At 49.2% G+C, this 72,089-nt stretch overlaps 1 protein-coding gene across 1 annotated transcript; it reads left to right on the top strand.

The window, feature by feature from the left end:
* Nucleotides 1-44,809: 44,809 nt before the first annotated feature.
* Nucleotides 44,810-71,814, top strand: LOC144162221 (beta-scruin-like). The gene is made up of 7 exons (XM_077692685.1): nt 44,810-44,881; nt 53,131-53,347; nt 55,156-55,272; nt 56,492-56,675; nt 62,186-62,386; nt 63,426-63,721; nt 71,539-71,814. Exons 1-7 carry the CDS (start codon nt 44,810-44,812, stop codon nt 71,745-71,747), a joined length of 1,296 nt encoding a protein of 431 aa, XP_077548811.1. The 3' UTR covers nt 71,748-71,814.
* Nucleotides 71,815-72,089: the final 275 nt, after the last annotated feature.

The raw sequence follows: 72,089 nt of genomic DNA, 5'->3' as shown, positions 1-72,089 counted from the left end.
AGGTAGCTCGAGTGATAGCTTGTTACCGCTGCACGAAATTGTCCCCGAGTCGCGACCATGGTGGCTTACATGAGAAAGGAGTTAATGATGCGATGGCGGGTTGCATTAAAAATTGTCATCTGCACCGCTTACGAGAGCGGCACTCGAATATCCGCCGCCGTGCTAAGCCGAACACATCTGTAGGCGGACCGGCCGGCTGCTCCCAGCGCGCGTCTTGCCACCCACCGTCTCGAGCGTCGCGCGTCGTTCTTTAGCCGCGGTAGCATTTGCACTCGCAGCGCCTGCGTCACATCCACGGTCGCTTTTTAATTAAGCGCCTCACGAGATAAGTACGGGGGGGCATTCGCAGAAACTGCCGTCTATGCGGATTCGACAGTGCTACGGCGGCTCTGCTCTGTGGTATCCCTCCGACGGTCACGTGGTCAGCTTTGTTCACACAAAATCCACAAAATCCATCGTTTCGCGGCACTCGCTGAAACCGAAACTGCGACTGGCCGCATTTAAAATGCCTCTAATTAAACAACCGTCGCACGCTGAAGCAAATGAGGTTTGTACAGGTTATAAGTAGGTCACTAGCTACTTATCGCAAAAAAAAAAAAAACAAGATGCAAAATTTTTGTGTCAGTGCCCCTTTAAGAATAAACTTTGCGTAAGCAGGACGGTCCACAAAAACAAAATTGTTGGACGTGAGGCTCAGAGAAGGAAAGGGTAAAATATGAATTTGAAAGGGCGAAGCAAGGTGGCTGGGAATATATTTCAGCTCTGATAAGGTAAACTAAGTGCCGCGTGGGGATGTCACGTGACCCAAAGGCGAGACCATAGGTAAGGGACACTAGGAATTGTGCAGCAACCAATGTTCAACGAAAGATCCAGGGGCAGATATTGAAATCAATAGGGCTCTAATATAAGAGCATTCGGCTGTCAACATTGGATACAGTGCACGAAAGATCGGAGCCGGTGGAAGTCATTTTAAGAGCCCTTCATATTGCCGTTTGCATCGAGCAGTCGCTCATTACTAATGTGGTGATAGTGATCTTGACCACGTGCTTGTCGTTGTGCGTTTGATGCTTGTGTACGGTATTCGTAGGGCCCCGAGAGCTGAGGGAAACTCTTCGAGTGCACGCAGCAGCTTTGAACTGCGTGTGTTGGTTTGGTGCTTTGGGTCTTGTATTGATAGGAATTTTATTCCTTTTCGTTCGTTTGTTAAGGTTCTAAAGTAGCTTTTCAATATTTGTTAATTATGCGATTTTATAGTCGCCCTGCAGAGCGATACTAGTTTACCTCCCCAAAAAGTGAATCTCGTAGCTTGGTTTAACCCTCTACGAGAAAAGCGTCGGTTGATTTTAATTCCTATTACTTAGATCAACTTCGTTGACAGTTTTCTGCCTTTAAGTAACCTTAGGTTTTATGCTGGCGTATCAGTCGCACACGCATATAGAGCTTACAACTCCAGGGAAGTGACATCAGCGAAGCGCCACCGTGGCCGGAAGGCAACATACGGATCGCATGTGCGCTATACTGGGCCACAAGATAAGAACGACGGACCCGACCGTCAACGCGCTCGCGCGTTTTGAAACGACATTGCGCTTATTGCGGAACATCGCCTTATTTTTTAAAAGTAGTTGCTTTGTTGTCACTGGAGGACTTTATAAGCAAATTTAATCGGAGAAATCGCCGAAACTACTCGTGTCGTGTTCGAAATACTCGCAGTAAGGCACTTTCTGTGCAACGCCGAGGAACAGCCTGGGTTGACGAGGCCAGGGGTAATTTCATTGCCATTCTTAAGTTGTCGTCGAGTATAGTGTGGAGTTTTTTTTACGGCGAAACCGCTTTGGCTAGGGTCCAGCAGATTGTTTCCATCGATAGACCGAGCCTAAACGAACAATTTTCAGCGCACGGAAAATATTGTTTTGGAAGGCGACCCGATACAGATAGGGTATGCATCAGAGCAGTTAATTTATGCACCAAGAATGCAGCGGGTCAAGATGGCGATAATGACCATGTGTCCATCGCTGCTAACGAACACAGGAGGAAGATGAGAAACGGAGGGGGGCAGGCTATCAGGAGCTTCGATCTTTCATTGTTTCTGTGGTTTCAGCAAAGGCAGTATCTAGAGTGCCGTTCGACGGCACTTCAGGTGGGCGCTACAGGCATGGCTAATGTGCCGTCTGACCCCATTGGAATTTTGAATACCTGGCTGACACAGGCCAGTGCGTCTGCCCTTGTGGTGTACAGGTTCCGTGTTCGCCTCCTGTTACTAAGGGCTGAGGTTCGAGTCCGGATGGCGCCTGCTTTGTATCATTTTACGTATTAAATGCTTAATATAAATATAATGGCTTAGACTCATTTCCGGTGTTTTAAATGATTTTTTTCTGTTCCTTAGGTTATGTTAGGTTAGTTAACGTTACGTGACTTTCCTGGAGGACAGGTAGTCCCAGACGCGGCATTTTTTCATCGAAGTGGCGGCGGACGACGCATTAGTGAAGAGCTGATACTAGCGTCGGACGGCACTCTAGACATGGCCTTTAGCAAATGCACCAGGATTTGAGTCTATTTCCCCGTAATAGAATTTCTAAAAAACTAAAAAATTCTGCAGAAATTTAGAGAATTATGTACTAATGCGTAGCATTCTTATGCCGGTTGTCTTGAGTATGACATTTTCCATCCAAATTTTTGGTTTTTTGTAAATCCTATCCGACCAGTTACCTCCAATTACGCCATTATAATTGGCGTATTCGGTCATTAAGGGTAACAGAGTGGATACCTAGAGAAGGCTAGAGTTGCAGGGGGCGACAGAAAGTTAGATGGGCAGATGAGATCAAGAAGTTTGCGGGGATAAATTGGTCGCAGTTAGCACATGACCGGGATTATTCGAGATCCATGGGAGAGGCCTTTGCCCTGCAGTGGGCGTAGATAGGCTGGTGACGATGATGATGATGACGCTATTATAACGATTACAGGTGAAACATTCGCGAAATCTTCAACATCGAAGAAAGGCCATGCATTATACGTTTTTTCATTTTCCGTAATTGTTTGATATTTTTCTTACTTTTTAGTTTTTCAAAATTTCGTCCGACCAATTATCTCCATGTACGTTATTACAACAATTAAATTTGCAACTTTTCAAAAATTTGCCTTATTGTAGAAATGCAGGCCGTTACACGGTTCGCCGTTTTGGGTAAATATTTTATATTTTTCTCATTTTATAATTCTTCAAAAATTTGTTCGATCAATTATGTCCATTTAGTTTCACGCTAGTATAACGATTACGGGTGATACTTCCGCGAAATATGCATTATTGTGGAAATGCCAGGCAGTATACACATTTTGGCATTTTCCGGAATATTTTAATAATTTGCTTATTTTTAGTCTTTCAGAATTCTGTACGCCCAATTATCTCCATTTACGTTATTACAGCGATTATATTTTGAAATTTCGCAAAATTTGCAGTATTGTAGAAAAGCAGGGCGTTACACCATTCTCCATTTTCCATAATTTATTTTATATTTTACTTCCTTTGTAGTTTTTCAAAATTTCATTCGAGCAATAATGTCCATTTACGCTAGGTGGAACTTTCGCGAAATCTGCATTATTGTGGAAATGGTATACGTTTTGATGTTTTCCGTATTTTAAAAATATTTTTCTTTGTTCTTAATTTCCAAATTTTGTCGCACTAATTATCTCCATTTACGTTATTAAAATGATTGAATTTGGAACTTTCGTGAAATCTGCATTATTGAGCTAGGTTAGGTTAGGTTAGGTTCCACAGGGCGTTACACGGTTCCACATTTTCCGTAATTATTTTATATTTCTCCTATTTTTTTAGCTTTTCGAAATTTTGTTCTACCAAGTGTGTCCATCTACGCTATAATAATAATTACAGGTGACACTTTCGCGAAATCTGCATTGTTGTGGAAATGCCATGCGGTATACGTTTTGACATTTTCCGTAATATTTTAATATTTTGTTATTTTTTAGTTTTTCAATATCTCGTTCGACCAATTATCTTCCTTTACGTTATTCAGCGATTATATTTGGAACTTTCGCGAAATCTGCATTGCACTGCATTGTTAATGCAATGCATTACAGGATCATACGGCCTTAGTATTTCGGTATAAGGCGTATTAAAGCCCCGGAAGGATGTCTTCCCAGCAACGTTACTTTTCTCCTTTCAGGCGAAGCTGGCTATAGGGGATCGGTGTAAGCTTGGTCTTTGTAAGCTGACTTTCCCACATTTTGTGTTGCACAGTGAAACATGACCATCTACGGTGGGGGTGGTGGTGGCTGTGGTTTGCGGGAGGGGAAAAGGAAAGGAAATGCTCTGGGGATATTTTGAGCTCGGCGGGGAGTTCACGTGCATACAACCCAGTGCAGGGGAAGGGAAGTAGAGGGGGAGTGGCAGGATAAAGTGGAGAGAGACGGAGGGAGAGATAGAGAGAAAAGGTACAAAGAGAGCTGTCGGTCCTAGAAAGCTGCCAGTCCGGGAAGATCACTTAGTCACTGCACTCCAGGCTACAGCCGCTGCGTGAGGCCGGTCGTCTCCAGGTAATGGAGAAGATAAGCGAAGACTTCCCGTTGGGTTGCCGCAAGCCCCCTCAGGAACAGGACGTCTTCCATGCCGGCGCCGGGAAGGCCTCGACGCTGGAGCGCTCGGTGGAGCTCGGCTCTCGGCCCCGCGTCGTGGGGGCAGAAGCAGAGTAAGTGCTCCAGCGTCTTCGGTTCCGGACAGTCCACACATGTAGGGGTGTCGATACAGGCGCTCCACCACATTGCAGCAATCGAGCGCCTGCGGACAAGCAGCAACGGGCGTCCCTGCTGATGCGTGCCGGCAACGGTTGCGCGGCGCCAGGCCACTCACGACCCGAGGGTCGGGGTACATCGTCTTCACCATGAGGGCCAGGGCGGTACGGGCCTAGTCGAAGGCGGTGACGTCTTGGGAAATTGGGGTTAAAGCCTGGTTGAAGCCCCCCTTTATTTTCATCTCCATTGTGGTCGCCTCTTTCTCGAGCGTGCATAGTTCTCGCCACACGCAGCCTATCTCTCCTCCCTAGCACTTCGCAATGCTGCGCACTCTTTGTTGACCACCTGTGCTGCCTATTAGTGCCTTCGCCGTGATTGGCGTAGCCGCGTTACAATAAAATGTTATTGTACATACCATAAAATTGTGTTTCTTCGGTGTGGGACGCAGAAATCAGGCAACTGTACGTACAAATCAACATACCACAGCTAAACTCAACATAGCAAATTCAAGCAGAGCACCAACTTCGATGGACGTTTCTGGTTACAGTGTAGAACGGCTCTTTTTTTATATTTCATCGGCTTAAATGAGCCTAATACAAACTCCCAACTAACAATATAGAGCCACATTCTTCCGGGAATAAATATTGCTGTGGCTCAGTTTCCACTTTGCGATCGTCATGTGTGAAACCATCGGTGGTTCGGTGAGTCGCGAATGCTGGGGAGTCCATACCAAAATTATTGGCCTGATAATACAACCAGATAACAAGGCATCACCAACGGTGAAAAAGCTCAAGACCACAATGGGCCAGATCTGAAGCATGATACGTAAAGACTTCAACAGAACAAGAGGGATGAAAGAGGACGACACACAACTTCTGGTGCAGGCCTTCGTCATACCAAGAAAAACATACGCGACACCGTACCTGCATTTCAGAAAGGCAGACACCACATACCTAGACACTTTAATCAGAAAAGCGACCAAACAAGCACTGGGGATATCGCGAAACCCGTCAACAGCGTGGATGCTGCGCATGACAGTCCACAACACGCTGGACGAGCTAATATAACCCCACCTTTCGAAACAACGACTTTGCCTCAGCAAAACGAAAGGAGGAAGAGCTATACTGAAGAAGATAAAATGGCAAGGAGCGCAGCACATCACGGGGCTACAATTACCACACCAATAGGCATAAAAAATCAAGACCAAATAGACCCCAACAGAAACAAAGGAAGAAGGCAGGCGAGAGCAAAAGCAATAAACAATCTCATAGAAGAGAAGAGGCATGAGGGAATGCTATATACGGATGCTGCTCTACAAACAATCTCTGACAAAGCAACGATAGTAGTGGCCACAAGGAACGAAATAGTACACTTTGCATCCTTGTACACCATGGGACCATAGGAATCGGAAGAGGCTGCCATAGCACTGGCGCTAATGCAACCTGGTACAGCCACAATCCTTACGAAGTCGAAGAAGGCCTACAACAGGTACAGAACAGAATGGATCTCAAAAACGGCCGCAAAAACCGTGGCAAATGGGAAACCTCCGAAAAGAAGAATTGAGCTCATTTGCGTCCCTGCTCCTTCCTCTACCGAAGGCAGCGAATTTGCCCATCGACAAGCCCGAGACTTAAACCTCCGGGCCAGAAAGGATATGAGTAAAGGGATGCATACAATAGCAAACTATGCAAAAATAATCAAACACTACAGGGAGAACAGAAGAAGCCTTCCGCACTGTCATCGTAAACTATCCAGAGAAGAACAATCAATATCGACAGTTTTATTTATTTATTTTTATTATTTACAAGTACTTTGAGGTCCGAAGCATTATAGAGGGGAGTGGTAAGTACAAACAATAAAAAACAGTGAGCAGTGAAACATACATGTACATTTCAAGTAGGCTCAAAAACAATAACATTCAAGATCGAAGATGCTTTATACAGTGTTAATCCAAAAATACATCAGGGGTAATTGGCAACAAAACGTTATACAAGGCTAGGGGTTGAAATTTCACTACTGATGATAGCAGACCTGAATTTATTAACGTTATATATAGCAGCTGGGGTGGCGGGAAGGCGGTTACATTCAGTTGAAGTCCGTGGAAGAAATGAAGCAGTGTAAAAACGAGAGTGACATGAGGGGACAGCAAGTTTGTGCGCATGGTCAAGTCGTTCAGACACGTAGTGGGGGCATGAATGAATTCTTGTTTTAAGAGCGGGTGCTGGTAAATTTTGTGGAAGAGACACACGCAAGGAAGTTTTCTATGAAGCGCTAACGTTTGTAAATTATGTGTTGATTTCATAGAACTCATGCTGGCAGCTCTAGTGTAGTTGCAAAGAATGAAACGGTTAGAATTGTTCTGAACCATTTTGAGTTTATGAATAAAAAAGCGGGGTCAGGATCCCAGATTGAGGCGGCATATTCAAGATTTGACCTTATAAGCGTTTTGTACAGAAGAAGTTTTATGGATGAAGGGACTTGGGAGAAGTTACGTCTTATAAAGCCCAAGGTAAGGTTAGCATTAGCGGTAATGTGATCGATGTGCACATCTCACTTCAAATTATTAGTGATATAGACTCCTAGATATTAATATGAATTGACTGGTTCTAATGGTATCCCTTTAACTCAGATCATAGGAGTTAGCGTAGAAGTACGAGTTATTCTCATTGCCTTGCATTAGAAATGTTGAGACCCATTCGCCAGTTATCACCACAGGTAGCAATATATTATCTATCTCTGCCTGCAAGGTAGTTACATCGGCGCCATTTTTAATTTCACGAAATACTACACGATAATCAGTATACAGATGATTGAGGGATTAGACACAATTAGGCAGGTCGTTAATATATATCAAAAATAATAACTGACCTAAAACTGAACCCTGGGGGGCTCCAGATGTTACTATTGCAGGGGAAGAGTTGAAATTTTTAGCTGAAACAAATTGGTGCCGGATAATAACAAAACATTCTATCCATTTGAGTAAACTACTGTTGAGGTTTAGGTTACGAAGCTTTAACATCATTAGTCCATTAAATGTACCTTGTCAAATGCCTTCGACAAATCCAAAAATATGCAATCTGGCGACGAATGCACGTCAAGAATAACATGAATTTTCTGGGTGAATGATAAGAGTTGCGTTTCGCAGAAATGGTGTTTACGAAAGCCATGTTGAGTGGGATGAAAGAAAGAATTAAATTTGATTAATCGGACGAGGTTAGAGCAAATGATGTGTTCAAACATTTTACAGGGGATGCTGGTCAGCGATATCGGACAATAGTTGCTAGGTGATACAATGCTACCGGATCTAAAGACTGGAACTACCTTAGCCATCTTCCACTCAAAAGGCAACAATCCTGATTCCAAGCATTGTTGAAAAAGCTTAGCAAGGAATATCGAAGAACAATGGCATGTGCTTTTTAAAAACTTCACATAGACTTCGTCAATGCCGGCAATATACATTAAAAAAAATAATTATGTGCGCAATGCCTGATGGGTCTATCAAGGGGGGCAGCGTAGGAGAGTATTTGTAAACGGGGATCTCTGGAAGTTGATGGCACCAGTAGAACTGGAGTGAGAAAAATTGTTTATGAAGGTAAATTTAAGAGTGTGGGGCAATCTATGTCTGGAACCTTGTGGCCGTCACCAACTATTAGCGAGATCGCTTTAATGTCACGAGGGTTTACACAACTCCAAAACTTTTTAGGGTTTTCTAACAACATAGAGGACAACGTGTTTTGTAGGAAGTTAGCGTTGACGGTTTTAACAGCGGAAATGTCTGACTTAGATGGATCATCATACGCCAGCCATCGCTCATTGGTTGGGGATTTTTTTGCGGAACGGTAAAGACGTTTTTTTTCGGTTTTCTAAGCTTTTTATATTCCGGTTGTACCCGGGGGCATTGGGATTTGAAGATATTATTCTTGGGGGTATATATTTATTCGTTAGTTCGTGCACCTTTTCTTTAAAGATATCTACCATGCTGTCTTGAACAGTACATGCTTCAAAGCCAGCCATAAAGATATCAAGAAATTAGCAAAGGTTGGCGTTAATTGCATCAAAGTCAGCTGCGTGGTAGTCCCTATTAAACTTACTGGTATTTTTTGCGGTTTAACATTGGCATTAACAGTAAAGTTTAAGAAACAGTTGTCATTAATGCCAGGAATGTATGTTATGTTTGAAGAAAGGTCAGGCGCTCTGGTTAACACTAAATCCGGAATGTTGCAAGCAGTCGCCGATGTCCTACTAGGCTCAGTGACAATTTGAGACAAATTAAATACCGAGCACATATGAAAGAAGTCCTTGGCCTGTGAAGGACACGATGGGGGACTGGCTACATTGCTGGCCCATTGAATCTGGGGAAAATTAAAGTATCCCAGAATAAAAACTGGAGAAGTCGGAAAGTGGGTGATGACCGTATTAATTACGACATGTAGCTCGTCAGTAAATGCGGCAGGGGCACTGGGGGGCCTATAACATACTCCGAATATAATTTTCCTACTTCCGGTTTCAATGAGTACCCAACTTGTCTCGAGAGACGAGTAAATGCGTATCGGTGATGACATAATGTTATTTTTACGGGGATAAGTGTTCCCCCTGCATGCCTTTGCGTGCGGTCACATGTATATAATCTGTAACAGCTAGGTCGATCCAAGACCTCGGTATCAAGAATGTTAAGATTCAGCCAGGTTTCCGTTAGAACTAATATATCGGGATCGCATGTGTCAATAATAGAATTGAGAGCGATACTCTTGTTTGTTACGCTACGTACAGTCAAGCGCAGAAGTTTACGGACCACGACAGCAGCAATGTTGAGTTACTTCTCTGCCGCACGGCAGCCTGGAGTATTATGTGGGGTAGGTTTTATTAGTTTAGTACTTATACGACATCTCGCATGCATTCGACAGTTTGTCGGGCAGCTATAGGAAGAGAAATAATCCAAAATTGACATTTCCCTGGTCCGTAAACTTTTGATCATGGCTGTACGTTAGTATAAAGAACAGACAAGTTTGACGAGCACACACAACGAGCGCTTCGGTGTTTGCTATGAAGATGGCCACCCTGATTTGGAGACGTATTTTGTGCCGAGTCGTTAGTCAGAAAATTGAGGTTTGTCGTCGACTTCTGTGATCGTGGCAGTAAGCGTGTCGTAAACATATCGCTTTTTCTTCATATGCAACTGTTTGTATTTGAGCTGGAAAGAGGGGGAACCAGGCTGTGATCTAGAAAATTCTAATAGCCTTTTACGGGCCAATCTTGTTATAGCTGAAAAGTCTTCAGATATGGTTATTTCTTGGTCTTCCAGTTGAGTGCGCAGTGAAAAAAAAAACTTTTGCTGTTGTCTTTTAGGGATTAAATTTAACAATCACGGGACGGCATGGAGATTGAGAGTATATGAGTCAAGCCGGTGCGGACGTTCAATGCTGTCGCGTGAAAACGTTCATCTGTGCAGCTGGACAAGATTGCCAGAACCTTGTTTTCTGTTTCCGCCCATGTTTCTTTACAGTCGGGGATACTACGAAAAATCACATTATTCCTGCGGGAACGGTCTTCAAGGTTGTTTGTGGTGTAAGCCAGAGAATTGTACTGTTTAGCTAGATTTGAAATCTCAGTTAGTGCCTCAGACACGTCTGCGGAAAGACCGCCGATTTCCAGCGATTTATTTTTCAACGTTAGTGAGTCTTTCACTTATGCCGTCTTATTTTAGCTTAATATTGTTCTGGCAGTCTTTTATGTCGCGAACATTTTGAGCTAGTTCGTCATGGCTTGCCGACTGGTCAATCGAACGAGCCTGGATGTCTTTCGGAAGCCGTATGATTTCGCGGAATTCCGTGGAACTTCCGGCATTTTTTGTTACTTCAGCGGTGTCGTCGGTTGCGACTACTTCTGTTTCAGAAACTGCATCGGAAACTGCAGCAGCGGGAGTTTTAGGGGGCCGGGATTTCACTCTACATCTCCCGAACGTAACAGAAGAAAACCAATATCGATACACTCGCACACCAAGCCAAAGAACACTTGTGGGCACGGGAGCAACACTAGACAAACATTGCTGCTCTTTTTAGCGTACAAGGAATGCCTTTCACTAACCTGCAAGACGTGAAATTGCAGAACGTGAGCCATGCTGAACGCATGGTAGCTCTCGTGCCCGCTAAAGTGCGGGCGACAGGGCCATGGCTTTATATCCGGAGCTTGCGATGATGGCTGTGTCAATGAAGTAGCCGCGGTGAACAGCCAGTGGATCCAAGAGGGCGTGAAGGTGACGTTGTGCGTTGGCGGCCCAGGGCAGCATGCGCTGATATCAGCCAGCGACGGAGAGGGGAGGACGCTAGTTGAACAGGTGTGGACTGGTTCCGCACAAAAAAGCAGGCAAGTGGAAATGACCTGCAAGACGTGAAATTGCAGAATGTGAGCCATGCTGAACGCATGGTAGCTCTCGTGCCCGCTAAAGTGCGGGCGACAGGGCCATGGCTTTATATCCGGAGCTTGCGATGATGGCTGTGTCAATGAAGTAGCCGCGGTGAACAGCCAGTGGATCCAAGAGGGCGTGAAGGTGACGTTGTGCGTTGGCGGCCCAGGGCAGCATGCGCTGATATCAGCCAGCGACGGAGAGGGGAGGACGCTAGTTGAACAGGTGTGGACTGGTTCCGCACAAAAAAGCAGGCAAGTGGAAATGACCTGCAAGACGTAAAATTGCAGAATGTGAGCCATGCTGAACGCATGGTAGCTCTCGTGCCCGCTAAAGTGCGGGCGACAGGGCCATGGCTTTATATCCGGAGCTTGCGATGATGGCTGTGTCAATGAAGTAGCCGCGGTGAACAGCCAGTGGATCCAAGAGGGCGTGAAGGTGACGTTGTGCGTTGGCGGCCCAGGGCAGCATGCGCTGATATCAGCCAGCGACGGAGAGGGGAGGACGCTAGTTGAACAGGTGTGGACTGGTTCCGCACAAAAAAGCAGGCAAGTGGAAATGACCTGCAAGACGTGAAATTGCAGAATGTGAGCCATGCTGAACGCATGGTAGCTCTCGTGCCCGCTAAAGTGCGGGCGACAGGGCCATGGCTTTATATCCGGAGCTTGCGATGATGGCTGTGTCAATGAAGTAGCCGCGGTGAACAGCCAGTGGATCCAAGAGGGCGTGAAGGTGACGTTGTGCGTTGGCGGCCCAGGGCAGCATGCGCTGATATCAGCCAGCGACGGAGAGGGGAGGACGCTAGTTGAACAGGTGTGGACTGGTTCCGCACAAAAAAGCAGGCAAGTGGAAATGACCTGCAAGACGTGAAATTGCAGAATGTGAGCCATGCTGAACGCATGGTAGCTCTCGTGCCCGCTAAAGTGCGGGCGACAGGGCCATGGCTTTATATCCGGAGCTTGCGATGATGGCTGTGTCAATGAAGTAGCCGCGGTGAACAGCCAGTGGATCCAAGAGGGCGTGAAGGTGACGTTGTGCGTTGGCGGCCCAGGGCAGCATGCGCTGATATCAGCCAGCGACGGAGAGGGGAGGACGCTAGTTGAACAGGTGTGGACTGGTTCCGCACAAAAAAGCAGGCAAGTGGAAATGACCTGCAAGACGTGAAAATGCAGAATGTGAGCCATGCTGAACGCATGGTAGCTCTCGTGCCCGCTAAAGTGCGGGCGACAGGGCCATGGCTTTATATCCGGAGCTTACGATGATGGCTGTGTCAATGAAGTAGCCGCGGTGAACAGCCAGTGGATCCAAGAGGGCGTGAAGGTGACGTTGTGCGTTGGCGGCCCAGGGCAGCATGCGCTGATATCAGCCAGCGACGGAGAGGGGAGGACGCTAGTTGAACAGGTGTGGACTGGTTCCGCACAAAAAAGCAGGCAAGTGGAAATGACCTGCAAGACGTGAAATTGCAGAACGTGAGCCATGCTGAACGCATGGTAGCTCTCGTGCCCGCTAAAGTGCGGGCGACAGGGCCATGGCTTTATATCCGGAGCTTGCGATGATGGCTGTGTCAATGAAGTAGCCGCGGTGAACAGCCAGTGGATCCAAGAGGGCGTGAAGGTGACGTTGTGCGTTGGCGGCCCAGGGCAGCATGCGCTGATATCAGCCAGCGACGGAGAGGGGAGGACGCTAGTTGAACAGGTGTGGACTGGTTCCGCACAAAAAAGCAGGCAAGTGGAAATGACCTGCAAGACGTGAAATTGCAGAATGTGAGCCATGCTGAACGCATGGTAGCTCTCGTGCCCGCTAAAGTGCGGGCGACAGGGCCATGGCTTTATATCCGGAGCTTGCGATGATGGCTGTGTCAATGAAGTAGCCGCGGTGAACAGCCAGTGGATCCAAGAGGGCGTGAAGGTGATGTGCGTTGGCGGCCCAGGGCAGCATGCGCTGATATCAGCCAGCGACGGAGAGGGGAGGACGCTAGTTGAACAGGTGTGGACTGGTTCCGCACAAAAAAGCAGGCAAGTGGAAATGACCTGCAAGACGTGAAATTGCAGAATGTGAGCCATGCTGAACGCATGGTAGCTCTCGTGCCCGCTAAAGTGCGGGCGACAGGGCCATGGCTTTATATCCGGAGCTTGCGATGATGGCTGTGTCAATGAAGTAGCCGCGGTGAACAGCCAGTGGATCCAAGAGGGCGTGAAGGTGACGTTGTGCGTTGGCGGCCCAGGGCAGCATGCGCTGATATCAGCCAGCGACGGAGAGGGGAGGACGCTAGTTGAACAGGTGTGGACTGGTTCCGCACGAAAAAGCAGGCAAGTGGAAATGACCTGCAAGACGTGAAATTGCAGAACGTGAGCCATGCTGAACGCATGGTAGCTCTCGTGCCCGCTAAAGTGCGGGCGACAGGGCCATGGCTTTATATCCGGAGCTTGCGATGATGGCTGTGTCAATGAAGTAGCCGCGGTGAACAGCCAGTGGATCCAAGAGGGCGTGAAGGTGACGGTGTGCGTTGGCGGCCCAGGGCAGCATGCGCTGATATCAGCCAGCGACGGAGAGGGGAGGACGCTAGTTGAACAGGTGTGGACTGGTTCCGCACAAAAAAGCAGGCAAGTGGAAATGACCTGCAAGACGTGAAATTGCAGAATGTGAGCCATGCTGAACGCATGGTAGCTCTCGTGCCCGCTAAAGTGCGGGCGACAGGGCCATGGCTTTATATCCGGAGCTTGCGATGATGGCTGTGTCAATGAAGTAGCCGCGGTGAACAGCCAGTGGATCCAAGAGGGCGTGAAGGTGATGTGCGTTGGCGGCCCAGGGCAGCATGCGCTGATATCAGCCAGCGACGGAGAGGGGAGGACGCTAGTTGAACAGGTGTGGACTGGTTCCGCACAAAAAAGCAGGCAAGTGGAAATGACCTGCAAGACGTGAAATTGCAGAATGTGAGCCATGCTGAACGCATGGTAGCTCTCGTGCCCGCTAAAGTGCGGGCGACAGGGCCATGGCTTTATATCCGGAGCTTGCGATGATGGCTGTGTCAATGAAGTAGCCGCGGTGAACAGCCAGTGGATCCAAGAGGGCGTGAAGGTGATGTGCGTTGGCGGCCCAGGGCAGCATGCGCTGATATCAGCCAGCGACGGAGAGGGGAGGACGCTAGTTGAACAGGTGTGGACTGGTTCCGCACAAAAAAGCAGGCAAGTGGAAATGACCTGCAAGACGTGAAATTGCAGAACGTGAGCCATGCTGAACGCATGGTAGCTCTCGTGCCCGCTAAAGTGCGGGCGACAGGGCCATGGCTTTATATCCGGAGCTTGCGATGATGGCTGTGTCAATGAAGTAGCCGCGGTGAACAGCCAGTGGATCCAAGAGGGCGTGAAGGTGACGGTGTGCGTTGGCGGCCCAGGGCAGCATGCGCTGATATCAGCCAGCGACGGAGAGGGGAGGACGCTAGTTGAACAGGTGTGGACTGGTTCCGCACAAAAAAGCAGGCAAGTGGAAATGACCTGCAAGACGTGAAATTGCAGAATGTGAGCCATGCTGAACGCATGGTAGCTCTCGTGCCCGCTAAAGTGCGGGCGACAGGGCCATGGCTTTATATCCGGAGCTTGCGATGATGGCTGTGTCAATGAAGTAGCCGCGGTGAACAGCCAGTGGATCCAAGAGGGCGTGAAGGTGACGTTGTGCGTTGGCGGCCCAGGGCAGCATGCGCTGATATCAGCCAGCGACGGAGAGGGGAGGACGCTAGTTGAACAGGTGTGGACTGGTTCCGCACAAAAAAGCAGGCAAGTGGAAATGACCTGCAAGACGTAAAATTGCAGAATGTGAGCCATGCTGAACGCATGGTAGCTCTCGTGCCCGCTAAAGTGCGGGCGACAGGGCCATGGCTTTATATCCGGAGCTTGCGATGATGGCTGTGTCAATGAAGTAGCCGCGGTGAACAGCCAGTGGATCCAAGAGGGCGTGAAGGTGACGTTGTGCGTTGGCGGCCCAGGGCAGCATGCGCTGATATCAGCCAGCGACGGAGAGGGGAGGATGCTAGTTGAACAGGTGTGGACTGGTTCCGCACAAAAAAGCAGGCAAGTGGAAATGACCTGCAAGACGTGAAATTGCAGAATGTGAGCCATGCTGAACGCATGGTAGCTCTCGTGCCCGCTAAAGTGCGGGCGACAGGGCCATGGCTTTATATCCGGAGCTTGCGATGATGGCTGTGTCAATGAAGTAGCCGCGGTGAACAGCCAGTGGATCCAAGAGGGCGTGAAGGTGACGTTGTGCGTTGGCGGCCCAGGGCAGCATGCGCTGATATCAGCCAGCGACGGAGAGGGGAGGACGCTAGTTGAACAGGTGTGGACTGGTTCCGCACAAAAAAGCAGGCAAGTGGAAATGACCTGCAAGACGTGAAATTGCAGAATGTGAGCCATGCTGAACGCATGGTAGCTCTCGTGCCCGCTAAAGTGCGGGCGACAGGGCCATGGCTTTATATCCGGAGCTTGCGATGATGGCTGTGTCAATGAAGTAGCCGCGGTGAACAGCCAGTGGATCCAAGAGGGCGTGAAGGTGACGTTGTGCGTTGGCGGCCCAGGGCAGCATGCGCTGATATCAGCCAGCGATGGAGAGGGGAGGACGCTAGTTGAACAGGTGTGGACTGGTTCCGCACAAAAAAGCAGGCAAGTGGAAATGACCTGCAAGACGTGAAATTGCAGAATGTGAGCCATGCTGAACGCATGGTAGCTCTCGTGCCCGCTAAAGTGCGGGCGACAGGGCCATGGCTTTATATCCGGAGCTTGCGATGATGGCTGTGTCAATGAAGTAGCCGCGGTGAACAGCCAGTGGATCCAAGAGGGCGTGAAGGTGACGTTGTGCGTTGGCGGCCCAGGGCAGCATGCGCTGATATCAGCCAGCGACGGAGAGGGGAGGACGCTAGTTGAACAGGTGTGGACTGGTTCCGCACAAAAAAGCAGGCAAGTGGAAATGACCTGCAAGACGTGAAATTGCAGAACGTGAGCCATGCTGAACGCATGGTAGCTCTCGTGCCCGCTAAAGTGCGGGCGACAGGGCCATGGCTTTATATCCGGAGCTTGCGATGATGGCTGTGTCAATGAAGTAGCCGCGGTGAACAGCCAGTGGATCCAAGAGGGCGTGAAGGTGACGTTGTGCGTTGGCGGCCCAGGGCAGCATGCGCTGATATCAGCCAGCGACGGAGAGGGGAGGACGCTAGTTGAACAGGTGTGGACTGGTTCCGCACAAAAAAGCAGGCAAGTGGAAATGACCTGCAAGACGTGAAATTGCAGAACGTGAGCCATGCTGAACGCATGGTAGCTCTCGTGCCCGCTAAAGTGCGGGCGACAGGGCCATGGCTTTATATCCGGAGCTTGCGATGATGGCTGTGTCAATGAAGTAGCCGCGGTGAACAGCCAGTGGATCCAAGAGGGCGTGAAGGTGACGTTGTGCGTTGGCGGCCCAGGGCAGCATGCGCTGATATCAGCCAGCGACGGAGAGGGGAGGACGCTAGTTGAACAGGTGTGGACTGGTTCCGCACAAAAAAGCAGGCAAGTGGAAATGACCTGCAAGACGTGAAATTGCAGAACGTGAGCCATGCTGAACGCATGGTAGCTCTCGTGCCCGCTAAAGTGCGGGCGACAGGGCCATGGCTTTATATCCGGAGCTTGCGATGATGGCTGTGTCAATGAAGTAGCCGCGGTGAACAGCCAGTGGATCCAAGAGGGCGTGAAGGTGACGTTGTGCGTTGGCGGCCCAGGGCAGCATGCGCTGATATCAGCCAGCGACGGAGAGGGGAGGACGCTAGTTGAACAGGTGTGGACTGGTTCCGCACAAAAAAGCAGGCAAGTGGAAATGACCTGCAAGACGTGAAATTGCAGAACGTGAGCCATGATGAACGCATGGTAGCTCTCGTGCCCGCTAAAGTGCGGGCGACAGGGCCATGGCTTTATATCCGGAGCTTGCGATGATGGCTGTGTCAATGAAGTAGCCGCGGTGAACAGCCAGTGGATCCAAGAGGGCGTGAAGGTGATGTGCGTTGGCGGCCCAGGGCAGCATGCGCTGACATCAGCCAGCGACGGAGAGGGGAGGACGCTAGTTGAACAGGTGTGGACTGGTTCCGCACAAAAAAGCAGGCAAGTGGAAATGACCTGCAAGACGTGAAATTGCAGAACGTGAGCCATGATGAACGCATGGTAGCTCTCGTGCCCGCTAAAATGTGGGCGACAGGGTCATGGCTTTATATCCGGAGCTTGCGATGATGGCTGTGTCAATGGAGTAGCCGCGGTGAACAGCCAGTGGATCCAAGAGGGCGTGAAGGTGACGTTGTGCGTTGGCGGCCCAGGGCCGCATGCGCTGATATGAACCAGCGACGGAGAGGACAGGACGCTAGTTGAACAGGTGTGGAGTGGTTCCGCACAAAAAAGCAGGCAAGTGGAAATGACCTGCAAGACGTGAAATTGCAGAACGTGAGCCATGCTGAACGCATGGTAGCTCCCGTCCCCGCTAAAATGTGGGCGACAGGGCCATGGCTTTATATCCGGAGCTTGCGATGATGGCTGTGTCAATGGAGTAGCCGCGGTGAACAGCCAGTGGATCCAAGAGGGCGTGAAGGTGACGTTGTGCGTTGGCGGCCCAGGGCCGCATGCGCTGATATGAACCAGCGACGGAGAGGACAGGACGCTAGTTGAACAGGTGTGGAGTGGTTCCGCACAAAAAAGCAGGCAAGTGGAAATGACCTGCAAGACGTGAAATTGCAGAACGTGAGCCATGCTGAACGCATGGTAGCTCCCGTCCCCGCTAAAATGTGGGCGACAGGGCCATGGCTTTATATCCGGAGCTTGCGATGATGGCTGTGTCAATGGAGTAGCCGCGGTGAACAGCCAGTGGATCCAAGAGGGCGTGAAGGTGACGTTGTGCGTTGGCGGCCCAGGGCCGCATGCGCTGATATGAACCAGCGACGGAGAGGACAGGACGCTAGTTGAACAGGTGTGGAGTGGTTCCGCACAAAAAAGCAGGCAAGTGGAAATGACCTGCAAGACGTGAAATTGCAGAACGTGAGCCATGCTGAACGCATGGTAGCTCCCGTCCCCGCTAAAATGTGGGCGACAGGGCCATGGCTTTATATCCGGAGCTTGCGATGATGGCTGTGTCAATGGAGTAGCCGCGGTGAACAGCCAGTGGATCCAAGAGGGCGTGAAGGTGACGTTGTGCGTTGGCGGCCCAGGGCAGCATGCGCTGATATCAGCCAGCGACGGAGAGGGGAGGACGCTAGTTGAACAGGTGTGGACTGGTTCCGCACAAAAAAGCAGGCAAGTGGAAATGACCTGCAAGACGTGAAATTGCAGAATGTGAGCCATGCTGAACGCATGGTAGCTCTCGTGCCCGCTAAAGTGCGGGCGACAGGGCCATGGCTTTATATCCGGAGCTTGCGATGATGGCTGTGTCAATGAAGTAGCCGCGGTGAACAGCCAGTGGATCCAAGAGGGCGTGAAGGTGATGTGCGTTGGCGGCCCAGGGCAGCATGCGCTGATATCAGCCAGCGACGGAGAGGGGAGGACGCTAGTTGAACAGGTGTGGACTGGTTCCGCACAAAAAAGCAGGCAAGTGGAAATGACCTGCAAGACGTGAAATTGCAGAATGTGAGCCATGCTGAACGCATGGTAGCTCTCGTGCCCGCTAAAGTGCGGGCGACAGGGCCATGGCTTTATATCCGGAGCTTGCGATGATGGCTGTGTCAATGAAGTAGCCGCGGTGAACAGCCAGTGGATCCAAGAGGGCGTGAAGGTGATGTGCGTTGGCGGCCCAGGGCAGCATGCGCTGATATCAGCCAGCGACGGAGAGGGGAGGACGCTAGTTGAACAGGTGTGGACTGGTTCCGCACAAAAAAGCAGGCAAGTGGAAATGACCTGCAAGACGTGAAATTGCAGAACGTGAGCCATGCTGAACGCATGGTAGCTCTCGTGCCCGCTAAAGTGCGGGCGACAGGGCCATGGCTTTATATCCGGAGCTTGCGATGATGGCTGTGTCAATGAAGTAGCCGCGGTGAACAGCCAGTGGATCCAAGAGGGCGTGAAGGTGACGGTGTGCGTTGGCGGCCCAGGGCAGCATGCGCTGATATCAGCCAGCGACGGAGAGGGGAGGACGCTAGTTGAACAGGTGTGGACTGGTTCCGCACAAAAAAGCAGGCAAGTGGAAATGACCTGCAAGACGTGAAATTGCAGAATGTGAGCCATGCTGAACGCATGGTAGCTCTCGTGCCCGCTAAAGTGCGGGCGACAGGGCCATGGCTTTATATCCGGAGCTTGCGATGATGGCTGTGTCAATGAAGTAGCCGCGGTGAACAGCCAGTGGATCCAAGAGGGCGTGAAGGTGACGTTGTGCGTTGGCGGCCCAGGGCAGCATGCGCTGATATCAGCCAGCGACGGAGAGGGGAGGACGCTAGTTGAACAGGTGTGGACTGGTTCCGCACAAAAAAGCAGGCAAGTGGAAATGACCTGCAAGACGTAAAATTGCAGAATGTGAGCCATGCTGAACGCATGGTAGCTCTCGTGCCCGCTAAAGTGCGGGCGACAGGGCCATGGCTTTATATCCGGAGCTTGCGATGATGGCTGTGTCAATGAAGTAGCCGCGGTGAACAGCCAGTGGATCCAAGAGGGCGTGAAGGTGACGTTGTGCGTTGGCGGCCCAGGGCAGCATGCGCTGATATCAGCCAGCGACGGAGAGGGGAGGACGCTAGTTGAACAGGTGTGGACTGGTTCCGCACAAAAAAGCAGGCAAGTGGAAATGACCTGCAAGACGTGAAATTGCAGAATGTGAGCCATGCTGAACGCATGGTAGCTCTCGTGCCCGCTAAAGTGCGGGCGACAGGGCCATGGCTTTATATCCGGAGCTTGCGATGATGGCTGTGTCAATGAAGTAGCCGCGGTGAACAGCCAGTGGATCCAAGAGGGCGTGAAGGTGACGTTGTGCGTTGGCGGCCCAGGGCAGCATGCGCTGATATCAGCCAGCGACGGAGAGGGGAGGACGCTAGTTGAACAGGTGTGGACTGGTTCCGCACAAAAAAGCAGGCAAGTGGAAATGACCTGCAAGACGTGAAATTGCAGAACGTGAGCCATGCTGAACGCATGGTAGCTCTCGTGCCCGCTAAAGTGCGGGCGACAGGGCCATGGCTTTATATCCGGAGCTTGCGATGATGGCTGTGTCAATGAAGTAGCCGCGGTGAACAGCCAGTGGATCCAAGAGGGCGTGAAGGTGACGTTGTGCGTTGGCGGCCCAGGGCAGCATGCGCTGATATCAGCCAGCGACGGAGAGGGGAGGACGCTAGTTGAACAGGTGTGGACTGGTTCCGCACAAAAAAGCAGGCAAGTGGAAATGACCTGCAAGACGTGAAATTGCAGAATGTGAGCCATGCTGAACGCATGGTAGCTCTCGTGCCCGCTAAAGTGCGGGCGACAGGGCCATGGCTTTATATCCGGAGCTTGCGATGATGGCTGTGTCAATGAAGTAGCCGCGGTGAACAGCCAGTGGATCCAAGAGGGCGTGAAGGTGATGTGCGTTGGCGGCCCAGGGCAGCATGCGCTGATATCAGCCAGCGACGGAGAGGGGAGGACGCTAGTTGAACAGGTGTGGACTGGTTCCGCACAAAAAAGCAGGCAAGTGGAAATGACCTGCAAGACGTGAAATTGCAGAATGTGAGCCATGCTGAACGCATGGTAGCTCTCGTGCCCGCTAAAGTGCGGGCGACAGGGCCATGGCTTTATATCCGGAGCTTGCGATGATGGCTGTGTCAATGAAGTAGCCGCGGTGAACAGCCAGTGGATCCAAGAGGGCGTGAAGGTGATGTGCGTTGGCGGCCCAGGGCAGCATGCGCTGATATCAGCCAGCGACGGAGAGGGGAGGACGCTAGTTGAACAGGTGTGGACTGGTTCCGCACAAAAAAGCAGGCAAGTGGAAATGACCTGCAAGACGTGAAATTGCAGAACGTGAGCCATGCTGAACGCATGGTAGCTCTCGTGCCCGCTAAAGTGCGGGCGACAGGGCCATGGCTTTATATCCGGAGCTTGCGATGATGGCTGTGTCAATGAAGTAGCCGCGGTGAACAGCCAGTGGATCCAAGAGGGCGTGAAGGTGACGGTGTGCGTTGGCGGCCCAGGGCAGCATGCGCTGATATCAGCCAGCGACGGAGAGGGTAGGACGCTAGTTGAACAGGTGTGGACTGGTTCCGCACAAAAAAGCAGGCAAGTGGAAATGACCTGCAAGACGTGAAATTGCAGAATGTGAGCCATGCTGAACGCATGGTAGCTCTCGTGCCCGCTAAAGTGCGGGCGACAGGGCCATGGCTTTATATCCGGAGCTTGCGATGATGGCTGTGTCAATGAAGTAGCCGCGGTGAACAGCCAGTGGATCCAAGAGGGCGTGAAGGTGACGTTGTGCGTTGGCGGCCCAGGGCAGCATGCGCTGATATCAGCCAGCGACGGAGAGGGGAGGACGCTAGTTGAACAGGTGTGGACTGGTTCCGCACAAAAAAGCAGGCAAGTGGAAATGACCTGCAAGACGTAAAATTGCAGAATGTGAGCCATGCTGAACGCATGGTAGCTCTCGTGCCCGCTAAAGTGCGGGCGACAGGGCCATGGCTTTATATCCGGAGCTTGCGATGATGGCTGTGTCAATGAAGTAGCCGCGGTGAACAGCCAGTGGATCCAAGAGGGCGTGAAGGTGACGTTGTGCGTTGGCGGCCCAGGGCAGCATGCGCTGATATCAGCCAGCGACGGAGAGGGGAGGACGCTAGTTGAACAGGTGTGGACTGGTTCCGCACAAAAAAGCAGGCAAGTGGAAATGACCTGCAAGACGTGAAATTGCAGAATGTGAGCCATGCTGAACGCATGGTAGCTCTCGTGCCCGCTAAAGTGCGGGCGACAGGGCCATGGCTTTATATCCGGAGCTTGCGATGATGGCTGTGTCAATGAAGTAGCCGCGGTGAACAGCCAGTGGATCCAAGAGGGCGTGAAGGTGACGTTGTGCGTTGGCGGCCCAGGGCAGCATGCGCTGATATCAGCCAGCGACGGAGAGGGGAGGACGCTAGTTGAACAGGTGTGGACTGGTTCCGCACAAAAAAGCAGGCAAGTGGAAATGACCTGCAAGACGTGAAATTGCAGAATGTGAGCCATGCTGAACGCATGGTAGCTCTCGTGCCCGCTAAAGTGCGGGCGACAGGGCCATGGCTTTATATCCGGAGCTTGCGATGATGGCTGTGTCAATGAAGTAGCCGCGGTGAACAGCCAGTGGATCCAAGAGGGCGTGAAGGTGACGTTGTGCGTTGGCGGCCCAGGGCAGCATGCGCTGATATCAGCCAGCGACGGAGAGGGGAGGACGCTAGTTGAACAGGTGTGGACTGGTTCCGCACAAAAAAGCAGGCAAGTGGAAATGACCTGCAAGACGTGAAATTGCAGAATGTGAGCCATGCTGAACGCATGGTAGCTCTCGTGCCCGCTAAAGTGCGGGCGACAGGGCCATGGCTTTATATCCGGAGCTTGCGATGATGGCTGTGTCAATGAAGTAGCCGCGGTGAACAGCCAGTGGATCCAAGAGGGCGTGAAGGTGACGTTGTGCGTTGGCGGCCCAGGGCAGCATGCGCTGATATCAGCCAGCGACGGAGAGGGGAGGACGCTAGTTGAACAGGTGTGGACTGGTTCCGCACAAAAAAGCAGGCAAGTGGAAATGACCTGCAAGACGTGAAATTGCAGAATGTGAGCCATGCTGAACGCATGGTAGCTCTCGTGCCCGCTAAAGTGCGGGCGACAGGGCCATGGCTTTATATCCGGAGCTTGCGATGATGGCTGTGTCAATGAAGTAGCCGCGGTGAACAGCCAGTGGATCCAAGAGGGCGTGAAGGTGACGTTGTGCGTTGGCGGCCCAGGGCAGCATGCGCTGATATCAGCCAGCGACGGAGAGGGGAGGACGCTAGTTGAACAGGTGTGGACTGGTTCCGCACAAAAAAGCAGGCAAGTGGAAATGACCTGCAAGACGTGAAATTGCAGAACGTGAGCCATGCTGAACGCATGGTAGCTCTCGTGCCCGCTAAAGTGCGGGCGACAGGGCCATGGCTTTATATCCGGAGCTTGCGATGATGGCTGTGTCAATGAAGTAGCCGCGGTGAACAGCCAGTGGATCCAAGAGGGCGTGAAGGTGACGTTGTGCGTTGGCGGCCCAGGGCAGCATGCGCTGATATCAGCCAGCGACGGAGAGGGGAGGACGCTAGTTGAACAGGTGTGGACTGGTTCCGCACAAAAAAGCAGGCAAGTGGAAATGACCTGCAAGACGTGAAATTGCAGAACGTGAGCCATGCTGAACGCATGGTAGCTCTCGTGCCCGCTAAAGTGCGGGCGACAGGGCCATGGCTTTATATCCGGAGCTTGCGATGATGGCTGTGTCAATGAAGTAGCCGCGGTGAACAGCCAGTGGATCCAAGAGGGCGTGAAGGTGACGTTGTGCGTTGGCGGCCCAGGGCAGCATGCGCTGATATCAGCCAGCGACGGAGAGGGGAGGACGCTAGTTGAACAGGTGTGGACTGGTTCCGCACAAAAAAGCAGGCAAGTGGAAATGACCTGCAAGACGTGAAATTGCAGAACGTGAGCCATGCTGAACGCATGGTAGCTCTCGTGCCCGCTAAAGTGCGGGCGACAGGGCCATGGCTTTATATCCGGAGCTTGCGATGATGGCTGTGTCAATGAAGTAGCCGCGGTGAACAGCCAGTGGATCCAAGAGGGCGTGAAGGTGACGTTGTGCGTTGGCGGCCCAGGGCAGCATGCGCTGATATCAGCCAGCGACGGAGAGGGGAGGACGCTAGTTGAACAGGTGTGGACTGGTTCCGCACAAAAAAGCAGGCAAGTGGAAATGACCTGCAAGACGTGAAATTGCAGAACGTGAGCCATGATGAACGCATGGTAGCTCTCGTGCCCGCTAAAGTGCGGGCGACAGGGCCATGGCTTTATATCCGGAGCTTGCGATGATGGCTGTGTCAATGAAGTAGCCGCGGTGAACAGCCAGTGGATCCAAGAGGGCGTGAAGGTGATGTGCGTTGGCGGCCCAGGGCAGCATGCGCTGACATCAGCCAGCGACGGAGAGGGGAGGACGCTAGTTGAACAGGTGTGGACTGGTTCCGCACAAAAAAGCAGGCAAGTGGAAATGACCTGCAAGACGTGAAATTGCAGAACGTGAGCCATGATGAACGCATGGTAGCTCTCGTGCCCGCTAAAATGTGGGCGACAGGGTCATGGCTTTATATCCGGAGCTTGCGATGATGGCTGTGTCAATGGAGTAGCCGCGGTGAACAGCCAGTGGATCCAAGAGGGCGTGAAGGTGACGTTGTGCGTTGGCGGCCCAGGGCCGCATGCGCTGATATGAACCAGCGACGGAGAGGACAGGACGCTAGTTGAACAGGTGTGGAGTGGTTCCGCACAAAAAAGCAGGCAAGTGGAAATGACCTGCAAGACGTGAAATTGCAGAACGTGAGCCATGCTGAACGCATGGTAGCTCCCGTCCCCGCTAAAATGTGGGCGACAGGGCCATGGCTTTATATCCGGAGCTTGCGATGATGGCTGTGTCAATGGAGTAGCCGCGGTGAACAGCCAGTGGATCCAAGAGGGCGTGAAGGTGACGTTGTGCGTTGGCGGCCCAGGGCCGCATGCGCTGATATGAACCAGCGACGGAGAGGACAGGACGCTAGTTGAACAGGTGTGGAGTGGTTCCGCACAAAAAAGCAGGCAAGTGGAAATGACCTGCAAGACGTGAAATTGCAGAACGTGAGCCATGCTGAACGCATGGTAGCTCCCGTCCCCGCTAAAATGTGGGCGACAGGGCCATGGCTTTATATCCGGAGCTTGCGATGATGGCTGTGTCAATGGAGTAGCCGCGGTGAACAGCCAGTGGATCCAAGAGGGCGTGAAGGTGACGTTGTGCGTTGGCGGCCCAGGGCCGCATGCGCTGATATGAACCAGCGACGGAGAGGACAGGACGCTAGTTGAACAGGTGTGGAGTGGTTCCGCACAAAAAAGCAGGCAAGTGGAAATGACCTGCAAGACGTGAAATTGCAGAACGTGAGCCATGCTGAACGCATGGTAGCTCCCGTCCCCGCTAAAATGTGGGCGACAGGGCCATGGCTTTATATCCGGAGCTTGCGATGATGGCTGTGTCAATGGAGTAGCCGCGGTGAACAGCCAGTGGATCCAAGAGGGCGTGAAGGTGACGTTGTGCGTTGGCGGCCCAGGGCCGCATGCGCTGATATGAACCAGCGACGGAGAGGACAGGACGCTAGTTGAACAGGTGTGGAGTGGTTCCGCACAAAAAAGCAGGCAAGTGGAAATGACCTGCAAGACGTGAAATTGCAGAACGTGAGCCATGCTGAACGCACGGTAGCTCCCGCGCCCACAGTTACAGGGAGGCTCTTTCCCACAGCCCCCTACTCCTCAACCGCTTCTTCCCAGTTAGATACGCAAAAGAATGCCCCTATGCTCAAAAGCAGGTACCCTAAAACATAACCGGAGATCGTACTATTCTGAAGTTTCTTGCTGACCACGTCAGCATAGAGGATCAATGATGGGCGACCTTTCTGACCAGCCCGGCCCTAGGAAACCAAGTTCGGCTGATCCACAGGGGCCAGGAGGCTCGGGAAGTAAATAAGGACCTGTGAATAAGGAACCACTCCGACTGATCGAAATAGCGCGATCGCAACTCTTCTGAGAACAATAAAGTTAATTAGTTCTATCTCTCTACCTAATGCCGCAGCCTCAGCAACAAAATTGTTTGTGTTTATGGGCGGAGCGGTTGTGAGCTGAGATGCTGCATGAAGGGATTGTATAGGCATTATTTGAGGGAAGCAAACGAAGTTGTGCATTGCAGCTCTATTAATTCTTGCAAGTCGGGCCCACTCCGACTTGGTCATTTGCAAGAATTAACCTTGGTAGACCAGTTGAGGCTGGAGTAGTGATCGCACCAAGAGCGGAGTCATTTTAAAGCAGGAGCTTCCGGACTTTTGTGAAATGTGTCGGATAAGATAGAGAATTTCACCAGCTTGTTGGCGGGCAGATCGGAGCAGCTGCGCAGCTGACTCAGGCGAGGAAAATTCCAATTCCAGCACGCGTACAGGTCTACCCCCTGTAGGCGACGACCCCAGGTACTGGCAACATACATCATGGCTGTCTTTTGGACGGAAATTGTAATACCAATGTATTCACACCATTTATGCGTATCAGTTCAAGCTTGTTGGTGGCACTTGGATTGCCTTGTGAGGTCTGGGAAACGGTCTCTAGTGAAATATCATCTGCGGGCACGAGAAAGCGCAGGTCTGATATGAAAAAAAAGATGCCAGGTTGAAAGTTCAAAGCTTTCTGCTTTGAAATTCCACTTGCAGAAGCTTGAGGATTGCCTTTACTTGATCCTCTCGAGATACTGCTGTAAAGTCCGCTCCGGCCGTGTCCGTATTCGTGCATTAAGGAGGAAGGGAGAAATCACGGACACCTGAGGCACTGCATGGACTGGCGTGAAGTGTCTATAACTAGCTCCATCAATACATGCTGAAAATAATCTTTTTGAAAGGAAGGCCCGGATGAAACAGCGCACGTTTTCCGAGACCAGTACACTTTGGAGGATTTACAAGATGGCTCCATGGTGTTTATCTTGGTGGAAACAAAAGCGCACAAAAAACAGGGACGAAGGAAGACGTAGAAAGCACGGAGCTACGACAGACGTAGACAGACAGAAGCGCCGTGCTGCCTACGTCTTCGTTTGTCCCTGTTTTTTGTGCGCTTTTGTTTCCACCAAGATGAACACCTACCAACTAGACCAACTTTCCGCTCTTCTGTGGCTCTATGGATGATGTTAACATACGCCTTGTGAATATCCATGGAAAGGGGAAGTCCGCACTTTGTGTGATCGGCCGTCAAGGAGCACCATTGACGATAATTGTTCGAGCCCATCCTCTGTAACCAAACTCGGTCTGAACCCAATATGTGCCGGTAATACCATGGGAAATCGACCATCCAGCACTGAAGTCGCGTCACCAGCATGCGCTCCAACAGCTTACAGGAGGTGCACGTTAACGCCAAAATTCCCATTTGGCTGCGAATTCAAATCGGCAGCCTTTGATTCTCATATTCTCCCGAAGGGGGATTGGCAAGGGGCAGTGGCAGCCACCGTCAGAGGCTCATGGCCGATTCACTCATTCGCATTGGCGTTAACGTAAACGTACCCACCCCCGCACATGCTTTCACACGACAACGAGAGGTGCTGTTCCCGCACTCTCAAATTGCAGGAGACTCGGGATAAATCGAACTCGAAGGGACCCCAGGATTTTGTTCCAATTGTGAGAAGTTTATCCGGCACGATGGACCAGTGGCTAAGGCGTTGTGCTGCTGAGCCAAGGGATGCGGGTTCGATTCCCGACCGCGGCGGCCGCTTTTCTGATGAAAGCAAAAAGCGAAAACGCCCGCGTGTTCGAGATATGGTCAAAAGTGATCTGGAGCCCTCCACTACGGCGCGCCTCATCACCTCTGTATAGCGTCGGCGCGTTAAACCCCCACAATCAATCAATCAATCAATCAAAAAATCAATCAATCAATCAATCAATCAATCAATCAATCAATCAATCAATCAATCAATCAATCAATCAATCAATCAATCAATCAATCAATCAATCAAATAATCAATCAATCAATCAACGAATTATCAAGAGTTTGATTTATCGGAAGTTATAATAATATTACTGGCGGCAACATACCAACTGGTGTTGAAACAAAGCATTGACATATATTTAATAATACAACATTCACACACAACACTCACGTGCTATTCACACTTTGAAAAAAAAAATGAATGACTGCTTTGTCTTAGCCTGAGAATTTAAGTTTTCTACGTCAGCAAGGGCAGCAAGTTTACTGCAAGAGTTTTCTGCACTAGTGAAGGACTTGCGGAACCCAGAAATGTGCTTAAAGTGTGCAAATGTACAGCTACGAGTGGCAAGTTCAGCAGATATTTTCCGGCAAGGACAAGCAAAAAAGATTTACGCAATGAAGCCGTTTGAAATAAGCAGCTCTAAAATACATTGAAGACATAGTGGGTGAACCAAAATTTGAAATTTGTTTGAATTATCCGAGTCAATAGGGAGCGCGGCACAGTTTTTTGACGCAGATTGCTCGTTCCGCAGACCTGTTTTTTCTCCAGAATATAGGTCAGTCGAGCTCCTTCGGTGTGAGTGCGCTGAATGATGTTGGTTATTGAATACCAATAAGAATTGATTCGTGCATTTAGCGTGGGCTAAATGAGCCATAGAAGAGCGCTAGATCGAAATGACAAAGCTAACAGAAAGTTAAGCATCACCTAAAAAAATTGGCATTGATCCACGCGTGAAGGTCGTTGGACCATGGAGTGGGTTGGACTGCGAAGCTGAAAATGGCACCCACAACGATTACCCATGCGGCTTCACTTGAATCCACACACGTGGCATCCGCTCACTGCTGGCACCCATCATGCTCTTCGCTTTCCTGTCTCACTCCTTTATTGAGAAGCGCCTGGCAATGAAGTCGCACATTAGGCTGCTTGAGATCTAGTCTACCGAGTTCCCCCAACCCCTGCGGACACACTGCCAGATAAAATAGCGGATGACAGAGGCCCACCCCCAGCGTATAGAGAAATCTTGTACCACTATAGATGTAGCAGGAAGAAGTATTCAGAGGCACACGACAATCTGAATAGATCCCAGGCCATCGGTTGGCGACCAATAGAGCCAGGAGATTTCCCTAGCCCACTTCTGTAAAGTTACTACTACCCCGGGACAGTCAGCGATCTTTGCAAGACATGCGGCCAAAGGGCAGACCTCAAACACACAATCTGGGCATGCACAGAAAAGAAAAAAGACGCACAAAGAATAAACATCTTTGATGAGGAGCAATGGTAGACGGCGCTGCTCAGCTCCGATGAACTACTGCAGCAACTACTGATCAAAGAAGCTGAAGAAGCCGCCAGAGGTCAAGGACTCCTGGCCGACGACTGAAAAGAAGGGCAGGGAAAACCCACTCCTTCCCCTTGTGGCTTTCTGAAAAAAAATAACGTTTTTTCTTTCTCTCTTGATGAATTGACCGAAAGTGTAAAAAGTGCGATACAAATTTCCCGCCGTCGCTGTGCCCGCGCGCCCCCTGGGAAAGCGAAGGGAGGAATGTACTTGGCAAATGTCGACAAAGGCTTTTACAGATGTCGTCTGTTGACATCTGTAACGAAAGGAGCAGGTACGCGGCCAATTTTTTAAATGCAGAGCATTTCTTTAACTCACATGTAGCGTCCGCCGCGCGTCCGCAACAGCTCAGCGCGCAGGCGCGCCCCCTCCCCCACTCCTACTCTCCCGCATCACGCTACCCTCCTCGCTCTCAACAACAAATCCGCACGCTACCCTCCTCGCTCTCAACAACAGGTCCGCACCCCTCCCCCTACACTATATAAAAAAATAATACTTACCGGCGCCTGGTTTCGACCCCACGACCCTGCGGGCGGAACGCAACGTACATGGTGCTCTACCCACTGCGCCACAAAGCCGACACAGAATGGAAGGCTACGAACGCGCCTTATATCCTTGACTCATTCAAACTACGTCAAGAAGCTGCTGATACAACGCATTCACTACCTGTGGGCGGAATGCGAGGTACATGGTGCTCTTCCCACTGCGCCACAAAACCGACACAGAATGAAAGGCTACGAACGCGCCTTATATCCTTGACTCATTCAAACTACGTCAAGAAGCTGCTGATACAACGCATTCACTACCACCAACTCCCCAAACACTAAACGTTAAAGCAATACACCCACCCCCTATGCGACGCATTTACTCGAGTCCCCCTCGCGGGGAGATGGGCCCTTGTTTGCTTCCTTTCATGTTGCGCGTGCCGGCACCTTACTGCGCAGTTTGGGACGCGCCTTTTGCGGCGACCACTTTTTGCGTCTTATTTTTGGAGTAGGTCACGTAGTTGCTGGAATCTTTCTTCGCGGGATGCCATTCCCAGTATGGTGAGGAGACTCCTCCCGCAGGGTGTCGTGCTTAGTCGCACACGCTGGCTGGTGAGGTGGGCCTCGACTAGTTCGGCGGACGTGTTATGTAGGCCCAATTTCAGAAGCCTGTCGGTCGAGGCACTGGGGTTTTCTGCTGACGCGGGCAGGAAAATTTCCTTGGCTGGTTAGCGGTATACTGCTTCGCAGTAAAATAGGGAAGGTGATTTCAGGTGGGCACAGTCGAGTATCAAAAGTGCCATTGGTCAGGATCATGACGCCAGTTCTAGTGACGTTGCGCTTAGTGACTGAAGGTTACGAGAGTGAGCATCGGGGTGCACCTACCTCGGGCCTTCTGCCAATTGTTATTGTTGTGCCTTCACTGACAGCACATACCAGCGTGAAGGTTTGGGCCAAGAAAGGGAGTAGCTTTATAGGACTGTTCCGGCCACGGGATTCGGCCACTATAAAATAAATATGTAGAATTTACGTGAAAAAATGACCACCCAATTACAAAGTAAAATTCTAAAAGAGCTATATACTGGTGTCTTCGGTTAGAAGAAGAGGGCGGAAACCGATCTTTGTACTGGCAATATTCGCCGGTCTATAAGGTAGTGGTGGCGCTTCTTTAGCTGCGCCCTCAGTCGGCGATGCGCACGTGATTGGCAGCTGGCTGTCCGCGTTTGCACGGCGTGACCTTGAGTGTGCAGAAGAAGAAGAAGAAGAAGAAGAAGAAGAAGAAGGAGAAGGAGAAGGAGAAGGAGAAGGAGAAGGAGAAGAAGAAACGGGTGTTGCTTGTTTAATTACGATACACACACTGGACGGTTGCTCAAGACAATTCAGTTTTTCCCCGTTACACTTCTTCGTGCCATCTATTGGAACCATTCGTTACTGTTGAACATGGAATGCTGCCACGCGGTTCAGGCTCGAGTGTGAGGTCTGTTTGTATTTTTGGGTCAAAATACTGTTTTGTATAGAATAAGTCCTTTCGCACGCTAGTATCCACTTTGGTCTCATTTGACCTCTCAATTGAGCTTCAATAGAGCTATGGTCAACCCCTCTTGGCACATCCTGTCGACGTAGAACTGCCATTTCCGTTCGGCTAAGTACACGAAGAAGAAGAAGACCACGAGCTCCGCAGCAGGGGTTCCCGTGTTAAGCCTCCGATCATCACTGGCCGGAAAAATGGACCCTCTGCTAGACGACGTAAGAAATCCCACTGCATTGCCTTCCTTTGCTTGCATGTTCAAAAGTGTGGATCACGAGCGGCGTTCTTTTTCCGAAGTACAGTAATCTTGGACGCCCCCTTTCGCAACGATCGTCAGGGACCAAACATTTCAGGCATAAACAAGTTATCGTAGGAGTGGAATGAAGCGAGAACATAATTGTGCATGAGCTAGAAGAAGCGTTTACTGTTGCCGAAGCCAATGACACAAGCCGCATTATTTTTAAAGCTTCTAATAACTCTTACGCGAAGACGCAGGCTGGCACGGCACAAAGATGTGAGACCACGAGGGTCATGATTAAGGAACTACAACAGATGCACATTCTCGTCAGCTGCAGACAATCCAATCTCGCGTCCGTGCCCGTGGTGACAGAGACCCTACACTTAAACTCGCACGACCCCAGCCACAGTCGCTCAATGACACCTCCCTTTCATCGAGTGGTGCCCCAGTGAAACATCCGCTAGTTTTGAGCTTTCCCACCCGCCGCGGTGGCTCAATGGCTAATACCCTAGTTACACGGGCACAGTTAACCACGGTTAAGCGAACCGCGGTTAGACAAAACCGCAGTTTGCTGCGTTACACGACAGACGAAACTGCAGTTACCCCGCTAACCACGGTTAACGCAAACTGAGCTTGGCCACCTCAGTTCGGTCCCGCAAACCGCAGTTCCCGCAGCCCCAGTGCTCAAAATCGCACAAGACAGTTGCGCAAGTGGCGGCGCATCAGCGGAGGTGAAAAAAAGAAATCACCTGGTGTTCAGAGGAGACGAAGGTTCTCGAATAGCGGGCGCCCCAAAGCTGCCCCCAAGGCGCTTGCGTTCTTTAGCGTCGCTCTCGCAATCAACGCGACTGCCCGTCAGCAGCGGCTCGTTTCCCGATCCGCCCGATCAACTTCGACAAAAGCCATGTACATTTGTAAATTCCGCGCTTTGTCCGCCAAAAAAAAAGAAAAAAAAGAAAAAGAGATGAAGCAGGCAATCATGAAGCGCTTTCAGCACTCGGAAACGATCGGCGCGCACGTCGGCCGCGCCTGCAAACACGCCGGCGCGCCTGCCCGCACGGCACTGCAAGCGGCTCGAACCGGCCCAGACCACGGCAGCAAGAGCTTATCGCCGCTCTTCGAAGTCAATCTGATCGCGGAAAAGAACTTCCTCATACGAAAAAGTGCATGTTAGTGCGGTGAAAAATTGTGCTATTGATTGTAATTCCCAGTTATAGAGATAGCGGCGGTCAAATATCCACCGCGATGCTAAGCCTAAAGTTCCCAACACCGAGCAGGCCTGAGCAAACCAAGCCGGTTGCGAGCTGTTGGGGAAGCCCCCCTCTCGCTGAGCGCGAGTGCGTCGCGTTTGGGTCTGAAGCAACTGTCTTAACGATATTTCCTTTTGTCTACACTGCTTCTCTCGTTTTTTTATCGTGAGGTTAAAAGTTTGCTAAATTATTTTTCTTACGCACTTGGAATTTCCCGTGTAACAACCAAAACCGCAGTTTGCGATAACCGCGGTTAAAATTTAGTAACCACGGTTAAACGTAACTGCGGTTGCTTCCACCGTGTAACTAGGGTATAAGTCGATCGTTGCGCTGCGTAGCGGGTTCGATTCCCGGCCGCGGTGGCCGCTTTTCTGATGGAAGCTAAAAGCAATATTTCGACGCACCTTAAGGATCCACAGGTGGTCAAAATTAATCCGGAGCCCTCTCATTAATACGGCGCGCCTCATCGCCTGCTTTGCGTCGGCGCGTTAACCGCTACAATCAATCAATCAGTCAATCAATCAATCAGTCAATCAATCAATCAATCAATCAATCAATCAATCAATCAATCAATCAATCAATCAATCAATCAGTTTTCGATTTCGGTTCGGTCCAGGCAGACTTTTTATTTGGCGATGGTTTTAGTCAATGAACGACGCTTTCATTACTTTCTGAAGTTTAGGTCACCGGGTACGCTTTTGGGGAAGGGTTCGCTTCCTGTACAGGAAGCCTAAAACATTGCGCTATGTTGCGGAGCTGATGAGGTCATTCGTTCGGTCATTTCTGGTCTTAGCACACCTTGTAGTCGCCCTAGTCTCATTCTCAGCGGATTGCCCATTGCGCTAGCTATCACTGTAGTGAAGGATACAGGTGCCAATATTGTTTGATGGTTTGAAATGAGAACATGGATATTAGGTCCCAACTGTTGTGTTTGTGGACAAGAGCACGAACTGCCGTACTACATGAGGTTATTCGTAATCTCACTCATACGCCATTTAGCAACGATATGGGTAGAACGCCAAAAGAAAACAACTGGGGGCCAACATTGAGCTGTCTCTGTAGTCGTTAAGGGTGGTTCTCTGTGCATTCTATTGTGCACATGCGTACACACACATGCACATGGACACACATGACTAGACGTGGTTAGCGATTAGAAAAACAAGCAACGGATGAAATTGTTTTTATACCGTGTCACCCTCGAGTGAATGGTCGGAGCAAAGCCACTGCTATTCCGTTGTCTGTCTTAACTGCTTTGATTACGCTTTTGCATATGAGTATAGAACAGCGCACGGCAACTAAATCGTGCAAACATAAATAAATAATAAGGGCTTGGGCATTCTCATCCAGCTACGGGCATCAGGTTGCACTACCGACCATAACCGGAGTCACATGCGTTGCAAAGAAGAAAAGGCTTCTCAGTAAAGATACTGCGTGGAGCAAATGTAAGGCGCTAGGCGTAACCCTTACATTTTCCACAGCAACATTTCACTTTGTCTTCAAAAATAGTGTTCACTGGAACACACAGCCGTCCTGCCATTCACGCGTTGCACATCTTGAGGCAGCGATAAGCAGTGGTCAAGAAAGAGTGGTGTGGCTGAGGAACGCAATGAATACAAATCACAATTTATGCTTTCAGTTTGTCTGGAATATTTATTCCCAGAAAACTGCAATACTTTGAAGCCTTCGGTTTCGGTTACCTTGCTTCGGTTACCCTATATACTTTCTTACTCAACTTTGAGCATCACTGTACGGCCGAGCATATGATACAAAGACATTAGACGAATACAAACACATTTCGCAGATAGGTTATGCTTGTTTTGTTGCCATACTGCTTTCTTTAGTAATATACACCTTTTTTAATTACGCAAGCTCAATGACTCTCGAAAAGATCATGCCCCCCGTCTAACAAGGACGATGATTGAACGCGAGAGATTCATTGGTTGGCACCTGTGTTTGGACATTGACTCGCAGACGGTTCGCACTTCGGCTCTTTGAGCTTTGACTAGCGCGCAGTTCGAACTTTGGTCGCAGCGGATTTTACTTCAGCTCCTAGCCAACGAATTTTGCCAGAAAGCTTTGCGTACAACTGTCATCGTCGTTATACGGATAGGGGCATGATTTTACTAATTTTTTGCACGTCCATGCAACCCTTTCCAAATACAAACCGCTTCGAACGGGTCTCAATGGCACAATCATAGAGACGTCGGATTCATAACGACGACGCGGAGCGATTTTCTTTACTTCCCCCAGTATCATCATCATCGTCAGGGAAAGTTGGTCTTCCAGCAGTGCGTTTTCGACGCGACATACACCTTCACTGGTACATAAAAATCTTGCATTTAAGAAAGCTCTACGGTTGCCGTACAGTTCCGTGAAGCTCATAGCATGTCGAGCATCCTAATACGCGTCGCATTAAAGAAAACACAATGTTGGTGATGAGTATTATAAATAAAAAGGAGATGAGCGCAGGCAGAGGGCGATAGCTGGGGTGAAGAGGAAGACGAAGCTGCGCCCACTGCCTCACTCACGGTGTGTTCCATCGCCTTACGAGAACGGTGTGCCTGGGTCGTCCTTCCCTCTTATATCCTCCACAAGGAAGTCTCCTCAGGAAATCACCTCAAGATAGCGATCGTTCCATAGCCACTACACTCAAGCGCGGCTGCTCATTCGTGGTGCACGCGCGAACGTTGAGCACTGGTTATTGCTCCCGCCTTTGTGTTTGCCGACAGACACCACCAAACACGGCGGTCCTTCACATCGCCTATCAGGGAAGGTGAAGGATCACTGGTCCACCTTTCTTTTTTTGCAGACGGCCAGGACGCTTTTTCGTCGCCTTGAAGTTGAGGCAAGCTATACAAAAGCGTAATTCTATCTGCACTTCACGCAAACCTCGCCCCGGCGCAAACGCAGATCATGGTGTAAGGCGAATACCAAAACTGTGGTCGAGCATCGCAGCCCCTAGAGAAAGAAAGAAGAGGACAGATCAATGAGTACTCACTAACCTGCCAAGTTAATTTAACACCTGGAATGGTATAATTGTGGGGACAGCTGACTTCCGCGGTAACGTACTTGTTGGAACTTTCAGGGCACGTCTGTAACTGAGGGATAGCTCCTCCTGTCCATTGGCAGTGGCCACTATTACCCCGACTAGCATTGAAATTCGCAGCCTGTCCGTGTTGCAGAAGTGCTCCAATGAGCTGCTACCATCTGTCAAACGTCACAGTTTGTCTCCGGCAGATAATGAGGTATACGAAGCGACATACTTTGCTTACTGGGCAAGCGACCGTCGAATATCTTAGCCCAGGTATGTGAAGGCCCGCTGATATTTCCAGTACCGCCGTGCAGCAACACGATTTGCCCTCATTTGGTCTCTTGGCATCCGCGCGTGCAGAGCGACACCAGGGAGCAGCACGTGGCGCAGCTTGCGGGCTTCTGCCGGGACCTGTGGCAGAAGCGCCAAATGGTGGACGTCCAGGTTCACGTGGAGGGAGAGGTCTTCCCGGCGCACAAGCTGGTGCTCGCCTGCCACTCACCCTACTTCCACAAGAGTCTCATCAACAGCAAGCCCGAGATGCTTAAGGCGAGTTGGAGACATGCAAGTGGCGTGCTTGCTACTTTATACCCCAAGCGATGCGAACTGTTTGTCGGTAATATTGTGGATCTGAACGGAAGCGCGCTAAGGTGCTACCAGTGTAGAGAGTGCACTGAGCGTCCGGACAGTGCCGAATCATGGCATCCATCTATGCTAATCCAAATTGTGTGGATAGTGTTGAGCTGTCAAAGAGATAGTGGGAGTTACCGGAGCCTAGGATTCCTATATTTGCGCATAAATTTCCCTGCTGCATGTGAAGAATCCTTCCACGAGTAAAACAATGGAAGTCGATGCTGCAAAACAATGCTGGAATTTGAGTGGCAATTTCAATCAAGTTGCTGGCGGCAAGAAAGCCCTAGTGTATGGGAACAAAGTTAATCCCGGTATTATCTGCTGAATGCCACAAACATTGGCAGTGCGGCCTCATTAGTCGTGTTGGGGACCTGCGAAGTTAGTGCACACCAGGAATATCATGTTTATTGTAGAATGCAAGGCGGCAATCTATTGATGGCCCCGAAGAACCAAGGCATCTTTCATAGATACCCCCATTATACGTCGCCCTGATTAGCAGTTCTCCCAGTTTCCTCATCTCATGGCTTTTCCAGGGTCACCTCCCAGTCTTTACGTGTAAATCAGTAACATCTGGGGCAATTGTTTAGTCGGTTGATCAACCTATGTTCGGAATGTTTCCCGCCACCCAGATCCACACCCCAATTTCTTTTCAAGAAGTACACCTAACGCTGTCTTTGTGATGTAAGGCATTCGCATACATTGACTTTATGTGTCAGTTGGGTATGACCCAATCTACACGCGTGTATAATATTGCTAATCCACACAAGCGGCTGGCGAAAGCGTAGTGAAACCGTTTGTCGAATAAATATTAACCGAAATAAAACCAACCAACAATTTCCGTTAAATAGTTAACACAAATGGAGTAACTTGAATAACATAACTCCACCTCAGACTAAAATGTCTACCTAACCTGTGTAATCGTGCCTCAAACAAACGCAAGAACCAGCACAGACGCACAGATGGTAACTGGGAATGGGCGATAAGACAAACGAATCCAATCAATCGATTTTATTGAACCAATAAATTTCAACCGCAACGCATTTGACAGTGACAGAAATTCAGAGCTATACACACAGACCAAAATTAATGCCCGAAGTGCTTTCATCACCTTTATAGGTATTTTCGGAACTCAGTTTTCAATAAAAATAGGGCGCATATAAATGGAAACTACAGGAGTGGCTTAGAATTTGCGGTTGGTACAATCTGAATGAACCTGTCAATGCAGGGCTTCTGTAAAATGTCTGCGCTTGCTTGTACACATACCCGATTAGATCAGAATTTTTCGTTCAGACGTTTTCCACGCGATCTGCGCCTAACGCGAAGTCCTTCACCTACGACTGTCCTTAGAACAAACGTTGTAAGTCCTCTTATAATCACTTCAAGTGTTGGTTTTTATGAAGGTCTTTCATATCTTACTTGGTCGGCTTCGTTTTCAGTGTAATCATAGTGGCGGGAACAAACTAAGCTAAACTGAACGGGCACTGCTCATTGCATGGTAAACTCCGGAATCACGGGTGATCCTCCGCCTTACTGCCCATATTGCAACACAGCTACAATAGCAAATCTGACGTACCTTATTTAACACTACTATGTTTACCTATTCTTTCGCCCCATTCTGCTGAATGCTCTACCCAGTCGAAGCGAGATACCCCCCCCCCCCCCGACACTCAGCGACCCCGATGGCTTTGATGCCCTTGGGCTCTTTGCTCTCGAGAGCAAAGTAGTAAAGGCCTCGTAAAGGAGAGTAAAGGTAATAGTAAATAGTAAATAAATAGTAAAAGTAATAGTAAAGGAGAGCAAAGGCCTCGCAAAAGTATTTTAACCGGGGTAAACCACCCTATCTGCGCATTCAAGAATTGATTATTCCTCTCCAGGATCCTCTAGTGAACATCACCTCCTGACCACCTATCCCTTCCTCTTTCCCCCTCTCCCTCTTCCAGCCCCTGGGCCCTCCTTGTGTTAATAAAAGACTTTCACTCACTCACTGGTCAAACTTCGGTGACAGAAATGACCTCCCGCTAGCGGATTTAAAGCGCGAATCTGCCACTAGGGCCTACAGGAATGCTGTGTACCCTCCTCTCCCTCTCACCCGCAGGTGGAGCTGAACGGCATCACTCACGAGTCCTTCGGCGTGCTGCTCGAGTACATGTACACTGGGCGGCTGCAGCTCACGTGCCAGAACATTGTGGACGTCTTCCAGGCGGCCAAACACCTCGACATGAAACGCATCAAGGAGAGATGCGCGCAGGTCATTTCGCTTTTTTTGTTATATTGCTACTTTTCACGTATGGTATTTAAGCCAGCATATAGCAATGCTAACGCAGGATTTTTATAAAATGATATTGGAATTTACAAGACCGAGATATTACTAATCACATAGAAACATAATCTTGCTTTGACGTCTCTCTGGCAACGTCGGCAGCGGCACGAGGAAGCGTCACGCTGTCTCCTTTTGTTTTGTAACTCCGTGCACGATCCAACATTTTCCTGGCATGCATCATCGGCTGTTCACCTAATACACCTCAAACTCTTGCGAGGCTTTGAATTCTAAAACTGAAATAGATCCTTTAAGCTGTTGATGCTGGTAGCATATTCTGAAAATACAAAAGGGCATAACGCCTCAAAATTCGTCCAAAAGGCCAGCCTCCATTGTAATGATACTTGTCGCCACTTCGGCATCGTCGTTGGAAGCTCGCAAGCCCTCCATAACCCCGTTCATTATCCGCATAACGCTTTCTACTTTTGACGCTGCAAATCCCTTTCAAAGCTTGAAATTCACCCACGCCTTTCAAACTTTGCCCGATCAGACATATTGACATGTCGTATATTTTTGTTAATTTGTCCTGCCAGCAGCGTTTACTTTTTTATTACAGTGGCAAAGTGTTCTGTGCGCTTCAAATATAATGCCTCTCAATAAGACCAAACCACTCATTCCGAGTGTTTAGACGCAAAACTTTAAAACCTTGAACGGAATAATGCTTCACTCTTAATAAAAAAGGTCGTAAAAAGGTAGTAACGGCCGTATTTACTAACTTCGTACGAACCTTACTACCCCGCAGTTTTGTACGTAGGCTCTGCCACTAACAACTGCATGGTTAGTAAATTAACTGAGTGTAGGAAGTAGTAGCACTAGATTAAGGTCGTGCCTATGACTAGGTTGTGCATGGCCAGTTAGTAAACGCATGTAGCTCAGAAGAGTGCTATCGCTGGGACTTTACTAGGGGGGATAGTGGTGCTTGCTGCCTGCTTCGGTTAGTAATTCTGGCAAGGGCTATATTTACTACCTCCAGTTACTAAGTACCTAGTGTATACTGGGACAAGTAACTTGTTAGTATTCCATTAGTGAATGCCCCGACCTTTTTTTTAAGAGTGTTGACATGCTCACTGCACCCCGCAAATATGTACCCTTTGTGCAGAATTTCTTTTTCCTGCCACATCAGCTATCGCTCATACACCGCTTTTCCCTGCCCGCATTGCTACTTTACACAGCCTAAATACAATCGCTGAATTGAAAAAAACTTGACCACAATGGGCCACGTGCTACATGCTGCACACTGCCGTCTTCAACGGCATCCGTAGGCACCTGGCTCAATAGAGGTGCTTCAACGATGCTTTTTTAGCAAAAGAAGCGTAGGGAACATTATACTAGAGGGAAGACGAACGCTGCGCTGAACTCACAACACGTTTAGCAGAAAACACAATAGTACGTGCAAAAAAACAGGCATGCCAAGCATACTGTACTGTGTTTGATCACTCCGTGAAGCTGACCTTTCCCAGAGACTTGCTGTTCAACGCGCACCATTGCAGGTGCTGACAAGCTCGCCTGAGGATCCCCTGCACGCGCTGTTCGTGTACGTTTCGGGCAAAAAGCTGGGGACTAAGGCGGCCTGGCAGCGCGCCTACAAGACTATCCTGTCAAAGTTCCACCTGGTCGCGGCTCAGCCGGAGTTTCTCGAGCTCGGTGTCGAACAAGTGTGTGAGATACTCGGGGCCGACGCCATCGCGGCACAAAGGTGCGTAAGTAACAATAGGTACTTGTCCCATTTTTCTAGCATTCCATTGAAGGATCATCCTTCGAAGACGTGTCTGAGCTCTCTGAACATTGCACTGCACATGCACGAACCAGTGGTAGAACACGCGGCAAAATGTGTCAGGCCTCATGGTCCTCGAATTACGGCACGACGATGAGACAGTTGAAAGATGCCTACATACTACATACAAGTACATACATTCATGCGTACACATGTATGCGTGCCGTCATGCACCCATGCATGCACACATGCGTACATAGATACACACACGTACACATGCATGCATATATGCATATACATGCGCAGGCAGAAATGAAACTTTGAAGTTGGTTGGGAACATAAGAAAAACAAGTTTGAACATGGTAGCGACCTGGACTGTTGCCAATGTTTCGGCAAATATTCTTGACTTCGTCAGGGCGAGGGCAGGTTTCATAACGAAGCGACTTGCTTCGACGAAGGCGAGCTTCTTTGCCGAAACGTTGGCGACAGTCGAGGTCGCTATCTTGCTCAAAGATTTTCTTTCATATGCACGCATTACAAACATGCATGCACATATACGTATAGGTGCCCCAAAACGAAAACGGAACACGGCTTTGTGAAATTACAGTAATTTCTATTTTATGCGCCTGCCAGGATAAATAAAATATGTGCGGTCCGATTTTACTTTAGAATGATTTTCGTGGAAAGTCAGAGGTTGCTGGCTAGGCAATGGCGGAGAAATCTTCTCAAAATCTCCAACCCGCGTTCCGTTTAATTTTGCGGGCACCTGTACACAAATGCACGCATATATACACGCATGCTTGCATGCATACATACATGTATATATGAATGCATACATGTACCCTTACATAAATGCATGTATGCGTATATTCACACATATATGCATACATACATACCTGCCTGCATGCATTGATACATACATACATACATACATACATACATACATACATACAGAAATAAGGGTTGGCAGTCGAGAAAACCTCGGAAAGCAAAGGGGAGGATGTAGTAGATCATTGAAACAGATTAAGAATCGCACCAGACCGGTATTCTGGAGGTCGTGGGTTCGGATCCCACCTGGCGGGCATTTTTTCTTCACTTTCTTTCTTTCTTTCCAAATTCTTAATCTGTTTCAATGATCTACTACATCCTCCCCTTTGCTTTCCGAGGTTTTCTCGACTGCCAACCCTTATTTCTGTGTTATTTTCAACGAGCCCCTCATTTCCTATTCTGATTCGCTACATACATACATACATACATACATACCTACATGCATACATACATGCATACATACATACGTACATGCATGCATACATACATACATACATACATACATACATACATACATACATACATACATACATACATACATACATACATACATAAACACACATACATAGGTACGTACGTAAGGACGCAGTTGCGTTAGTTGCCGCTGTTCAGAACGTCTGTCAATTGCTGGTCTCCGTTCTCTGTGCTCGGTTGCAGTGAAACGGATCTGTTCCTGGCGGCGCTTTCGTGGCTCCGTGCCAAGTGGCCGTCACGCGAGCAGCACACTGTCGGGTTGCTCAAGTGCATCCGTTTCTCCTCCATGCCAATGGACGAGGCAGTCGCCTGCTTCCACCCGCCAGTCCTGCCGGAAGTTACCGAAAAGCCGGAAGTCAGAGAGATGCTCAACAACGCCGTCTGGTGAGCGGAAAGCTTGTGATCTTCTGTTGCTGTCTTGTGGACAGGTCCACGAAATTATTGTTACTATCGCTCGCCCCACCACGTACCTGACGGCGTCTTGAATGTGAAAACAACTGATTCCTACAAGTGTCTCTTCCGTTTTACTTAGACAATTGCAACACACTGTGAAAATCAAAAGAACGTTGCAAGAGTGCCACCATTAAGTTTCTCAGAAAGAAGATATTTAATTTGGTATGTGATAACTACATCCGTGTTCGGACTTTGTGGGCCTATTAGCTTTCGACGTTTGGTTGAGCAAAGTAATAAGCTTACAAGACGTATAATTACCTCCATATTCCTTGACTAGAGACCCGGCGTGGTGGCTCAGCCACCAAGACATTGTGCTGCTGAGCCCAAGGACACGGGTGCAATCCCGGCCGCCGTGACCGCCGTTTTTAAAATGGAAGGGAAAAACAAAACTTGGGTGTGTCCAGATTTCGATGCACCTTGAAAGCCCTGGGTGATCCAAAGTGATGGCACTATTTTACAGCACGGCATTAGCTTAGGTGCGTTAAAAAATAAATTGAATTTGAGTTGAGACACCAGCTAAGACGGTGTTCTTCGCAAGGATTGAATTTTCGGTCAGGTTGTCGTCTCCGTGGCACCGTGTATAAAGGAAGATCGGAAATGTCCTCCGAAGGGAGACGTTTGCGTTTGCGTAAAAAATTTCTTGTATGCAGCTGAACTAAGCGTGGTGTGTCAACGGAACGTAACTCCTCTGTGGAAACCGACTTTCTGCTGTTCTAATCACCGGACACTTTTGTTTCTCTTTCCAGCTACATTTCGGCCAAGCAGGTGGGAAGGGAGAGCAAGTTCAAGCAGTACACGCATCCTCAGCGCTGCTTCTTGCTTAACCAAAACTCACAGCACGCGGTAAGCACCTTTCACAAGTACGTAACTAACTAGGAGTTATCCTGGACAATTTCAACCAATCAAATAATCAACCACTCAGCCAATAAAGCAACCAGCCAGGATTTATTCTTATCACTTCTTCTGAGTGCACAATCACTGTGGTTCTTGAACATAGCGCTGATGGTAACTGAGTGAGTGAGCACGCAATATGAGAAGGCGAAAAAAGGCCGGGTGCAAAAGGATGTGTACTCAGCCATAAATGCCGCTGAACGTGAAGAAACGGCTGACTGACACTGAACGTTGCGCTTCGGTAGAACATGTTGCAGTACTACTGCGTGGGAAAAAATAAGGATGAAAATGTTGATGTCGGGTGGTTATACGCGCAGAGGGCCTGTAGTGATTTAGGCGTGCTGTAGTTTTGAGCGCTGGTGGAAGCTATGAATGACGTCAGCGGGGATGATAGTAGTTGCTGTGAAGAAAGCATAAACGGGCAACAGTTTTGAGGAATTCAAGCGTTGGGAGGGTGAGAGAGTGTTCGGTAGTATTGCGAGGATATGAAGCGAGTGGCGCTGTTATGGATGGACTCTTAATTTGGTTTTAGATAGGCTTGTGATGGATGCCAGATTGATGCTGCATGTTCAAGCTTTCGGGGTACGAAAGTGATAAAAGCTACCTTTTTCACTTCAGTGGATACACACATGAGGTTGAGTAGACGGTAGCCAAGAGTTCTGGATGCTGCGGAGAAGGTGGTATTGATATGGGTAGTTCAAGATAGCACTGATTTCAAGTGAACCTCAAGATATTTATAAGATGATACCAAGGCGATGGGAGTGACATTAATGGAATAAAAGTATAAATAGAATGGAAAAATTTCAGCCAAATTTTTAATTTTCCCATTCCATCATATGTTTCGTGACGTCAGCAGCGCTGCATTATGGGCGAGTACCTAAAACGAGTTCGTACGTCGTCTGAGGCCACCACGATCTGCGAAACGTGCCTCTGCTTACATTGGTTGCAGTCCGCCTTCCTAGATGGCGCAGCTATCAACGCAAGCGCCGCCGTTCGCCCTCGGGTCAATTCTTACCGGACTTGTACTAGCCATGTTTTTGTTTCGGCTGCTGGTAATCTTTTCATTGGGTATGACATGACAAAGAGGTTAACGTAAGTGGTAGGGTCGCTTGTGCCACATTCCCACTCTAGCGGCAGGCAAACGCCATTCAGCTGACGGCCGTGTCAGGCCGTTGCGGCCGACATAGAGCGCTCAATACGCACTGCAGTGCTTCCTGTGTTTGCGTGCTTGTTCGTAACTTCCATGATTTATCTTACCGTTCTCGCTCGTATAAAATAGTATGCACTGAGCGCAAGTGTAAATGGCCCATTCTGCAAGCTTATAATTTCTGTTCATAGGCGTGGGAGTCAGTCGGCCTCCTTCATTCGCAACAAGCGGTCCAGAATACGTCATAAACTCAGTGTGGGAAAGTACGTAGCTGGTGAGACGAATGCCTATTCCTCGTTTTTCTTGTTTAAGTGGGTTATTTTAGTGAAGTTTACGTTAATGGTGGGTTTCAGTATTATTCCAGCGAGGCAGTGCTTCTAGAAAACAAAACCTGCATTCTGTCCTCGCGGCGTTTTGCACGGAATCCGTCGCGCCCAGGCATCGCAGCCCGACAGAGGCATGGGCGACGCAAGCACCCTGGCGAGCACCAGCCGAGCATCGTCGCTGTCTCCTCCGGCGCGACCCGCCTCGGCACAGCTCGACGTTCCAGGCCTGGCTTCGCGGTCTGGTGGCACTATGCGACTCCGCACTAAAGGCGCTACGACGGTTACGTCAGCCTCAAGGAACGCAGGTCCACTGGGAAGAGCGCGCTTGTCTCCCTCTTCCACATCAACCAGTGAGGAAGATGACGGCGACCAGGCACTGTCTCCGCGCCATCCTCGCGGTGCTGGGTTCCGCCGCCGCGCTCAAGAGGCGAGTAATTTTTTTGGGAGCCCCACTTTGCTGCCGCTGAAACGCAAAGCAAGCTTTGTACACCGGAGAAACCAACAATCCTGGGAATTTTTTTTTTCTTTGTACCTGCAGTTAAACAAGCTAGTTTGACAAACCCACCGGAATTGAAGGTGTGACCGCAGCACGAGGTTGATTGCAGGTAGTTTTTTTTTGCACGCAGTGAACCTGGACCAGTAAGCACCTACGTAACAGATGAGGCTGGACGCAACTTTCTCTGGCACTTTGGAGACACAGTGTTTGAAGAAAAGTAGTCATTGCCGCTTCCCCGCGGGGCTTCGGTCCCAGGGATGTGCTGAGTATTGTGTGTAAGCCCTGGTTGGTATGTTAGGACGCAGAAGTAGCTATTTCCATGGACAACGCTGGTCTATTGCCAGCCTGTATTGAAGACGGTGCCAGGATTCGCCTATTGCATCGAATACTGTTGCGCGCATGTCCACTTTGAGGAACAGCTGTTGGTATCATGTTAGTGGAACGGCATTCAGGCGGCAGGCTGAGAAAAAAGCTCGACTCGTGTTTAGAAAAGCCTCTTACCGTATGTATAGCATAATGATTATTAGCGTTATTCGAAAGCATTGTCATACCGTTTGTTTTAAGTGGAAGTTCCTACACCTGTTTTCTCGCTTCTTTTTTTGTTATCATCGTCATTACTCTGTTTTTGTGGTTAAGGTCCACCCAGTAAACCGTAAATTTTTGCATCCCTATTACTCAAGCTACTCGCTGAACTTGCAAGAAAATAATAATAATAATAATAATAATAATAATAATAATAATAATAATAATAATAATAATAATAATATAATCAACCTTTATTTTCGGTGCCCAGGAACAACCCTAGGGTCTTGGTACTGGTACACCATATACAAAACATTCATAAAAACAAAGTAAAATCAAGACGAAACAACACACAAAACCGTATGCATGACAGAAACAATAGACCTTATGCAAAAGTGCCGCCATCTACCGGAAGAAAAACGAAACGAGCACGCGACGCCATGTTGGCGGATGGCGGTCGCGGGATTGCTTGGTACGGAGCAGGTGAGGGGCTTTCTCGGCTTGGCGATCCTATTATATTCAGATTTAAGCGCAGCAAAATGAGCGACGAGTGATCTGTGGACCTTTTTCTGTTGCCCACATTTGCGGCCGACTTCGTCAATACGCATTATGCATCGAAAAATCAGTCAGGGAGGCACCGGCACGGAATCTGTTGGAGGCTGTCGCGGTTCTCCTTTTTTTGTCGTTGAGAACGCAAACATTGAAAGTACATCCGTGTTGGTTCGCATCCTGCGGGTTTCGCAGGAGGTCATTCCTGAAACGCTTCGAAACATGCGGGCTGTCCTGAGTTTAAAATGGGTAGGGGAGGGGCACTCGCAATATAGCGCTAAGGATCGTCTGGGACGCAGAGGAAACCTGCAAAAGAAAAAAAAAAATACAACAAAAGAAATTGCATGCCTGGCATTTTTTAACAGCCAAGCTGTTCTAGGTGGTCGTAATGTGTAGCGCATAACGTGTGTGGCGTGTAACGCGTTAAACCTTCCCAATAAATTACCAATCAATTGCCAATGAATAATTAAATTACCAATAAATTGCCTAGCGCTGGTGAGCGCGTGCCTCGCGGCGACCGCCGAGCGTCCTCAGCGCACGCAAAAGCTTTAGCAAAAAAAAAAAGAAAAAAAAGAAAAACCTGCGTAAACCTTATTTCGCTCGCAAAACTTGATCTTGGGAAAATAGGCTACGGTCGAACAGCAGGCGACGAGCGGTAAATGACCGATACACGGAATTACTATGAACGTTACTTGCGCTACTCGTGGCGCTGCGTGAAGGTTGTATCTCTCACGAATCCCTTATTTCGTGTAACGTTTGGCAAACGAAAGTATGCGTAGTACTTCCATAAAAGCCTACCGAACGTCCAGAATAAAAAGAAAACGCGGGCGCGCAAAGCACGAACGGCTGACTCAAAACTCTACCCGCACAATAAAGTATACGAGCCGACCGATGCAGTGCGCCTTAACTACCAGCAGGGAGGAGTGCTCCGCGGCAAATACAGGGCTAGAAAATAGCTCACTTGGGGATCTTTTTAGTCCTGCACATATTATTCGTTTCGTGGCTATGCATGCGATGTAGCTATAATATTGTAACGGCGTAATTTGGTCCAGCACCGCTACTGTTGAAGGGTGAGTCCGGCGATAAAGCACTCGAAGGTTTTAGATGTTCACAAGGTTAACTTGTTTATGTATTGGCACTTCGATTTAAAACATAGAGGCAAAACGTTAGAACTGATACATAAAAATAGGAGAAAACAGGAAATCAGGAGTACTTAACGAAACATAGTTGGTGGGCGAAGGACTCCCGGCGTCTGGCCCCGATGACCGGCCCCGATGACCTGGTGCAGCTGCCGCTCCCCCGCACCCTCGATAGCCAGCGGAGCCGCGTTATATTCGCTTCAAGCGGTCCGGTGGGGGACGTATTGGGGGGGGGGGGGGGGGGAGTGCATCCTGGAGCGTGCGGACGCAATGGAACAAGGCTTTCCGCAGCCAATCCGCCAGACGCTTCTTAGCTTCAATCAGCCATGTTCCCGCCAAAGTGAAAAGGAAAAAATCAAACACAGAAGACACCAAGTTCCAACTCGAAGGCGCCCGTTTCCGGCAAAAGAATTACTGTTGAGTTATAAAGTAGTGCATACAAACTCGAAAGGGGAAAAGGCAGGCGGTCGTTTGAACGAGACCGGGGGTTCGGAGAACAGAGCGGCCCGCGTAGACGCAACGGGGGGTCGGAGACGCCACTGCGGCGCGGTGTCCCCGGTCGCTCAGCGCGCAGACACACTCGCCGGTCCGTTTCTAAGAAAAAAGGGGGCCAGGGCCTAGCCGCGTCCGAAGCGCTCTCACACAAAGCACTTGGAAGCAAGAGCCTTGGCTGCGGGCACAGAACTCAAAACAACCAGAAAACATCACCAGACCTCCGCTTCGCGACAATATTACTTCGCGAAGGGAAGTCGACACCCGCAAGCGACTTCACGCGGGGCTCGAGTCCTGCTTCCGTTGAGAAATTAAAAATACCCCGCATTTCCCCGAGGGAAGGAATGTGAAAGTGCGAATGCACGAGTTGAATTTGCGCGGTTCGGTAATGTTCGCGAAAGAGAGATCACACACACACACAGAACTACAAAGAAAGAAAGATGCATTTATTCAGAGACACCTATTTGTGTTGTCGTTGTTTTATCTCAGCTTTGAAATTTCGTGTCAGTACTCCTTTAAGCGGGTGCATTAGCCCTTCTCACGCCCTATTCCTGGCCAATCCCCCACGTGGGTATGTGCCATGTCAGCAGGAACGACAACAAGAATGAGCCATGGGGACGCGGCCTGGCAGCGCGCGCCCATCTCCCCCCGTTGCTAGGGAAGACGAGGAGCGCGCGCACCCGCAGCTGTTGCTATGCGGACGACGGCGGCGGACGATTCAGGCTCGCTTAAGAAGTGCATTCGCACTTAAAAAAAAGATGTGTACGCTATTTTCGCGGTCGTCCTCGTATCATCTTTGTGCCCAGCAAGTTACACGGCAGTATTTGGGCATCTTGGACAACGATAAATGCCGACGAGCGCGTCGCTAACCCCGGGCTATCATGTACACAGCAATATCCGGAGAGCCGGGAATCCCCCAACATGGCTGAGGCGCACTCAGTTCCCGCAAGAGGGCGCCAGTTTTTGCATAAGGTCTATAAAGTAAAAATAGTTACAGAAATCTGAGAAAGCAAAACAGCAAAAAAAAAAAAAATCCCGCGCCTTCCCGCGAGGGGAACACGAGTAAATGCAGAGCATTGGGGCCTCAGTACTGATTGAAGGAAGTGCTGCTTCCATCGCTTCTTCCGTAATGCTGGAGTAGCAGACACGAGTAAACGTGGGCACGAGCGTCAACCAAGGAAGGAAGGAGCAACGCAGTGACTGAAACACGAGCGACCGCTAGCCGCTATATTTGCAGCGCGCGCAGTAGAGGGAGAGCAGTACGGGGGGGGGGGGGGGGGAGAGCGCGCACGCGCAAGCAGTGCGCGCCCTTCCACGCCCCACCGCGCTGCTATCACGCACCTGTTACGCCGAGACCGCGACGGAGCGAACGGGCTGACTACGACGCATGCGCGCGCCAGCTGCTGTTGAGAGAGAGGAGGGAAAGAGAGGCGCACCTGCTGCGGACGCGGAGCTGTTGACACCGTCCGACGCAGGAATAGGCGAGGCTAAGAAATGCTCTGCATTTAAAAGAAACAGGAGGCCTAGTGTTGTAAGCCATGACACTCGGGAAGCGAAACGTTCAAGGCACGTGAAAAATAGGAAATGTACAAGCAAATACTCAATGAACATGACAGAGATACGTTTTATAAGAAAATGTCAGGAAGTTTCAACATGGAAAGAAGTAGTTCAGCGTTACAAGCACTGACACTCCAACCTACAGAAATTCAAGCAACGCAAAACCAGGAAAAGTGAAAAACAAACAAGCAAGAACATGATTTGCCTAAAATAAATACGGCACATAAATTTGCAGTGACATGAAGGCACTTAAGCTACAACAGTTTTCAAGTCATTAGAGAACAGAGAAAAATAGCTCTGGAATATATCAAGACAATCAGAAAATTCATTATGTGCACATTGTACTCTGCAGATGGACGAGCGTCTTCTACTTATAGCATCTGTTCTAAATGTTCGAAATGTTTGGAAAAGTTTGTTCGGCAAGTTGACATTGATAAGTGTAACTAAATAGTCACACAAAACATCATCATGAAGAAGTTTATAAAGAAAGATAATATCAGCTCGCATTCGTCGACACCAAAGGGAAGGAAGACTTTTCAGAAAAGGCACACTGCTGTTTGCGTGTTCTGGCACATGACGGAAACGGTGCTTAAAGGTAGAAAGGAACTTATTTTGAACCCTTTCGATACGGTAACTATTGGACTTGCAAGTTGCATTCCAAACAACAGAACCGTATTCGATAAGAGGTATGCAGAGAGCCGAATACAACTTTGAGAAAGGAAGAGGACCTTTAAATTCTCTAGAACACCTGCAAACAGCACCCAGACAACGAAGAGAGCGACGGGTAATTTGTGTAACGTGGGAAGAGAAAGTCAGAGAAGAATCAAATAGTACTCCCAAGTCCCAAGTTTCGGTCACCCTCGGCAATGAAGTGCTTGCAGTTTTTTAAGAGTATTGCAGCTGTTGAGTTTTTCTACTATAGGAAAACACTTTAGTTTTTGAAGGGTTCAAAATCAGGTCGTTGTTGGTGCACCAACGATGGAATTACACAATATCAGCCTGAAGAGAATTACAGTCCTGAACACTACGCACTTCTCTAAAGATTTTTATATCATCTGCATACAACAAAAAAGAAGAGTTTTGAATGGCAGAAGCAACATCGTTAATGAAAATGGAAAAAAGAAGAGGACCCAGAACGGAGCCTTGTGGTACACCACTGGTTGCTTTGTACCTAAATGACGTTGGACCGTTAACACTTACATAGCAATATCGCTCCTTGAGATAGCAACGTATAAGACCCACCAAAGAAGCGTGTACATCTAACAGAGTGAGCTTGGCAAGCAATAACGAGTGGTTGACAACATCAAAGGCTTTGCTCATGTCACAGTAAACCACATCCAGCTGGCTTCTACCAACGATTGCTGGGACAGCCTGCTCCATGAAGCATACAAGGTTCGTGGAAGTTGAACGACCACGCATAAATCCATGTTGATTAGGAATGAGGACGTGTTTAAATGAGAGACAAGACCGTATGAAGAGATAGCTCGAAAATTTTAGAGGCAGAACAAAGCAGCGAGACAGGCCTATAGTTTATAGCATCAGTTTTTAGGCCTGACGTGAAAACAGGGAATACGCGAGAGATTTTCCATGAGCGAGGGAACGTGCCAGACCGGAGACAGTTACTAAATATTGAAGTGAACACAGGAACAAATATATTTGCATATGTTTTTAGAATTGCAGCAGGAATACCATCAGGCCCACACGAAAGCCAGGGCCTGAGCCGCTTGATGCTGGTCCGAATGATGTTCTCGTCCAGTTGCAAACAACCAGAGTTCCCGCCCTCGTGACAAGGGACGCTGCTGTTATCACTACCACCGCTAATCCCAAAAAAAGAAGAAAATTGACGAGCAAAGCAGTCGGCCACCTTGGCAACGTCATCGCCGTTGGAGTCTAGTAGACGAATAGAATCTTTAGTTGTACTAGATCTAGAATGGATGTACTTCCAGAAGGCTCCCGGTTGATGAGTTGCTTTAGTTTCTACCGACGCCAGGTACGAAGTATGATCACGTTTGTGCAATATTTTACATAGGGCACGTAGACGCCGGAATTCCTGAGCGAACTGGTTGGCACCAGAGCGCTTCATCTTTCTGTGCGCACGTTCCTTGAGTTTCAGGACATCCCGCTATTCAGAAGAAAACCAGTGTGGGAACTTGAGCTTCTTTGGTAAATATTGCGGGATATATTTCTTCATACCCAACAGCACAATCTCAGTAAAACGGTCAACTTGTTCATTGACATCAGAGTGGCCAATGACTGTCGACCAAGGGGCAGCCGAAAAGTAACCATAAAGCCGAACATAATCTCCCCGGGCGAAAGCGTAACGAGGTTGTGTGTTGTTGGAATTTACGGAACGGTGGAGCGATGAGGGGAGACAACAGGAAATATAAAGAGGAGGATGAAATATGTCGGGTATTACTAAAGAACAACCAGAGCGCGACACACTAACACCATCAAAGTTCGAAAAGCACAGGTCTAGAATATTTCCACTGCAATTTTTTATGCGATTACACTGTGCCATAGAAGTAAAAGCCAAAAAATCGAGTAACCTATAACCCTTCTGTTCAATGTAGTGGTTATAGTGAGAACAGGTTAGCTGACTCCACTGAACGCCAGGAGCATTAAAATCTCCAAGGAGGAGGACCTTGCGGTTGCAATGATTGATAAGCACCTGTTCAATGGAGGATATTAACTTATTGAACGCGTCAGGAGCTACATCAGGAGGAATGTAAAAAACACCAACTAGAAGTTTTTCAGTTTTAGAGCAATTAATTTCGACCCATAATGACTCATCTGCGTTATCAATATCACTACGTAGCACATACGGGAGAGATTTGTTAACGGCGAGAAGGACCCCGCCCCCTTTTTGTTTGCATCCCGTTAAAGCTCTATCATTGCGATATACATGGTAATTTTGAGGAAAATAATCACTGGAAAGAATATCAGGGCATAACCAAGTTTCAGATATAGCCATTAGCGGAAAGCAAGAAGCCAGAACATTACCAAAAAATTCAGTCGCCTTAGTTCGAAGACCTCGCACATTCTGATAAAAAACATCTAAACTAGTCATGATTGTTTTTTCTATGTGATGCGCTCAGAGCTGTGAAGCATGCCTTCGCGAAACATGCCTCGAAACTCTTTAAAGAGGCAGTCTTTCGTCCAAACAGCGGGGTCATTTAAGCGCTCGAAACACTCTTCATTCAAGGCAATATATAAGGATGAATACGTGTCGAATTTAGTCCTCAGTCGTCGGCAGCTCAAGGGCGAGACACCTAAAGTTGACAGATGGGCATTGAGACTAACAGTGGTGGGGGTCGGAGAAAGCTTAATAATAATAATGATGATATTAATAATAATATTATTAATAATAATAATAACAACAACAACAATCTTTAGTGCACAGGAGGTGAGTGGAGATGGGTAAAGAAATAAGAGAAAGAAGGACCGTCCTGGTTGGCGTGCTTTGGTTGGCAGATAGGTGAAAACCCGTACGCGGATGTTATTAGATAAAGATGCTATGGCAAGTTGGCTGCGTTGGTTGACTGTAGGGGTGGTTTTCAGCTTCGCGTGTCCCGCGCTGAAAGACACGGGCAAACGTCAAGGCGTTTCGCTTGTTTAAAGTCACCGGAAGACTGTCTCGAACGAGCGATGAGTGCAGCAACAGAAACCCTGAATTTGGCCTTTACGGAAAACAAGTTTTCTCCAACTTCGACGTCATATAGATAACAGCAGTGTCGGTCCAACACTTTGCTCTTAAACGGAGCTTTGCAAACCGAGATTTAAAAATTCAGTAACGGTTTCAACGAAACCTAAAATCCAGTGGGTGCATCCACCCTTCTCCTCAGAGCCAAGACGGAATGTCGGCGCGTCTACTCTTACTCTCCTGAGGAATCGTCCCTTGCGGGTAACTGCGCCGTCTTCTTTCCAGATCCCCATAGCCAGCGACGAAGGCGCAGCCGAAGCGTGGCTCAGCGACCCCCTGCTGCACGAAATTCTGCAAAGCCGAGCGCTGACCGAGCGTCTCGTCGAGTGGGACGAGTACGCGGCCAAGGCGCTTCCGGAGGACTCGCGCATTCGCCGAGGAAGCCCCGGCCTGATCCTCGTGGGAGGCATCGACCCGCTGAGGCCGCACCAGGTCCTCACCGGTAAAGGAATAGCAGCAGCTGCAAAGCTTGCGTTCGTAGTACTTCCGGCATAACTCTAATCAGGGGAAGCTTTCAGGGATGACAGCTATGGGAAGGCTGCCTTCAATCACCGCTCCAAGGATTCATCAAATTCCGACCTTGGGTTGCAGTACCTAATCACAGCGGTGTTTATGAGGATGCGATAGTAAAAGTGACGCAGTGGCTTCGCAGAGACGGCTCCACAAGAAGAGGATAGGCATTAACTAGATGGACAGACGAATAAGAGAACTCTGAGGCAAAAAGTGTTTTGGCAGCGCAGGAGTAGAAGGGTCTGGAGGTCAATGGCAGAGACATTCGTCCTGCAGTGGACCTAAATAGGATGCTGCTGCTGACAAACAATGATGATGATGATGATGATGATGGCGATGATGATTTTAATTATGCTTATTAAATGAGAATAAATGACGGAACGCCAAATATGTATTTGCACGTGAATAATATTCAAGCTAAAAATTGTAATTGCCTTTGCAGTTCATCTATCGTTCACCGGAGCGTAGCTGCGTGATGTCAAAGCTCAGTTATATTCATTGGGTGATTTACTGGTTTAAAATGTACAATTAGGCGTCGTTGTTATTTTTTTTAATCCCCTGTCACATCACAAATTATGTTAAACAAAGATAACTAGCTCTAGGTGGACATTTATGCCCGTAGAGCTATTTGACACATTCATTTGGAAAGCAATTCTGATTTGGTCCCGCAGACTTTATTTAAATTGAAACAAAGGATTATACATTGCACACACTGTGACCTTATAAGCAGAAATATTATTGAAATCTGTAGTCTAAATTCAAGAAGGGCACAGCTCGCCCCTATTCCACAATGGGAAACAGGCGGATGTTCGACGCTATAGGAGAACCACTCAGTCGGGCGATGTTTTGTACATTCCGAAAGAAAAGTAAATGGAGGATCTATAGATGGATATCTAGTTATACGGAAGCGTGTCGTCTTTCTGCCTCGGCAGTTTGGGGACGACCCAATGAACACGGCTCCCTCATGTCCAGAATCCCACAACGCAGGATTTCTCATTTGTCACTCACACAGTGTGCCAACCACGTTTTGAGTCTTACCAGTCTCCGTGCACTCGTTTGTTAGCTGCAGCTACGTCATTGGCAGCCTTCGCCCCTTTTAATGTCCACCACTACCAGCACTTCGTCTGTATCATTCTCTTTCTATCTTTGCAGAACTGTGCGTCTCCTGAAATTTTAGTCTGACGTATTTGAACAAACATTAGGGACATGCGCGACATGTGATGCGAAGGCAGAGAACATGGGGACCAAATGAGTAATGTGTGGAATGTGGAGAAGGAATATGTGATGCAGAGATGAATTCAAATTTTGGGTGCACGAATGACATCTCGGAATTCGGGGGGAATGGTAAACTGGACTAGGGGCATGGAAGAAGTTTGTGAATGGAAGAAACTCGTCCTAGACTCAGTGAACGGCTGAGGTATGGCGATTGGAAAATATTGACCTACTGTAGACGTACGCACTGTCCTATAGAGTGTGATGGTACCTGTGCTCGCGCATGAATTTGCTTTTGTTGGGTAATGGTTAAGAAATCTGAATATTGGGAATGCCCCCACTTTAAGTGTCATTTTATATCCTGACAAGCGGCATTGTTCAGCGTTTTTTTTTCTGATTCTACAAATGACCATATTGAATGTTGCAATGCTCTGTACGCGCATGGGTAGTCATAACGGCAGCTCCTACTTTAAGACCACCAGCCTGCTGCGAGGGCGATTACAGTTGACACATATGCCATAATTCCAGGCTGCGCCGTCCTGGCGTACGAGGAAGCAGACGACAGGTGGCATCGGGTGGCCATGCTACCCGAGCCAAGACACCACCACGCGGGAGCCATTGTTGGGGACGACGTCTACATCATCGGTAAGACTGGAGGATCCCGTATTTCAAAGAAGGGTTGAACTCGCACAAACAATACTGGTGAATGTTGGACGGAGAAAAAGACCTAGGAAGCTTCGGCACTGATGAGTTGTAAATGCGGAGGCATTATTTTCAAGTTGACCGCTTTAGTCGGAAGCGGGGATATGCCGGTAGTTTGGGAACTTCCACGGAGCAGAGGTGAACGGCCTTCCGTCAGTGAGGGCAACGGAGCGGCGCTAAATCGTTCGGAAGGCTATGCAAGTTGGCCGACTGTTTTTGCAGCGAAATCATACTATTTTAGGAGACGTGGACGTCGCTATCCAATTCGTCGATTCCAAAAGCTTTAGTTACAGAACAACTCACGTGATTCCGTACAAAAACAAGTTCTATGTCGTCCTGCTTTTGCACATCCGTGTAGCCGAACTCTTCCTAACCATTTATCATGTTTATCACACGATAATGTCGCGAAGGATACTTTGTATTCCACTAAAGTACATAAACTGTGGCTCAGTAGTAAGAGCTAGAGGTGCCAGGCTCATCATATAGCTCTACTCCAAATTCCTTGTCGCACTTAAGACTCGCAGTAGGCACAGAGACGCACTTGTAGACACAGGAACGGAAAACCCAAACGGTGGCGTGCTATTATACAGCAAAAAGGGCGAGTCACAAACCTGTACAACTTCATGACTTCGCAGTAATGAGATAAATATATCAGCTTAGCCGCATTTCGAGTCTGCCCTTGTGCCCGCGTACGCTGCACATACAGGGTCGGTGGGTTATGCAGGCAGTGGCTATACCCGACGCTGGAGAGGGCACTGCGAGCAGGTAGATGTCAATCCACCCAGCACCCCATGGTTCCTAGAAATTTCACACGCGTCGTGGTGATGGCGTTTGGTAAACTGCATCCGTTACGACAAGTTCCTGAGAATTCATGTAGTTTGAATGAAGGTGAATGAACGCGTTAGGGAACCGCATTCTGGTGCTGCTCCTGTACCCAGTGTGCGTGTGGACCCTAAAGCGTGAAGATGAATGGGGGAAGCGTTTTCTCGTATTCCTTGTAATTGCTCAAAGACTAAGCTGACGGACACGGTAGGGACAATAAGTGGCCTTCAAAGCTAGGTTAAAAGTACGCTCCTTACTAATTTCCAGTAATAACTATCTAGTCATTATCTCTGAGTAAGGGTAAATGTGCTCGTATGTGATGCGTGCGCGACTACCGCAGGCGGGCTGAACAGCCGTCGCACACTGACATGCCGTGTTCGGCCACTGGGCAGCTGTCTCTGCTACCAGCTCGGGCAGCGCCAGTGGCACCGCCTACCGGACCTGCAGGTGGCCAGGGCGTACCACGGCTGTGCCACAGTCGCCAACACGCTCTTCGCTGTGGGCGGGAGAGACAGGCGCGGCAGGTCAGTGCCTTCCTCCATCTTTTTTCTTATTACAAGACAGTGATGAGTGGAAACGTCGGGGAATGCACAAAAACAGGGTGCACGCAGCGGAACAAACATTAGGCGGGGCTGATTTTTCTAGCTTTTACCGTAAAACTAGCGAGAAAGAAACATAGCGACAAGAGTGCTAACCAATGCGCTGCCGTGTGAAATGGTAGGTTTTCGCCCAAAGATTTCTACTCACGATATTTTGCTGCAGTTATCGAACGAGGTCATCCAGCCGACTATCAAAGTAGACACTACAGCACTGCTGGCCTCAAACCAAAAAAAGGCCTTCGACACAATAATACATGTTGCCATCCTTACTGGCCTGGCGTCTATTAATCCTGGATACAGAACGTAGAACTACGTCATAGCGTTTTTGACGGCGCGTACCGCTACAATACGGATTGGTCCCAATAAGGATGGTCTATTTAGTCTCGCCAACACAGGCACTCCTCAAGGAGCAGTTATATCTACACTCCTCTTCAATCTGGCTCTCCTTACACTAGCACAGGAATTGAAACAAATCCAAAATCTCTGTTTTAGTCTGTAAGCTGACGACATTACGCTCTTGGTCGCGGGGGGTAGCGACGCGCACATCGAAAGCACCCTTCAGCCTGGCCCAGGCGTTGTCTCTGGCCTATAAGGCAGGTCTCATGCGCTGTCCCACAAAATCACAGCCTGTCATTCTCCCTCCCAAAAGGACAGCCTCTGCAACATCTAAGTTCGAAATTCTGGTACACGGTCACTCCGTTCCTCATGTCCCGGAGGCCATGGTGTTAGGCCTCAGTATCAAACAGAATCGAACCAATCAGGAATTCATAAGGCAATTAAGTTTCCAAGTAGACCAGCTGATAGCAGTCATCAAAAAAGTATCCAATCGAAACCGAGGTTTGGGCGAGAAAGACAGACTCAGCCTCATACAGGCATTTCTCATTGGTAAGCTTCTCTATACCTTGCCCTATGTTCACGCAAGCAAAATGGAGCTCACTAAAATCAACTGCCTCATTCGGAAAGCATACAGGGCGGCTCTGCAGCTACCTCAGAATGCTTGCACTGCCCGGCTTAATAATCTTGGGGTCTACAATACTGCTGAGGAGCTCATCGAGGAGCACCTCTCCTCCAAGTGGGAACGCCTGGAGCACTCACCACCAGGTCGAGAAATACTTAAGACGCACAATATATCCCTATCTCAGACCTTGTGCAGGAGGCATGTTCCATCCCGACAAATATCCGAGAGCACCTTATTGTTCGGCCTTTTCCCAGGCATACGCATCCGATTTACAACGCACCACAACGACTCTCAAGGGCTCGAGCCCTCGCCCGACAGCTAACCATCCAGCCCGACATCGTCTACGCAGATGGCGCGGAATACAGGCATCAAAATGCCTTCGCGGTGGCAGTTATAAGCCACCCGCATTCCACCCCAGTTAACGCAATCGCCATCCGCACTGATTCCCCAACTAAGGCGGAAGAGATTGTAATCGCTCTGGCTGTTACTTGTCGGCCACAACCTAGAATCATAATCTCAGATTCGAAACTGGCCATTCAAATTTTTTCACAAGGCAATATCTCCTCGGATGCGCTCCAAATTCTCCAGCAAAATCCGCCCACTATTTCTGTGGGACTCGTGTGGGCCCCTGCCCATGCAGGGCTAGACGGGAATGAGGCGGCACACATTGCAGCCCGAGAGCTTACACACCGGGCCGGCATGGAGCCCTTCCCCCACTACAACGCCAGGTACACGAGAGACAATCTGATCACTTTTAAATGCAGAGCATTTCAGTAACTCACGATGTCACCCGCGTTGACGTCCGTAGTCGTAGTCCGCACCGTCGTTGTCCGCACCCCTCCCCCTACACTATATAAAAAATAATACTTACCGGCGCCTGGTTTCGATCCCACGACCCTGCGGGCGGAACGCAATGTACATGGTGCTCTACCCACTGCGCCACAAAGCCGACACAGAATGGGAGGCTACGAACGCGCCTTATATCCTTGACTCATTCAAACTACGTCAAGAAGCTGCTGATACAACGCATTCACTACCACCAACTCCCCAAACACTAAACGTTAACGCAATACACCCACCCCCTATGCGACGAATTTACTCGAGTCCCCCTCGCGGGGAGATGGGCCCAATTTTTCGGCACGTCTAGCGCCCATATGTATTAACGATATCACAGAGCACTACCGTCTCTCCCGTCGTCTCTACCCACCAGCCCATGCATATATTCCGCAACAAACTACGAACATGGAGACTCCTTCAAACACGAGCCTTGCTAATGAGATCCCTTCTCCTGCACATTCCCCTGTCAGAATAACCCATGCGTCTCCAGAATTCCCACAATATCTCATGTCTACCGGCTGCATTTCTTAGGCGGTAAAGCGTTCGCAGATGTGTGGTCGTGCTGCTGACCGCTGCATGTGATAGTTCACCCAGCCCAAAAGAAGTGCGTACCGAACCCTGGTTTTACGCCGTACGATAAAAGTTTCTGTTGAATATAATTATTTAGTACTTCAATTGGCTGACTCTTCTCCCACTTTCAATTGGCCTTAGATTTTTCTGCTTGCGTACCAGTCAACGAAGCGTCGCTGTGTCTTAGACTTAGAGCTGGACTTAACCGGACTTACAGCTTGATACAACGTACAAACTAACAACATAAAGCACATTCTTCTATGCCCAAACGTGTCGTGGCTTAGTTCCAACTGAGCGAACGAATTGAAACAACTCGTCAGCGGCCGGCTGACTAAACGCTGGGCCGACTGGCTCTGTCAGAAGGTTGGCGAGCCGTGCAGTAGCACAGTCAAGCCAAGCCACCTTTTTGTGACGTCATACGAAACGTCGCAGAAAATGGGCGAGGATGCCAGAAGACTTCATATTCGAATTAATTTTTCATTGCATAGAGTCTCGTACACGCAGCGAGAGGGATCGAATCATGGCTAAGAGACTGCAGACTACAATTTCAAATCGTAGTCCTGCAATGTTTAGAAATCCCTTCGGAGTCCCTTCAAATCGGAAGTTTCAAACAAAGATAGCTTTTCTGTGGGGCTTTAATTGGCGTTCAGTAAAACTGTCCCCTTCATTGCGGGAAGTGACCATTTACCTGTTTGCTTTCGCGACATACAAGCTTCTTTTTTGAAATTGAGTTCTTCAGGTGCATACATACGGAGTATTTCCCTTTGTGAGTGCTGTATGAACGCTAAATCGCGTCTGCACATGTGGAGCCACTTGTAACATCGCATTTCTTTCATTGCCTATTTCCACAAATTCTCAATGTTCAGCAACTCCGCCTGGAAAGTTCAACAATAACCCACCACGGTTGTCCAGTGGCTAAGGCATTGTGCTGTTGAGTCCAAGGACCCGTGTCTCCGCACATGACTTCGGCACATGTTAAATATCCTTTGGCATATGGTAAGCATCCTCAGGTGGTCATCATTAATCCGGAGCCCACCACTACGGCGCTTGTCGTAGCCTTTGTGAAGCTTCGCCATGTGAGACCCGTAATTGGAGCTTTATTGTTACAATAACCCATTAGATCTCCACAAAGTCACCTTTTTAAGATACTGTTGAAAACAAAATCGCTCAAACTACCAAATGCCGCTGTTAGAAACAAGTGCTGACATTACACTCCATGTCAGCTAAGATGGTTGTAAATAAACAATATGGATTACATCTCTACGTTTTTCCTTCCAGTGATGTTGGTTCTGGCTACAGCAGACTTATATGACGGTAATGTCAACGAGATTTTATAGCATGCGATAGAAAAAGAGGAGGGGGAAATATTCGACAACTATGTACAAAAATCCCATGTTTTTATAAGTATTGCTTCCATGAAGCGATCGAAATACACAAGCCGTTTTTCTGTATCTTTCGCCAGGAATTCGATTAGGAACATTTCGCAGCGTTATAAACAATATGTGTAGACATATTATTGTTAGTTACGCCGCAATTATCGCACTTTTACAAGGTTCAGCGGTGACGCCTTGGTTGGCTTTGAGCGGATCCGTAGCAGAAGTATATCTGTAGGCACAACCGTGAGCCTCGGCACTGCTATGCGTTATCAATTTGGGCTACCGGGAGTTTCAACACGGGAAAGAAAATTTGGTGCATGTAGACTGAGCAATAGCGAAGTGTTTCCCTAAGCGCTCCTCGGTGCATTTTTTGTCGTTACTGTGTGTGTATTTCGGGGCTGCTTGAACCAACCAACAAACGAAGGAATGACAAACCGACCGGCGGCACGAGCGAACATATGAAAACGAACGTACGAACAAAGGAAAAAAAAAACAAAAGAGTGAACGAATTAACAGACGGACCTACCAACCCACGGGCCTACCAGTTAAACAGGCCAAGGGTGCACAAGTTGGAACTTAGCCCAACGTCTCAATAATAAGAAAATTAAGAAAATAAGAGAGACCGACAAACTAGCTTCTGCATCTCCTGGCGAAACATATCGGCCTCGGTATGGGAAGAATGCGCTTCAAAGTCCGACCGCCAACTAACAACCTCAAAAAATGGCAGCATCTCCATTCCGTGGATGATGGCGAGGGTGCCAAGTACGGGGACTCGAAATGTTACCCAAGTTGCGCCCTGAGTGACATCCGATTTGCGCCCCGACCATCATTCGATTTGAGCCGTGAGTTGCACCTTGATTATTCCCCAAATGAAACTGCAACTCACGGCTGAAATTGAATTTCGCTTGATTTTTGCTTGATGGTGGTGTGCGCACGGATAGACGCGGACGGACGTTGGGAGGTCCTAAGGTACACCGCACCGTTACAGGCGAGAGAGTAAGCCGTTTGACTCTCGGGTACTAACTCACGGTCGCAGCCCATAAGACGACTGACACTTTTTGGTCTACCAGACACAGGCTCGAATCCTTCCGGTGCCTGTGTGATTTTTTGCGTTTGTTAATGCTATGAGCACGGAGGCGGATGGTCATTGTGCGGTCCTAAGGTACTCCCCACCTAAAAAGCAGAAAGATGCGTACAGATGACTTACCCAGACACTTCTGGGATCCTGAAGAACACCTTGGTACAATTAGGGTGGGGTTCACTGCGCGAGGAAATCGTCAGAGCAGACGTCCTGCGATATATGTTTATCACAATGAGGAGACAACGCGCTGTTTCACTATTTGGAAGCCACGACATCCTGGGAGCATCAGATGCGTTGTGTTGCTTGGGGGAAAATCAGCGATTCCTTTCGGTGAATTGGCATCGCCTTTCCCACGAAGTTTTTTGGAACTGGGGTTAACATACTTTGCGAACGAAAATTTCTACGATAGCCTGCCAGGACATACACCGGTATAGCTATAACGTAAATGCTCAGTCGGAATAAAATACTGCAAAGAAATGTAGTCTTGTACAAGATGCAACTGACTTATACAATGCCAAGTGCCACCCTGGCGGTTCCCGTCGTCGTTCTTGTACCACCGATCTAGAGAGGCTAGCGTACCCGTACCCGCATTCCCCCCCTAAATTTCTTCCAGGATTATCGGCAGCGTGGAGTACTTGGATCCCGGCTCCGACCAGTGGCAGCTGCTTGCAAAGCCCCTGAAGCCCGGTCGCATGGGCGCAGCCGTCGCCTCTTCGGGCGAAGCGCTCTTTGTGGCGGGAGGAATATCGCGCTCGGATGACGGGCGACTCTGGCTGCTCGCCGATGTTGACTGCTATGACCTGCAGGCCAAGAGGTCAGTGCAGCCAGCCGCGCTGTTTCACTATTTCGAAACCACGACGTCAACGTAGCATCAGATGATTCGTGTTGGTTGGGGGAAAATCAGCAATTCTTTTCTGCGAATTGGCATCGCTTTTCCCACAAAGATTTTAAAGCTGCGGCTAGAAGAGGGATATAACCATCCATCGCTGAAAAAAAAATTACTCCCACCTCCCCTCGCTGGAACCCCTGTGTAGTTGCGACGCATGGGGGTTCCGTTGTTGTTTCCGTTAGGTTGATTCTCCCATCGCGTGAAACGTGCCGTGAACCCCCTGACGCGGCTATGACGCAACGTGGCGCGGCTATGACGCAACACAATCCAACACAATCCACTTTAATCCTATGCAATCTAAATCCAATCCAATCCAAGCCAAGCCAATCCAATCGAATCCAATCCAATGCCCCTCGCGAGAGAGTGTTCGCTATCGGAGAGGAGAAGGGGTGAGCGGCGGAGAGGGCAGCTCGCGCGGCGAGGAGAATGGGGGAGGGGTGTGGACGGACAACAACAACGCCGTATGGAGGGACAAGGCGAGTGAGTGAGATGCAGTCGCATCTAATAAATGTAACCGAAGTGACTGTACGACAATAATAAAGCGCACGATAAGAGGGATCCATACGGTATTCTCCTTTCACGTAATTTCTTATCCAGCCCCCAGATGTCCGTTGAGGCATTCTGAAAGCCCTGACGCTCTCCGTTCTTCCGCAGATCTGTCATAACCTTCGTCCTTGTCGTAGTGTGTACACTATTTGAGAATGAGGTGCCGTGTGCCGGATTATAAGATACTGTACTTTGCGGTACTTTGCGAAAAGCGGAAAAGCGGCATTTTGGTGCTCTCTGCGATCCTTTAGTTGGTCAAGTACCCGTGCATGACAATATTTTTACCGGTTGGACACTACCAGAGCGGTGCCATTCAAGACAGGACCTGACAGTTCAGAAACCTCTGAGGTGAACGCCAGTGATCGCGTTGCTTTCTCGGGACCGTTCAAAAAGGCTGGGTGACATGTGGTCCACTCAGGTGGTTCCGTGGCCCCCGACTTCCATGGCCCGTGTGCTTCGGGGCTCTTGTGACGACGTCATCGGGCGTGCTGATCCACCTCGGAGGTCTCTCCTTGAGCCCCACCGCACGAGAAAAGCTGCGGGGTGCAGTCGGTGGCGCCTTCCAGGAAGCAGCGATGGCCACAGAGGACCGCAATTTCTGCAGCCGTTCAGACGTACTCTTCTGGGACCCGGCCTCACCAGATGGACGCTGGAAGTCGCTCCGACCGCTCCCAGAACCGAGGCATGGCATCGCGGCCACCGTGTGTGCCAATGGTGAGATACGAGTAACCTAAAAGAACTATTTGCGTATTTATCCTACATTGAAGAAGCAGTAATCACTATGGTGCGGGTTGTGGGATAAAGGCAAAACCGACGAATGCCTGGCTGCGCCAGTAAGACTGTACAAATGCATCAATTGTTCAGCCCAAATTCTGCAATATCGGTTACAAAGGAGGGTAACTTTGGTTTTAAAAGCGAAGCTGTTTAGCAAATCGTAATTTTTCGTGTCCGCAATTCTAAATACCAAGAAATTGCCGCGCACGCGCACGTGCGCGTGGGCCTTGCGGCGACCGTCTGACATTTAACGAAGCAAAAAAAAAAAAATGCCTAGCGCTCGTGTGTGCTTGCCTAGCGGCGACCGCCCAGCGTGCCCGGCGCACCTTTGTCACGCCAAGCATACTTAATTAGGGCGATGACCACGATTGGCCGAAAAAACTCCAGCAGTCGCCGTAATCGTGGCAACACTTGCTCGGAACGAGAAAGACTCCAGCGTTTGCCGTAATCCGGGCAACACTCGATCCCTCTGAACGAGGAAGGCATGTCATAGCGTACGCCCCTTCAAGGTGATTTCGAGTGATTATCATATCCACAAAAATGAAAGATCACTCTTGTAGCAACAATGATGGCCTAAAGGTCGTTGCACCAGCCAAGAAGAAGCAAATCTGCTGCAATCGTGGATTTAAACCTTCGTGGTTGTCGTGAAGGTTGCGCACAGCTTCGCTACCTTCGTCATGCGCGTTAGTGTGACTTCCTTCATTTTCTGGCAAAAAAAATGGTGTGATAATGTACCCTAACACCAGCCCACCAACGTCGATGTCTATAGCTATGTCCGGTTTAATTTTAGCGGTATGAGCAGTGGCCACGAATGGCTGTGTGTTGTTAAGGGCCGACTGTGTTACTAGTACCATTGATCCCTGATTTGCGGTATGCAAGCTACTGAGCGAATATAAAACGAATTACTGCATGCACTGATTTGGTTTCCTTTTCTGTGCTTCGTTTATGGCACATTTTTTGCTTGCTTTTCGTTACCGTTCACTTTTCAGCTGCAAAGAGTGAAATATGGGCACTTGGCATTTAATATTCTGTCACTAACACCTCAAAAAAGAGTGACAGGTGCATTGCAAGGCACGCAGTGTTTACGCGCAGCTACCTGTGATTTGTAGTCGATATTCCAAAATACGTTTCATTATTGCCAAGTATGAGATTCCGCTTAAGTGAGAAAGAAAGCTGGACGAGTTGGCTAGGGCGCATGGTGAAACGAAGAGCGAAAACAACAACGACAACCGGAGGAACGACGCTCTCCCGGTTGTAGCTGTTTGACTCCGCTTAAGTAAGATGGCAAGTTTGGCTAGTTGGTGCAGATTTAGACTCATGGTGGAAAACGGCGCAAAAAACACAGGGACAAAAAGAAGAGGGGACGACGCACAGCGCTGAGTGCGTCATCCCCTCTTCTTTTTGTTCCTGTGTTTCTTGCGCTGTTTTCCACCATGAATTTGACTCCGCTTAAGTCGCATAGGGAAATGGTCTGTCGCAAGAAAATTCCAGGACTACTTTACTGAAGAAGGATCGCATTAAATGTTCAATTTTCATGTCTTTATCATCGGAAAGAATAATACAAATGAGCAAGCGTTTTGTGGACCTAATAGTTTAAAACACCTGATTACTGAACTTGGCCAGTACTCGTTTAACAGTGGCTCCATTTTCCTAAAGCAAACCGGCCTGTGCAGCAGTATCTTCTGGAATACTCGAGGAACAAATAAAAACGACAGCGCCTTGTAGAGTGATATTATAAAAGGCTGTGTATTGAGTGCCACCCTACAGTACTGTTGGAGTTACAATAAAACAACGCCCTTTTGAGGTACCTCCCAAAGCCGCACTTTTATTGCCTATGATTACCGTTGCCGTTAGGTAGGTAACTTGCCGGTAGGTAACTTGATAGGTAACTTGCCGTTAGCTATCATTAACGCGCGTAGAAAAAGCAATGATTAAAAAAAACTCTGGTTGATTTCTCTGTCATAGGAATCGGCAAAACACGAAAGTGGAAAGTGGAGCGAAATCTGCAGCTGAGCGTGATTAGCGGGTCGGCGGATGTCTTGTGGCTGGGGTTGGAGAGCGACGTCCTGCTGGCGGGTCTCTTCAGCAAGGGTGTACTGGCGTCATTTCCGTGACGGATATGACGTCAGTGAAATCTTGGTGTATCCCGTTAGTGTTAAAATAAAACTCGAAAACGAACAGCTCGAAGTATACCATACTCTTTAGTACTAAAGGTTGCTTCCCCGCAAGAAGCCCCTTTGTCAGGAGTGCACCCTTTACAGGCTGCTTGCTTCGTTTTACTGGCGTAACTTCCGTGACGGATATGACGTAAGTGAAATATTCGTGAATCCCGGAATAAAACACTTTCGTGTTAAAAACCAAAAAATAACCAAAGCCATAAAAATTATCACTGAAACTAAAGATGCAAAATAAATGAGAGAGGAAGAAGGCGGTATCGAATTACAATCCTTAGTATCACGAAGCTAGGGCGGAACCTCCACACCACGACAGCAGACAGTCTGCCATATTGTAGGCTGGCCTTACATATTCGAATGTTTTCTGGAGGCACTCAGTGTCGGGCGGCAGTGTAGCGCTTTGATGGGGCGCCATCGGGCGGCTCTCTAGACTCTGTGAATTAAAAAAAAATTACGCCATCTTCCCACGAGGAACCCTGATGAGGATGCGAAGCATCGTGGCGGTTCCGTGTGGTTCCATTGTGTTGCCGTTATGTTGAGTGATCTTGTGTTTACCAGTGCCAGAGGGAATTCCGCGTCCGCGTCCACACCGGTGGCAAAGGCAGGCAAGTACTGTTGTGTTACGGTGAGTAGGCGGTGGTTCTCGAGGCGCCGAAACTCGTCCATCATGTTCTTGTTGATGTTGTCTCTGTGGTAGAATCGGTAGTCTCCGTCAGCGTTGGTGAGGTAAAGGTTGTTGACATTGGTGCACCGGCTGAGAGCAATGTACACGCCCTCCTCTTCGCAGCATTGTTTTCTCCTCCTTCTTCGGCGGTTGCCTCACGGGAAGATGACGACGGTGGTTGAACGCGAAGCCATCTCGTGATGGATTCTTTGGTTGGCCAATCCCTAGGGGCATCCTGCCACAATCAGCATCAGAGGCGCTGAGGACGGGGCTGGTTGAGCTGCAAGGCGCGTGGAGCTTCCCGCCACAGCTTTCCCACGGGAAATTCAACATCCTTCTCTAAAGTTTTCAGTTCGTCGTTGCCATTGACGGTCAGCTTCGCGTGCCTTCGTTGTATCAGTAGCTTCTTGACGTAGTTTGAATGAGTCAAGGACATAAGGCGCGTTCGTAGCACTTGCTCCTGTCCCGGTTTTGTAGCGTAGTGGGAAGAGCACCGCGTACCTCCCGTTGCGGCCAGAGAGTCGTGGGATGGAAACCGGGCGCCGCTAATTATTTTTTTTACAGTGTACGGGGAGAGGTGCGGACAACGGACGACGCCGGAAGTAGCCACGAGCAAGAGATGCTTTGCATCTAAAAAAATGTGGGTGATTCGTCTATCATAGGAATCGGCAAAGCACGAAAGTTAAACGTGCAGCGAAATCTGCAGCGAAAGGAGCATGATTTGCGGGATGGCGGCTCTCTTGTCGGTGTGCTTGGCCAGCGACGTCCTGCTAGCGGGTCGCTTTAGGAAACGGGCGACCACTTTGGTCCTGCTCCGTGGTGTGTTGGTACGGCAGAAGGTTGCGTTGCGACGAGCTGAGCTCGTGGAACGCGAGAGGTAGAATTTGTAGCTTGAACCATGAACGCGCGAACGCGCTCCGCTTCCCGCTGGCGTTTCTCTTCGCATCAAATCAGTCAACGTTCGCGTCATTCGCCCATCGGTGCCGCTACGACGCAGATTACGCAACCTGTTGGCGCTGGTTAGTGTCATGATGCACTACTTCGCTTCACCTCTCCTAGATGGCAGAACCATCCGTGTTTCTCCTGTGTTCGTTGTCCTGGCGTCATTTTCGTGATGGATAGACGTCATCGAAATCTTAGTGTACCCTGGAATACAACACTTTCGGGTTAAAAGTGTGCTTTAAGTGCGCTTCACTTTGTGGGCACTCATTGACCTCGTGGCTGGCCAGCTGTCTCGGTCCGGCTGTCACGGTATCACGCGGCATCACATACCCACCCATCATCAGGCACCCAAGCAGGGGCTTAAAAAGATATTCACATGTCTCTCGATTCAGCCTTCCGGCCAAGAGTTAACAGCATACTAGAACAAGGGGCTTATAAAGGCAGAACCATTCTAAACTCTAGTAACCACTGGCACTTGTCATACATGTTGCGGTTTTCTAATTTACCACCAACATGGACAATGATGATGATAGTAGAGACGCTGAATACGACGTTGCACGTTCACGCACCTGGCGATGCGTGCTGGCACGTTCGCTCGTGGTGGAGAAAATAACGCTCTGGCTTGACTGTGCACGGCTTAGCGTCGCTCCCGATTGGAACGAGTAAACGCTGAAGATCGGCTTTCTGAACTCGTATCGTTGGTGCCGAAACCCAGGAACAGAAATAATGGACGCTCTTTCAGAAGCGAGAAACGGAGATGAGGTATCTGTTTTGGCGTGTCAAAGTGCACCGCAGCTGGAGCCTCTTTTCGACCTCAATAAGCAAAGCCACTGGACGCGACTGGTGAGGATTACCGCCGGGATCAGAAGATTTGTACACAATTGCCGCGACTAGGCCAAGCGTCAGACAGAAGGAGCTCTCACTGTTGAGGAGATGAAAGAGAGCGAAAATACGTGGTTTAGGATTGCTCAAAGTGCGGTATTTGGCAACCAGCTTGCTGCGTTGTCCGCTGGCAAGCCCATTGACAAGATATTCGCCGTTCGCGACCTCCATCCTTCTGTGGACAAAAATAGCGTACTGCGAATCAGAACCCGCCTACATAATGCCGCGACGTCAGAAGTAGTTAGATTCCCGATACTGCTACCAGAAAATCACCGTGCTACTCACCTGATTGCTGATAACGCGCATAGGCGACTTCTTGACAGTGGAGTCAATGACTGTCTCGCTGAAATACGCGAGAGGTTATGGGTGGTTCGAGGTCGACAATGCGTGAAAAAAGTTCTCGGACGCTGCAAAGTGTGTGCGCGTTTCAAGCTGCAACCTGCTACAGCTCCGGTCGCACCGCTGCCGAGTGGCCGAGTCAACAGAGCCCACCCATTTCATGTCATCGGTGTTGACTTCGCAGGTCCAGTGTTTATCCGAGGAAGCAGCAAAGTGAAAGCGTACATTGTCCTGTTTACGTGTGCGGTAGTTGCGGGCAGTACATTTAGAGCTTTGTAGTGACATGACTGTGAGCGCATTTGTGATGTTTTTCCGGAGATTTGTTTCACGCCGTGGTCTACCAAGTGCCATTTATTCTTATAACGCCTTGACCTTTCGCGCAGCCAGTCGGGATCTGAAAGTGCTATACGGAGTGTTGCGTGATGTTCAGGTGCAAAACTTCTGTACCACAAACCACATTACGTGGAAGTTCATAGCTGAGCGTGCACCATGGTGGGGTGGATTTTGGGAGCGCCTGATTCGCACAGTTAAGAACTGGTTGAGAAAAAAACATTAGGAAAGAACAGCTTCAGCTTTGAGCAGCTCACCACCATTCTTTCTGAAGTAGAAGTGGTGGTAAATTGCAGACCTTTAACGTACCTTTCGTCTGATCCTGCGGACAAGGAAATGCTTACACCTTCACATTTTTTATGCGGTAGGCGAATCGTCACCCTTTCTCAGACGAACGACTCTCCTACGTTTGTTAGCTGCAGCGAAACTTTGAGGTTGTGGAAGCAAAAGCATCGAAAGGTCAATGACGTTTGGAAACGTTTGCAGAAAGATTATCCACTGGCGTTAAAAAGTGCTCACAACCGAACGGTACACCCTGATAGCAGTGTCAAGGTAGGTGATGTAGTTGTTGTCAGAGAGGACAAAACCCCTGTGATGTTCTGGAGACTGGGCAAAGTCATCGAGGTGTACCTAGGAAAAGACGGTCATGTTAGAGCGTGAAAAGTGCAGCTAGCAGGTGGTCGGGAATTGACTAGACTAGTGCCACTATTGTGCCCTTTGAAACTGTGTGAATGAACATTTGGTGGGCGCGGAGGATGTTGCGGTTTTCTAATTTACCGCCAACATGGACGATGATGATGATAGTAGAGACGCTGACAACGAAGTGGCACGTTCACGCGCCTGGCGATGCGTGCTGGCACGTTCTCTTGTGGTGGAGAAAATAACGCTCTGGCTAGACTGTGCATGGCTTAGCGTCGCTCCCGATGGGCACGAATAAACGCTGAAGATCGGCTTTCTCAACTCGTATCAATACACGTCGTCGTTATTGAGCGCAAAGAAAACAGCAGGTACACTTGAGACAAATTATTTGTAATTAACCGGCAGCCCCCGCCTTCATTTAGTTAGGAATGCTCGCCTGTTGGTTTTTACGACGGTAAGCGAAAAAAGTGGGCGCGGAAGACAAGAAATGGCTGCGTATCTGCTGCTTTCGTTGCAAATGTCAACCAAAAGACGATAGTCGACTGGCGCTTTGCCACGTACATGCATCCCTTCTCTTTCCCGCTCACCTCTCATGCTGTTCCTCTCCCGTCTATTTCCTTCCAAGGTAAACACGCTAGAAGTTTGCTCAAGTGAGTTTAAATTTTCCGCGTTGCCCTGCTCCAAATCGGGTGTCTCGATGCCAGGGCTTGCGTAAGCCAGTGACGCGTCTGAATTGAGGCACCCTACTACAACGTTTATGGAACCACGTTGCCCTACTCCACGAGCGTTCCAAGCTGAACGTGGATCCTATCTAGTGGAACCTTTCCTTGCTATTGCCGTTTGATTTCTTAAAATGCCGCCAGAAGGTAGCGCTGCCGACACCAGGCGGCGGTTTTCGGCCGTTGGTGTAGTATTTCATGTACTATCGCAAAAGCCATGCAGCCGTGCATTTTTAAATCACGGAACATTGCAAATATCACTCATGCATTGATTTTCCGTCTTATATTTGCCTAATGTCTTGTTCTTGTTCAATAATGTTGACAAGTGGGAACACTGACACCGGACGTGGACATTTAGATTTGGCTTTGAGCATATAATACTATTTTCCAGCTATCGTTCCACTTTGCCCGAGCGGTTGAATCGAGTGACAGACAGACAGAGAGAGATAGATAGATAGATAGATAGATAGATAGATAGATAGATAGATAGATAGATAGATAGATAGATAAATAGATAGAGAGAGAGAGAGAGAGAGAGAGAGAGAGAGAGAGAGAGAGAGAGAGAGAGAGAGAGAGAGAGACCAAAATATCTGCGTTTGAGTAGCCCAAGAAAGACTATCGTCTTTAAAAACGACGCGTTAAAAACGGCGCAGTAAGGCTATGGCACGGGACAAACGAAAGCAAGCACAAAACGAATAGAATTCCCGCTCGTGCTGTTTCAGGTCAAGGGCGCGCGAGCACTGCGATGGCGGGATATTTGAAATGCAGTGGAGACAAACCTCTGTTGCATTTATCAAGAGAACAGTGAGGCAGTAATGCGAAGGGCGTGAGCGGTGGTAGCAATAACCAAACTACGGAACGGCACCTCTCGCGATCACTGCTGTGCACTTCCGACAGCTTTCACGTTGAATGAAACTGCGTTAAGTTTTGTTTTACTGCCTGGTTAAATAATCCACTGTTGTGTTCACCTAGCGGGCATTGTTGCGCAATGCCACACTGCGCTCTTTGCCAGTGGAGTAAGGTTCTGACGTAGCCTGTTATAAAATGTCCCACACTGTTTTCTTTCAGAGGACACCCTGTACGCGCTGGGTGGCCTGTCGACGTCCTCGGAGTGCGGCCCCCTCGAAGTCCTGGCAGCGTCCACGGCGGACTCCGGTGACCGCTCCTTCTACCGTGCCTGCCAGCTTCCGGGTCCCATTGCTGGAACGCTGGCGCTGCCACTACCGAACAGAGAAGCACGAGTTCCGGCAGACCGGAGGCGATCTTCGTCCTGCTGACGTCGCGATTGGTTTTACGAACTCTCCAGTGGGCCGCCTGCGAAACTAAGAAGCAAAATAATGTGCTTACCACTACCGACGTGTCGTTCTAAGATTCTACGTTCACCGAGAATAGAGAGGTAGCTTCCCATTCCCTTTCCTTTGTACCTTTTTAGACATCTTTCGGTGCCCGGATTTGGCCCCGTTTGTTTCAGCCGGAGGTTTGTTCGAAGTGGCTCGCCTTTGGGCCTTCTGTGCTCACGTTGAACGCGGGGAGCAAGGCAGCGCAAACCGGAGCAGTCCAGTGAGAATAAGTGCCTTGCGGAGTAATAATCTGAGGACTACCCACAACGAAATGAATTT

This window comes from Haemaphysalis longicornis, unplaced genomic scaffold (assembly GCF_048455015.1).
Source record: "Haemaphysalis longicornis isolate Haplotype H1 unplaced genomic scaffold, Haemaphysalis longicornis Haplotype H1 scaffold_12, whole genome shotgun sequence".
NCBI lineage: Eukaryota > Metazoa > Arthropoda > Arachnida > Ixodida > Ixodidae > Haemaphysalis > Haemaphysalis longicornis.
The sequence above is the reverse complement of the archived record's forward strand: the minus strand, read 5'-3'. Positions and strand labels throughout refer to the sequence as shown.

Bases quoted from the DNA above. Each gene is read 5' to 3' on its own strand.
- LOC144162221 (XM_077692685.1), top strand. From the start codon at position 44,810: ATGACGGCGACCAGGCACTGTCTCCGCGCCATCCTCGCGGTGCTGGGT. The intron at 53,348-55,155 runs GTAAAGGAATAG...CCATAATTCCAG, and splicing joins GCCGCACCAGGTCCTCACCG to GCTGCGCCGTCCTGGCGTAC. The intron at 56,676-62,185 runs GTCAGTGCCTTC...AATTTCTTCCAG, and splicing joins GGGAGAGACAGGCGCGGCAG to GATTATCGGCAGCGTGGAGT.